The sequence below is a fragment of the Gossypium arboreum genome, chromosome 3 (assembly GCF_025698485.1).
Source record: "Gossypium arboreum isolate Shixiya-1 chromosome 3, ASM2569848v2, whole genome shotgun sequence".
NCBI lineage: Eukaryota > Viridiplantae > Streptophyta > Magnoliopsida > Malvales > Malvaceae > Gossypium > Gossypium arboreum.
The window spans coordinates 79,308,261-79,380,349 of NC_069072.1; the positions used below are offsets into that span (position 1 = coordinate 79,308,261).

Below are 72,089 nucleotides of genomic sequence, written 5' to 3' on the forward strand. Positions count from 1 at the left end.
CATTGGTTATACCATATTGCTTATTTGGATTGCGTTTTATTTTATGCCTCTAATAATTTGATTATACCATGTACGCCGTCGTTGCATTTTATTTATTCATTATTGCCATGTTAATTGTTCCCCATGCGTGATTGTAATTGGATTATGTTCCTTAGGTTAGTTATATTTTTAGGGTTCGCTAATCGATTGTATTTCATGCATATATACCCCCATATTATCGTTTCACTTGATTTTTGAAACATGGTTCTATGAAACCTGAATCTTATGATTAATTTCGTCTTATTTCAAATAAAATTAATACGTCTTAATCTAGCTTTATAGCCATTCATTCAAAAATTCCTCAAAATGAAGACGAGATTCGATGTTTGGCAATTTGCGGAATCTTGCCCTAACGTGTTGGGTTGCAATTTTGCGTTTGCTCAAAATAATCGAATACCACTTCAAAATTTCACTCATGTCTTTTAAAAATTTTCAAAACAGAGACAAGATTCGATATTTAGCAATTCACGGAATCGTGCCCTAACTTGTTGGGTTGCAATTTCGCGTTTGCTCAAAATAATCAAGTATCCCTTCAAAATTTCATTCGTATCTTCTAAAAATTATTTAAAACGAAGGCAATATTCGGTGTTTGACAATTCGAGAATCATGCCCTATCGTACTGGGTTCTGATTTCTCGTTTGCTCAAAACGATCGAACATTCCTTTATATTCTCACTCATGCTTATAAAAATTATTTAAAAATAAAGACGATGTTCAATGTTTGGCGATTTGAGAATCGTGCCCTATCATGTTGGGTTGCGCTTTTTCATTGGTTCGAAACAATTGAAGATCCCTTCAGAATTTCCCTCACATTTTCTAAAAACCCTTTAAAACGAAGGCGATAATCAATGTTTGGCGATTCGGGGAATAGTACCCTATCGTGCTGGATTGCAATTTCCCGTTTGTTCAAAATAATCGAATATCTCTTTGGAATTTCACTCGTATTTTCTAAGGTGAGGCAATGTTCAATGTTTGGAAATTCGAGGAATCAAGCCCTACTGTGCTGGGTTTTGGTTTTTCGTTGGACCAAATAGTTGGGCATCCTTTTGTCAATTTCAAATTATAAACTTTTGGATGTCGAAACAAGAAGATTTTTAGCAACCAACTCGGGTTATTCAAATGTTATTAACAAGAACCACATTTCAAAAATATTTTTAATTTTAGACATAAGGACAATATTTAATCGATTTGGTACCAATTTTGGGCGTAATAAGGGTGCTAATCCTTCCTCATACGTAACCGACTCCCGAACCCGTTTTCTCATATTTTCGTAAACCAGAATCGTTATTTTAGTAAACCAAAAATGTTTTATTAAAATAACCAAATTCTTAGGTGACCTGATCACACCAAAACAAAAGGATCAGTGGTGACTCCATGTATTTCTTTTCTCAAAAGGTCGATTCCCCCGTATTTTCATTAAAAATATTAAAATTTTGAAAAAAGAGGATGGTTTCAACATTTATTGTTCGTAAAGAAGAAAGACGGGTCAATGAGAATGTGTATTGATTATCATTAGCTCAACAATGTTACAATAAAGAACAAGTATCTATTGCCGAGAATAGACAATTTGTTTGATCAGTTGAAAGGTGCAACAGTGTTTTCAAAGATTGAATTGAGATCAGGTTATTATCAGTTGCGAGTTAAAGACTCATACATACCGGAAAATGCATTCAAAATGAGGTACAGATACTATGAATGCATTGTTATGCCTTTTTGACTAACTAATGCTCTTGTCATTTTTATGGATTTGATGAATCAGATTTTTACACCGTATTTAGACAGATTTGTTTTTGTGTACATTGACGACATTCTGATCTATTCACGAGATGATTCTGAGCATTCTGAGCATTTGAGGATTGTGTTGCAAACATTGATAGATAAGCAATTGTATGCTAAATCCAGCAAATGTGAGTTTTGGCTCCGGGAAGTTGGATTTTTGGGACATATTGTCTCGGCCGATGGCATTCGAGTTGATCCAAGCAAGATTTCTGCAGTAATTGATTGGAAACCACCTAGAAATGTATCCAAGGTCAGAAGTTCTCTGGGATTGGTTGGTTCTATCGACGCTTCGTTAAAGGGTTCTCGATGATTGCTACACCAATGACCAGACTGCTACAGAAAGATGTAAAGTTTGAATGGTCCGAGAAATGTCAACAAAGCTTCAATCAATTGTAAACATTGCTAGCTAAGGCACCAGTGTTGGTTCAATCTGATTCAGGTAAAGAATTTGTGATTTACTGCGACGCGTCATTGAATGAATTGGGTTGCGTATTGATGCAAGAAGGAAAAGTGATAGCCTATGCTTCTAGATAGTTGAAACCGCACGAAAAGAATTATCCGAAGCATGATTTACAATTTCCTGCTCTAGTTTTTGCATTGAAAATTTGGTGTGATCATTTGTACGGTGAAAAATGTCACTTCTTTACTGATTATAAAAGCTTAAAATATATTATGACTCAGAAAGATTTGAATTTGCAACAACGAAGATGGCTCAAATTACTAAAAGACTATGAGTTAGTAATTGATTATCACCCGAGGAAAGTGAATGTGGTCGCGGATGCTTTGAGTAGAAAATCTTTGTCTGCCTTGAAAGCAATGAATACACAGTTGACATTATCTAATGATGGTTCAATTTTAGTTGTAATATCCTAAATTAGGGGCTAGTTAGAATAGTGGTTTTGAGACCCCAAATTTGAGATTCAAATAATTATTTTATGATTATTATGAGGTCCATGATATGTATGCATGCTTGTGTGAAAATTTCATGAAGAAATTCTATGCATAAAATGTCCAATTGAACTTTAGGGACCAAATTGAATAAGATGCAAAACTTGTGTTCTAGAAGCTTTAAGCATGAAATTGCTTTAGGTTATAAATTAGAAGGTCCTAATTAGCAATTTGACCAATTTTTATAATTTTGGACAAAAATGGACATGCATATGAAAAATTTGAAACAAAGGCCTTAAGGGCCTTAAGGGAATATCAAAGCAAAAATGTGTTCATCTCCTTCATGTGGTTGCCGAAATTCTAAGCACTCCATAGCTAGGGTTTTTGACATTTTCAAGCTCAATAGTAAGTGTTCTCTAGCCTGTTTTTTATGTTCTTTACATTTTTGAAGTCCTCGTAGCTTGATTTACCTATTTCTACCCTTATTTTGAAGTAGGGTTTATGTTAAAAAATTTACCCATGTATGACATACATGTATTTTGATGTTTAATGGAGGAAGATGAAAGTTTGGTGTAAGATAAACATCTTTCGCAAAGTGATTTTTCATGAAAACCACTAAAAAGGACTATTTTGTAAACGGTGTAAAATAAGTGATAAAAATCTGATTTTGATGAAAAGTATGGGCTATTATGAGTACAAGGAAAGTTCGGCTAGGCTTGGGTAACAAAGAAAATACATGCATTTTATTTTACGAGCCTAGGGACAAAATTGTAAATAAGTGTGTAATAGTCCAGTTTTGACCCTAGTCGGAACAGTGGTTTTGGGACCACATATCTGAGTCAGAAAAATAGTTAAATATTATTTTTCGTGCTTTTGATGTGTGAATTAGCATATGTGAAAGTTTCGTCTGAAAATTCGATTGTTTGTGTGCTTAATTTTGAAAAAGGACTTAATCGCATAAAATATAAAAGTTGCCTGATGTTTTTAAAAGTGCTTATTTGATTTTCCTTTGTTAATGAGAGGTCCTTATGTGGATATTAAGCCATTCACATGGATGATGTACATTTATGGCCTTAATATATATGAAATTATAATGGTTTATAAAAGGGAAAAATAGGAAAGTTGTTATTAAAGTTATTATTAATAAAAGAAAAACATGAATTAGGTGATATATTCATCACCATTGTCGAAATTCACAAAATAAAAAGAAAGAAATAAGCTTGCTAAGGCTTGGCTACCTATTTTGGTGATTGGGGTATGTGTTTTGATCGGTTTTTGATGATTTTTACGTTTTTGTAATCTTCGCTTCATATACTATCAAAACCATGCCTCAATTTTTTATTTTGATGATTATTTTAAAATTTTCCATGGATAAATTCATGATCTTTATGTTGTTAATTGATAAAATATGAAAATTTTATGTTGGGTTTATATGTTTTGTCTTTGGATTTTTTATGAAATTGAGTAATTTGGGCTAAATTGTAAAAATGTTATTTTGAGGGACTAAAATGTGAAATAAATGAAATGTGTGGACTTGTATGAGTGCTATGAATATTCGGCTACGCATGAGTATATGCAAATTATATGTATTTTGTGATTTTGTGAATTGGAGACTAAAGTGTCAAAATGTGAAAATGTGAGGGCTAGTTTGCAAATTTCCCTAAATATGTATCTATGGATTGTTTTGAATGAATGTCTGATTGAATAAGTTAAATTTGAATTGATTTAGATCGAGAACTAAAGAATACGGAATTAGATCGAGGAAAGTCAAAAGTCATCGAGTAACCAATTCCATCTACCCGAATCCGTACGAGGTAAGTCGATATACAAATAAATGGGTTTGAATTGAATTATTATTATTCATATGATATTGAATTGTGATGAATGAATATTCGAACTATATATATATGCCATCCGAGAAAGTATCGACAAAGTTCTGACGTTCGGAAAGCCCCCTACGAACCTTGGGAATAGTTAGGATACATATGTCATGACATAGGATTCTGATATGTGTTATCGTGTAAGACCACGTCTGGACATTGGCATCGACTTCTATTTTACATGTAAGACCATGTCTGAGACATCTGCATCGTATCTGATTTCGTGTAAGACCATGTTTGGGACAGTGGCATCCATGTTGGGACAGTGGCATCGATGTTTGATTGCATGTAAGACTACATCTGGGACTTTGGCTTTGTATTTGTTCTCTGAGCTATCTGAGTATCATTATGTTTCTGAACGGTTCAGCGAGCATTCCAAAGAAATGAATGAATAAGTGAATATATATCCGATTCAGGTACGTTCGAATTGTGTACTATATTTGAAAATGAAGGGTAAGTATATGTGCAAATGATGATCTATGATCCAAGTATATGAATATGAGGTCTGTGTTGGTCATTGGATCCAAAGTATAAGTAATTTCATGATGTTTATATGCTTTAAATGATAAGTTATTGTGAGCTTACTTTGTGTGTGTTTGCATTGTCTTTAGATATTGAAGCTATTGTGAGCTCGAAGATCGTCGAAGATCGTCACCACACTATCAAGCCTTATTTTGGTACTTCGAAAATGTATATATTAAAGTATGTCATGTATGGCTAGAATTTATGGAATTATGTTTTGTGATGTACATATTTACCCATGTGATATGGCTAGTTTGTGTTTGAACTTATAGCTTGATAATGGTATATGATATGTGATGCTAATGTGAAACTGTGGTATGTTTTGGTTGGCCAAAAGAAATGGTCAATGTTGAGAAGTTTTGGTAAGTTTTGAGCATTTGATTGAATGATGTATTGATCATATCTTTAGGTATGATTTTAGTTTAAGTTTTGGTATGAATTGAGATTTGAAATGATTGATAATGTTATATCATGAATTATGTATGATTTGGTATAGATATTGACTGAAATGGTTGTGCATATATGTTTAGTTTGGTGCTTGTATGTTGACCCAAATTGGGGTGGCAAATTGGCCATTCAAATGGCCTATTTTTGTCCACACGGGTAGAGACACGGGCGTGTGTCTCAGCCGTGTATGACACATGGCTATGTGGCACAGTCGTGTGTCCCTTGGGGTACCCTGCAATTGTAAGTCAGACTCGAGCACAGCCAAGGCACACGGGTGTGTGGCTAGCCGTGTGGCCCAAGTCAGTCTCGACCATGGCAAGGCACACTGGCGTGTCTTGTGGCCTTGTAAGCAAGTCAGTATGTATGCCCTATTTTGACACGGCCTAGACACACGGGTGTGTCTAATGCCATGTAAGGCACATGATCTGTTTACACGGGTTTTGTGACCTGTATTTGTTTGAAAAATGTTTAAGTTCTGGAAAAATTTTATATGTGTTCGGTTTAATCTTGACTCCTTTCTATTGTATGTTTAAGGTCTCGATGACCTATATAAGGGACTCTATATTAATATTTGATCTCTGATGCTTTGATGATTATGAAATGTCTGTTAATTGTTCTGATTCGTTTGGTAATGCCTTTAACCTTAGTTCGGCGATGAATATGGGTTAGGGGTGTTACAAAGTGATAAGTTAGGGGGTAAAAAGGTAATTTTACTAAATTATTAATTATGGATTTATTTGAACAATTTGATTATTAAACAAGTTAAATTTGACATTATAGATCAAGAAAAACGTGAATTGGTTTTGATCAAGGAAATAATAAAGTTTACGACGAATAGGCTCGTTTCTTATTGTTTTGTACCAAGGTAAGTACATGTGTAAATAATGTGACAATATAGCATATTTTTATGTATTGATATTATGTGGCAAATATTTTATTTTCATTATCGATTTTATGCCTAATGGTGGTTATGAAAGTATGAATGATGTTATGATCGTTATCCTCGACATCACAAGCAAGTGCGGTTGATGATGTTATGTGCATGTGAGGAAGAATCTTGTTTGAACCTAAGGAATAGTTTAGAATACAAGTGACATGTCACAAGAAAATTATATGACCTGAACTCATTGAGTTGGTTTGAGTTCATGATATATGTGACATCTGAGCTCACTGAGTTGGTCTGAGTTCATGATGTTTATGACACATGTAATTTGGTTCCGGGTGCTGGTCTTGGGTGTCCTACCTATGGCTGGGTAGTCTTGAGTGTGTCAGATATCTCACAGCTTGTGTGAGCAGCCTGTGTAGTTATGCCCTAACTAATAGCTTGTCCAAGCAGGCCCGTGAGTGGTTCTATTATGAGCGTTACATGTTTTGAAGTAGCTTTGGCTACGTAAGTGGTTGTGGCACTCAGGTGTAAGGTTTTTTGCGTATCTAATATTATTCCAAGTGTTAAAAGGGTAATGCAAAGGATGATTGATACGTGATATTCGTGACAAGTTTTAAATATTTATAATGAATCGTTCTTGAAACTAACTATTATCACGATGAAGGCAAGTGTACCTATCGAACAGTAGTACAGCTTTAGCAATACCAGATTATTGAACCCAAAGGAACTAAAAGTACTAGTATTAAATTTTTTTTTATTATTTAGCCTAAGAATAATGGGGTTTGTTTCAACTAACTAATTAACTAAACTAAGAAATCACAGAAAATAGAATTGGGGAATTACTTTTGGAAAAAACGATTGAATTAAGACAATACCTAAGGAAAAATCCACTTAGACTTCACTTGTTATTTGACTCTGAATCGGACGATTTATTCATTTGACTTGATCCGTAGAAATCCCTAAGTTATATTATTATCCCTCTCGAGACTAACAACGTCTAACCTTAGGTTGAATAATTGAAATCTCTTTTTAATGAACTCTCTATGGTTGCATTAACTCAATCTATGGATCCCCTTATTAGGTTTCACCCTAATCCGGCAAAATCTTGTCACCCTATCTCTAGGCGCGCAACCAACTCTGCTTAATTATGACAAATGTACTCTTAGACAGGGTCTATTCGTCCTCTAAATAAGAGCTTAACTTCAATCAATATCCTGGAATATCAAAATAGGAATTAAGAACACAAAATTAAGAACAAGTCAAATATTTATCATACAATTCAGACAATAATAACAAGATCTGTCTTAGGTTTCATTGCCCTTGGGTATTTAAGGGTTTTAGTTCACAACTAAAAAGGTAAACATCTCAGAAGAATAATGAATACAAAACATAAAGAAAAACCCAAAACTCGTGAAGGGAAATTAAGGGGAAACCTTCAGTCTTGATGATGAATCTGGCTTCTTAGATGGATCAATCGGCTTTCCTTGAACAGTTCCCTACTTCCCTCTCAGTGTGTCCTCTTTCCTCCTCCTCTAGGGTGTATTTATAGGCTTCGGAATGCCTAAGAACCCTCAAAATTGGGCTTTTCCGAATTGGACTAAACTTGGCTCGGTAGGGACACGCTCGTGTGCGATTACTTCAGGCTGTGGTCAAGCCCGTTAAAGAGGCATGGGCGTGTGGTCCACCAGTGTGAGTCGTGCTTCGATTCTGCCAATTTGACATGGCCATGTGGTCTACTTGTGTGAGGAGGTCCAGGCCATGTTGATTTCGTATGTCAGCCCATTTTCTTTGTTTTTGGCCCGTTTCTCGTTCCTTTCACTCTCCTATGCTCACCTAGGTATAAAACATGAACTGAATGCATTAGGAGCATTGAATTCACCAATTTTAAGGAAAAATCATCCATAAAATGTGCTAAGCATGGGATAGAAATATGTATAAATTACGATTTATCAAATACCCCCACACTTAAGCATTTGCTTGTCCTCAAGCAAAATCCCCAACTCATAATCAAAATAAATTCTTCTCAACTTTTAATTTCTATCGATAATATCTCAAAATAATCCATAGGTAATCATACACTGAAAATTCAACTGAAAGAACATCAAAGTTTCAAGCATTCCAAGTTGAGTATTTTATCATGAAAACATAGGTGTCTCCCCTCGTCTAAGTACTTACCTTTGATTTAAAATGTCACAGAGCTTCACATCCTTACTAAAGATTCACTTAAATCACTCGAGGTGTTTAAGGACAATAAATGAAGCACTCAATAGTCAATAATGAAAAGTCATTACCATAGGCTTGCATGAAAATCAAATTTCCACCACTATAAATTGAGATGAAACATTAATCAAAAGGTCTTTAGAGGGTTGTAACGTGGCTTTGGTAGAGGGTGTGGTCATAAGTTGAAAGAAAGGGTTAGAATCGAGATTGAATTGAAAAATTGCCTAGCTAGAAAAATGGCTAGTCATCAATTGCGTACAACAGAGCTTTTTCTTAGAATATGAAATTTAACTCTTTAGCTCAGAAGATCACTACTATTAAAATGTATACATGTATATATATATTTAGGTACAAGTCAAATTACAAAATAGAATAAAACATAGCTAAGCAACTATTCCAACTCAAATCTCGACAAAAATAGGGATCAAATTAATTTAGGGGATTTCAACAATAATGAGTTATGGGTTAATATTGATGGTACATCAATGAATAGGTTGTTAGGCTTAAGGTGGTTTACTAAGGGTTAATTGTGAAGGTAGGCTTTTATGGAGTGAGTGGGTTAAACCTAAGTGCCTTTATCATTTTGACAGTGAAAGTGAGCATGAAAGAAATAATAGATGCTCTAAAGGCTCAAGATCTCACAAAAATTATGGCTTTTTAATGTTTAAACTTGTGAATTCCAACTCAAGATAATACCTAAACTTGGGGAAACAGCCTAAAAGTTTTTTAATTCTTCAAAAATCAACTTATCATGCTTGATTCCCTAATGTCTTAAAGTTTAAACAATCAATGCATAAATGCCTATGTTTTAATTCAAGATATATCAATAAAAGTCATAAATCAATCAAAATTTATCCTAAACATGATACGAGATCTTTTCAAGAGAACATGGCAATCATTCAGGGATTTTTCTGATTGTTAAATGAATACCCCCCCACACTTAAGATGTACATTGCCCTCAATGTACGAAGATAGATATATAGAAAAGAATATAAAAATAAGATAGGGAGAGAAGTGAAACTTCCTAAGTGATGAATGAATTTCCTTGAACTGGAGTTTTGGAGAATAATCAGCGTGAGGGTGGAGGAGGATACTCCGGCGGTGGTAGAGGTTCATTAGTCCATAAGTCCTGTGCCAAAAGAATATTATATTTGAAGTTGGTTATGGTCATAGTCATGCAGGACATGGCAGTCGCGGAGAACCTTCCCTAGTGGAGTTTCGAGTCCTTGAGTAATAATGAGCTTTGGAGCTCTTTATAACTGTGATAGCATCAGGAACTCTTTTAGGAAATGTATAAGGAAGAGTAACTACTCAATATGAATTAGCCGAAATTAAAATTTGTAAAATAATAATTATAAGTCTTAATAAAAATAAGGTGAAAGAAAAATAAAAAATTAGTCGTAAAATATAATAAAAGTAAAAACATAAAATAATAAATAAAAGTTTTTAAACATCTTCATCACTAGATGGTTCGCGAGGTGGGGGTGGCGATGAGATGTGGAAGTGCTGACAAATCTGGTGTAGTATAGGATCAATGTGATCGAAGCGCTGAAAACATTGCTGCTCGAATTGAGTTAGGCGCTCAGAGACGTCAGCGTATGAAGCTGTTGCATGAACTGGACGAGAGGGTGGTGGTGGCTGAGACAGTGGGTCCTCGTGATGTGGAGGGACATCATCAGTAATGTCCTCAGAGGTTTCCTCATCGGTGGATTGGGCGAGACGGTATTGAGAAGGGAATGTGCCACGTCATTTCTCGATCATCCTCATACTTAGCATGCTCAAGATGCCTTATGGGGACATCTAGCCCATGAGAGTGAGGGAGGATGATTGGGCTGCTGTGTTGAGAAGCCCGAAGTGCTGAGCCAAACACGTCACATAGGGCCCGGTGGAGATGACCCCTTCCTATGCCGCTCCGTCTGATGTTGAATGGCGAGGGTAATGAAATAAGCAAGGTCTATAACGTGCCCGTGCGACATACACCATAGAAAGTAGGCATCGTGAGTGTTGACGATTCCAGTGCTCTCTCTCTTTCCTGTTAACGTGTGAGCCAAAATGGCGTGTAAGTACCTTAGAGATGGAGGGAGAGCTGATGCCTTGGAGCGGCTAGGATTGTAGGAGGTAGCACCGGGGGCGAGGGTGTTCCAACATCGTGAAGGAGAGTGATGGATGTGGCGATTGAGAGCGTGGAGTTCATTCTCCTCCATGAACTCCTCAGTGTAAAGGCCCAGTGCGATTCTAAACTCCGAGACGTTCAATTGGCAGACTAGACTGCCAAGGCGAAATTGGATTGTTCTCGGGTCATCAAAACGGGCCATCATGGTCTGAGGATGGAATGTTGAGCAGAGTTTCATCGTGAGTTCGAGATATGCCAGCTCGACAATCTCAAAGAAAAGCCCCCAAGGATAGGTGGTGAGGAGGGCCCTAATTGCATCCGTGAGTTGGACTTGCTCTAGCGCGGCCTAGTCTATACAGCGGCCCACTTCCAAGGGTCGGGCCCATAGAATCTGGAAAAGTTCTTCTTGGGGCCCAATGGGGAACTGCAAGAAAGGGTGACAAATTTCCGCAGTAGGACCCGAGGAAGATGATGCTCCCTTCCTTTTCTTCGAAGCAGGGACGGTGGCTTTCTTTCCTCGTAAAGATAACATGGTGTACCTGTAATGGAAATTGAAGTGGAATGTGAATACTTTCCATGGGGCTTACATATTAACCTATACTATAATAGCCAAAGTAAATGTGCCAAATAACCCTATGAGAATAAGTAATGGAGATATCTAAAGAATGAATTTGTGTGGGGTTAATAGCATGAGACCCATAGAAACAATAACCATGAATGAATGTAGCCTAATATACTGACTAAGAAAATAAAAAGAAATTACCAAAACAAAACTTAAAAATATACATTTATCTACTTAACTATGAATGTGGATGTAAAATAGTCAAATGGAGCATAGAAATCATGAAATGAGTAAGAAATTCAACATGAAAAGGATGATAACTACTCTAGAGACGAAGTTGGAGTGGTAGAAAGATTGAAAATAACATGAAAAATGCAATTTACTATGATAAATAGCATTAGAAATCAGTAAAATAAAAGAGAAAAGAGTAAACAAGTGCTAGAAAGAGGAGAATGAACGTTAAAAATGGGGTCAGAAGCGGTGTACGGGCATGTTAGGGAGGCCGTGTGGACTTGCAGCTACTAGGGTTAGGGATTTTGGGTGAGGGAGATGATGAATAGTGAAGGGTATTTATAGATTCTGGGACACACGACCAGGGAACACCCCGTGTTCCCTAATTTTTTCCCGTGTGCTTCGCAAATTTTGAATTTGGACGTGTCTAATAATTTCCTCACACTCGTGTACCTTGGGCGTGTTGATGCACACGGCTGTGTCGCACGGCCGTGTCTGTCTCTGTTCGCTTCTCCCACGCCCGTGTATAAAGGTCCACGCCGTGTTGTTTTGGCAGGTTCGCCCACGGTTGCTTGTCACAGGCGTGTCATACACCCTTGTTAATTTGACAGGTTCAGCCACGGTTTCCAGGCACGGGCGTGTCGTAAGTCCGTTTTGTTTTGGCAGGTTTACCCACGGCCATGTCGCATGGCCATGGCAATTTATCGTAGCCCGTGTTGGGGAAATCTTTGCCCTATTTTCACATAGCCTTAAGCACGCCCGTGTGCTTAGACGTGTCTGTATGGTAAACCTGTATTCAAGAGCTTCATTAGTAAGTTAGGTGTTAAACACTAAAATTTAAAGAAGCTAATACAGTTAGTGCTCGGGTTTCCTCTCGAGAAGCGCTTATTTATAGTCTAAGCTCGACTTACCTTTCCATTGAATGGTCATGGTGGTTCGAAGAGTTTATACTCCTCATTCCTGCTGTGAATCTCATCAAAATAAGGTTTTAGGTGGGTATTGTTTACCTTAAAAGTGCCGAACTTGGGATGATTTACCTCGACTGTACCGAATGGGAAAATGCTAAGTATCGTAAGAGGGATTTCTTCATTCGGTTTGGCAGTGATAATGTGAGTATCTGCAGCATCTAATAAAACTCTATTCCAACCTTAAGTTGATTTGGAAAGGTATTGAGCTTGTTCTGGCATAGTTTTGGTTTATCGTGTGTTCTCGGTTTATGTGTTCGCCATTCATCTAGCTCCTCGATTTGTAGCCTTCGTTCTTCACTAATAGGTCCTCTACTATTGCTTGAAAATGGCTCATGTACTTTCTTCAAGCTCATTTCCTGCAAAGTAGGTTGCACCATATTGTCAGTTTTAGTAGAATGGTTTAGACAATCACCTTCAATTGTCGATGTGTTGCCAAAATTGAGAGCTTGAAGGGTGATTGTTTCATCTCCCACACGAAGTGTGAGCTCACCTGTGCCAACATCAATAATCGTTCTAGTAGTTGCTAAAAAGGGCCTTCCTAAAATCAAAGGAGTGTTGCTATCTTCCTCTATGTCTAGAACAACGAAGTCAATGGGAAATATAAATTTATCGATTCTAACTAGCACATCTTCAATAATACCCCTAAGAAACCTTATAGTTTTATCTGCTAATTGAATGCTCATCCTAGTCTACTTGGGTTTCCCAAGACCTAGTTGTTTAAACATCTTGTAAGGCATGACGTTAATACTAGCCCCTAAATTAGCTAATGCATTATTAACATCTAAACTACCAATTAAGCAAGGAATTGTAAAACTCCCTGGATCTTTCAATTTGTTGGGTAGTTTATTCTGTAGAATAGCTGAGCAAACTGCGTTTACCTTCACATGCGAAGCCTCGTCCAACTTTCGCTTATTTGCTAAAAGCTCCTTTAAAAATTTCATTGCATTTGGCATCTACGATAGAGCTTCAATAAACGGTAAGTTAATATGTAATTTTTTTAAGAGTTTAAGGAATTTACCAAATTGTTCATCTGAGCAGTCTTTCCTTGTCGCATTAGGGTATGGCACACGAGGATTGTATTCTGTACTTACCGGTTTCTCCTCATTGTGGTCTACCTCACCTTAACCTTTGCTTATGTCAGTTTCTTGCGTTGGTTCTGGCTCAGGTGTGACTAACCCTTCCTCATCTTGACTAGTAATCGCGTTGAGTTGCTCCCTTGGGTTAGATTCTATCTTGCTTGGCAAGCTACCTTGTGGTCGTTCAGAAATCAACTTGGCAAGCTATCCAATTTGAGTTTCGAGCCCTTGGATCAATGCTTGTTGATTCTTAAGTGCTGTTCGGTATTCTGAAAACGAGTTTTTGACACCGATATAAACTTTGAGAGCATCTCTTCAAGGTTTGGCTTCTTTTCCTGTTGGTAGGGTGGTTGTTGAAAACCCGGAGGATGTTGTGGCCTTTGATTGATTTCCTTGACCGCCCCGCAAGAAATTGGAATGGTTCCTCCAACCTGCATTATAAGTGTTACTATATGGGTTATTTTGGGGTCTAGAGTTATTGTTACCCATATATTGGACTTGTTCCTCCTCGATGCTAGGGTTGAAGGGTTGATATTCGCATGCTCCTCCTCCATTCGAATCGCACCTCATCACTAGATGTACCTGAGTAGAACCACACAAACCATCAATCTTTTTATTTAAGAGTTCTACTTAGTTAGATAGCATAGTAACTGTGTCGAGGTTGAAGACACCAGCTGCTTTCGTCGGCTTTGTTCTCATAACTTGCCACTGATAGTTATTCAGTGACATCTTTTCAATAAATTCGTAAGCTACCTCAGGTGTCTTATTATTGATAGTTCCTCCAGCGGCTGCATCAATCATCTACCGAGTCGAAGGATTTAGGCCACTATGGAACATTTGAACCTGTAGCCAAAGCGGTAACCCATGGTGAGGGCACCTTCTCAAAAGGTCCTTGTATCTCTCCCATGCATCGTAGAGTGTTTCTAACTCCATTTTCACAAAAGAAGAGATATCATTACGTAATTTGGTTGTTTTAGCTGGTGGAAAATATTTTAATAAAAATTTTTCGGTCATTTGTTCCCAAGTAGTGATTAACCCTCGTGGTAAAGAGTTCAACCACTATTTAGCCTTATTCCTTAACGAAAAGGGAAACAACCGAAGATGTATGGCATCATCAGAAATGCCATTGATTTTAAATGTATCAAAAAATTCTAGGAAATTTGCCAAGTGAGCTTTGGGATCCTCGTCCTGCAAACCATCAAACTAAACAAACTGTTGTATCATTTGACTTATGTTAGGTTTCAATTCAAAATTATTTGTAGCAATTGCAGGTCTAACTATACTTGACTCAGTTCCTATTGAATTAGGTTTAGCATAATCATACATAGTGCGCAGCGCAAGATTCTAATTAATAGCAATTGAAAGAGGTAGCAGAGTTTCTTGATTTTCAGCCATCTCCTTGGTTGTGGTTTGAATATCATCCTCTTGCTCGTTCTCTATGTATCTTAAGCTTCGCCTTATTTCTCTTTGGTTTCTGCGAACTGTGCGATCGATCTCACTGTCAAAAAGTAATGGTCCTGACGAGTTTCTTCTAGTCATAAACTATAAGAACCTGCCAGAAAAAGGGAAAAGAAAGAATTAGTAATAAAAATTAGAATAAAATTTAAATTGCAGTAAAATTAAATGGCTAAAGTAATAAAAATTGAGTGTTCCTAATGTCTTAGTTCCCCGGCAACGGCGCCAAAAACTTGATACGTGATATTCGTGGCAGGTTTTAAATATTTATAATGAATCGTTCTTAAAACTAACTATTATCACGATGAAGGCAAGTGTACCTATCGAACAGTAGTATAGCTTTTGCAAGACCGGATTATTGAACCCAAAGGATCTAAAAGTACTAGTATTAACTTTCTTTTTATTATCTAGCCTAAGAATAATGGGGTTTGTTTCAACTAACTAATTAACTAAACTAAGAAATCACAGAAAATAGAATTGGGGAATTACTTTTGGAAAAACACGATTGAATTAAGACAATACCTAAGGAAATCCACCTAGACTTCACTTGTTATTTTGACTCTAAATCGGACGATTTATTCATTTGACTTGATCCGTAGACATCCCTAAGCTATATTATTATCCCTCTCAAGACTAACAACGTCTAACCCTAGGTTGAATAATTGAAATCTCTTTCTAATTAACTCCCTAGGGTTGCATTAACTCGATCTATAGATCCCCTTATTAGGTTTCACCCTAATCCGACAAAATCTTGTCACTCTATCTCTAGGCGCGCTATAATAGCCCTAATTTGACCCTGGTCGGAAAGTGGTTTCGGGACCACAAAATCGAGTCACAAAATTATATACATTTTCTTTTCTATGTTTATTATATGTAAAGTTTCATGTGTGAAAGTATCGTGTCTTAATTTTGTCATTTGAATGTGGAATTATTAAAAAAGACTTATGTGAGAAACTTGAAAATGTGATAGGTTAATTTGTAGTGGCCAAATATTGTATGGTTTAAAATATGGGGACTTGCATGTTAAATATTCCTTCCTTAAGTTAGTGGACGACAAGGTTAGTGGATGATGGACATTTTATGCCTTTTATATTAATAAATTAAATGTTAAATGAATAAATAATATGAAATATGAACTTATATGAAAAGAAATGGGTGATAAAAACAAAGTTGGTTCATCTTTTCCTTCCTCCATTGTCGTACCTAAAGAAAGAAAAGAAGAAATTGAAGTTAAGGCATTTGGTCACCTTTAAGTGGATTAAGGTATGTTAATGCTCTTTCATTGAAAATCTTTGTATATTTGGAGTGGTCATCAAGTATAGAAGCTAGCTCATGGCAAATGTTTTTGTAAAGTTATGAAGATGACATTCGGTCATGGATGTTTGTATTTCTTTGATGTTGTTTTTGATGCTTTAGTGTATTGAGGGTTGATTATAGATGAGTTGAGCTTGGTAAAATTAAATGTTTGTGGCTTAATTGCTTAATGACAATCGGCTATGTTGAAATGCTAAATTAGTGCTAAATTGTAAGTATTTAATTGAGTGTTAGCCGAAATTGAGCTTATGATAGTAATTAGAATTTGTGAAATTTATGCATTTTGTGGTCCAAGTGTGATAAGAACCATACGGTTATGGCATGTAAGCATGAAGATTTGTGGATGTTTTAGAATTGGCCTAATTGTTTTAGTCATTGATATATATATATATATATTGCCGAATGTATGCTTAAGGAATTGGTTAAGTACATTGTTGTTAAATGCTTGTTGTTTTTGTATAATTGTTGCCTAGCTACTAAATGAACTTAGGGTATTATGGATAAGTTTAAGAGTGGCATAATTGAAATGAAGTTTGCTTGTGCCGAATGTGATTTTAGTGCATGGATTAAGAGTTTAATTTCATTCGGTAACTCATACCAAATTGGGAGATAGTATTAAACACTAGTTTTATTTGTTAAATAATTGAAGTGAGCTTTGAATGGTTGTTTTGCTTATAATGGCCGAATGTGAGCTTAAGTTTTGAATTACAATTGAAGCTTGTTAGTTAGTTGATGATGTCCTTTGATAGCCCTTTTGATATTCGGCCGTTGTTAAGGAATTTTGAATTGGTTATAAATTTCTATGTTTTAATTAGCAAATTGAATTATTGAAGGTTGAGCTAATTATATATGTATCGTTTATATGTACATTAATTTCTTAGTCTATGTTATTCGCTATAATCGTCATGGTAGAATTTTTTTTTAATTTGCAAATTTGTTAATCATTAGCTCAAGAGCATCAAGGACAAAAGTCGGAAAAAGGGAAGACAAAACTAAGCGAATAGCCGTAGAATTATAGTCGTCGACAGCTCTTAAGGTAAGTTTCTAGCATATAAGTTTAGTTATAATGAAGAATGATATGGAATACTGGTAAAGATGGGACTATGAATTGGTGTAATTACCTATAGTAAAATGATAAGGAATAAGTTACTTCTATGAGCCTTAGCCGATTGGTTATTAGAAAAGTGATATTTAAATTATGATTTGTATGTGATAATAAGAAGTACTTATATATGATGATATGTTTTAAACTCAATGGTAAGTTCTTAAGTAATTGAGTTTGATTCCTTTGTAAGTTTTAAGTTTTAAAACGGGATGAATATGAGTTATGTATATACGTTAAGGTCAATGACTTTTCTAAATGACGGCATATATGATATTATGTTTTAAATATGTGAATGAGAACTTTACAGAGTAAATTGTATAAATCTGCTAGGGACAGCAGCAGTAGCGTGTTTTGGAAAAATTACCATAAATTATGGGAGTTGAGTTAAAGGCTGAATAAATTATGTAATTAAAGCTTGATACGTCTAGTTTCGTATAAAAGAAATCGTGTAAGCAAAGGGGTTTACGGTAATGAGATTTTTAAGGTTGTGTGAGATAGAGTCAGAATGGCTCCGAAATCCCCTGTTCAGTATTTGGAAAATCATCATAAATCGTACAAAAATGATTATAAGATAAAATTATATGCTTAGACTCCTTAATGAGTCTAGTTTCAAACAAAATAAACGCAAACATATTTTGAATTCGGTACAATGAGAAATTAAATTCTTAGTGAAGAGTAGTCGGAGTAGTCAAGCAGTAAAATAGGGGAAACTTTAAGAAAAATCTGGTATTGATTGGCCAAACTAAAAATTCTGAAAATTTTGTGGATAGAGGATATACGAGTCTATTTTCATGGAAAATTAATGGCACATAATTTGGAATTTCGTAGCCCCAGTTAAAAATAAATTAATGACTGTTGCTCAGGAAAAACAGCTTGTAGAGAATTTGTGGTTATGTTGTAAACATGGATAAAACTTGTTTTAGTTGCTCATAAGCTATTGATTAAACCCATACGTGAATTCTAAATTGTGATATTGTAAAATGATATATGAGTGTTAGATGGATCTTTGATATTAAAATTAGTGAAATTGTAAGTTATAAGTATTCGAATATGAAATAATAGTATGGCATGAAATTGAATTATTCATTGGAAAATGATAGATAAAGATTCAGCCAAGACAAAGTGTATACGTGAAAGTATATGTGGTATATGAAGTATATTTGGATAATTGTGATGTGAATACATGAAAATTTATATTTTGATATAGGATTTTATGAGATGAATGTGAACATGCATATATGTGATAAGGCCGAATGGCCAATGTGATGAATGTGAACATGCATATATGTGATAAGGCTGAATGGCCAATGTGATGAATGTGAACATGCATATACGTGATAAGGCCGAATGGCCAATGTGATGAATGTGAACATGCATATACGTGATAAGGCCGAATGGCCAATGTGATGAATGTGAACTTGCATGTGTGATAAGGCCGAATGGCCAATGTGATGAATGTGAACATGCATATATGTAATAAGGCCGAATGGCCAATGTGATGAATGTGAACATGCATATATGTGATAAGGTAGAATGGCCAATGTGATGAACGTGGAAGTGTATATATGTGGCGAAGCCGAATGGCTAATGCGAAATGTGTATGAGATGGATATGAGGTAAAGTCGAATGGCTAATGCGAAACGTGTATGAGATGGATATGAGGTAAAGCCGAATGGCTAATGCGAAACGTGTATGAGATGGATATGAGGTAAAGTCGAATGGCTAATGTGAGATATGTATGAGATGTATATATATATATATATTGTGGCCAAATGACAGACGGCGGAAGGTGTGTTTTATTAGATCTTTGATGAGGTAAATGAATTACAAATATGATAGTCGATGTGAATGTTGTAACATGTGAATAAATATGCATGAAACTCTATGATGTAAACCTGGGATTAAAGACCAGATGACCATATGTGGTGACAATGTCTGGGTTAAGACCCGCTGACTTCGTGTGGAGATTTCATCTGAGCTAAAGGTCTCGCCGATAATCCGAGTAGAGGTTAAAGCTATAAGACTTCGCAATAAGAATTGCTTATAAATATATTCAATGCGAAAGGTTAAATAGGTATGTACTCCAAGTTTATATGTGAGCTTGATTTGAACTAAATCATAAGGTAGTTATGTGATGCATACGTGAGCAATCTATGAGACTATTCCTATGAGTATGTGACATCGGATCAGTGTGAGAGGTTATGTGAAATTATACAATATATCTATGTCACATGAGCTCACTTTTATGTGAAAGTTTATCTGCCTATTGTATATGATGAGATGTGCATATCGGTAAAAGGATGGTATGCCCGAAGGAAGAGTGAAATAAAAATACGAACAACTATGTTATAATTTAATTGTTATCTGTTGACACTGCTTAAATCTTACTAAGCATTGTAATGCTTACTCCGTTTACTTTGTTTCCTCTGTTTTATAGATCTCATTTGAAGCTACAGTGCTCGGGGATCGTCAACAACTAGTCACACTATCACTATCCACCGCTTATTCTTGTTATGTTTTGAATTATTTTATGGCATGTATAGAATAGACCAAAGGGTAGAAGAATATTTTGGTTAATGTATATAAGCCATGCGAAAATGGCATCTTTTGAATATGTACTTATAGAAGTTTAAATTGTATCCCTGACTGTCTTTAGTACTTATCTAAAGGAATGTTCAAAAAAAAATTTTACTGTTCTGATATGAGTTTCAAGTCCGATAATGCCCCTTTACCTATTCCGGCGACAGATACGGGATTGGGGTGTTACACGCGCAACCAACTCCGCTTAATTATGAAAACTGTACTCTTAGACAGGGTTTATTCCTCCTTTGAATAAGAGCTTAACTTGAATCAATATCCTGGAAATCAAAACAAGAATTAAGAACAAAAAATTAAGAACAAGTCAAATATTTATCATACAATTTAGATAATAATAACAAGATCTGTCTTAGATTTCATTCTCCTTAGGTATTTAGGGGTTTTAGTTCATAACTAAAAAGGTAAACATCTCATAAGAATAATGAATACAAAACATAAAGAAAAACCCAAAACTCGTGAAGGGAAATTAAGGAGAGATCTTCAGTCTTGATGATGAATCTAGCTTCTTAGATGGATCAATCGGCTTTCCTTGAGCAGTTCCCTACTTAAGTACAAATAAAATTTTTTTAATGTATTTTTCAGCCTTTAATTCAAATTTTCCCTACCTTATCCGTTCACCCTCTTCTTCTCCTCTTTTCTCTTCAATTTTCTTTCTTTCTCTCATTGTTGTCGTCACCTAAACCTCTTTTTTTACCATATCTTTCTTCTTCTTTTTGAATCAAGATTGTGCACCATCTTCTTTACTCTATTTCTTCCATTTATCCTCATCTAAATCATCCCTAAATCTGAAATCTTGAACCCCAAGTTCGATCCTGGACATTGCCAAGAAAGTGTCATTGTCGTTTCTCTCAACTAGCTTGTGTAAGATCTCTTTTATCTTTAATTTCTTGATTAATCTTGTCAATTTAAAGACAAATTTTCCATATCTATAATTTTTTGGATTTTAAATTATTTCAAAGGTATTTTTCTAGATTTTAATAAGATCTCACACCATTTTAAAATTAAGCCCCAATTTTTGTCACTATGGGTGGTGGTGCGTGCTCCTATGTTCAAGAAAAGGGGTTATTTTATTTCTTAGTTCTTGCCCATATATCTCTAGAATTAAATTGTGTTCTTTAACCCTCCTAATCAACCTTTAATCACTTGTTAATTACGGAGAGACATTTTTTATCAATTAGCCAATCAGAACCCACAAATCGTGAAGTGTAAGTACAATTAAGGACAGCTAGTTTATTATTTTGATATAGTTGTTAGGTAAAGGTTATGAATTGATTAAATGAATGAACTTAATAATTAATTAGCTACTAATTTTCCAATATATTATTGAATTAGGTGCTGATTCAATTGCCCCAAATCATCTGTAAAGGCGAAGAATGTTTGTACGTACGGTTCGCATCGATACAATTTAAGGAATCTAACTAGTTTGGATTCATAAAATAGTTATAATTTCAATGAATAGTTTGAACTCTTAAGTTAGTATTTAGGTGTTGGTTTAATGGTAAATTGATTGAATTTGTACTGAATTTTGGCTTAGGTTTGTTTAAGGAATTATTAAGGAAGATTGAAAGATTCGCTAGTGTGGTACGAGGAAGCAAAAAATAAGGTATGGGTCCTAAACTCATAAAATTGTTTGAAAATGTTAAATATCATGTTATATTTGATAAATTATCTTGCTGATTGGATTGTATTAATATCCAAATTATTGATTTCGTGAGTGGCAGAACTAGGTATGTTTTGAGCCTTAAAAGATTGACATGTTGGCAAAATTTCTAGTTTGATAGTATGGATGTTTGATTGAGTTTGTAATTGCATATTTGAGTTATGAGATATGAGAACATTTGACTAAATGAAATAATCTGTTGAGATGTTAAGCTTATGTATGATTTAAACGCTTGAGATGTTTGTTATATTGTGTACTGAAAAGGGTGCTATTTATGCCCAATGAAAATTCATAAAGTAGGTGAAATTGAACGATATTGATTGATACCAACACAATGGTAATTTGAAAGATTGGAACATTGTTTCAATTTACTAAAAGTATGTGATTATTGAAGACATACTGAGCATGTCAAATGAATGTGAAAAGTATTGAGATATGATTATGTATGAGATTATGTGACATATTGCATATGCTTTGGGTTGAGATTTTGTGGATGATGGTGGAGTTTCGAGGACTACCAACGGCATATTAAGTCTGTATTATTCATAGTCAATGCACTTCACCTGGAGTACTGAAGGGAATGGCGATTTATCGCGTTTTTATTGGCAGCTTGTCTTCATTTTTACTCGCAAAATTTTCTGCATATTATTATCAGTGGTTTTAACCACAACGGGCTTAAGCCCATAATATTTTGGAGTTCAGATGACGAGTTTTGGGGAACTCGTGGTGTGTAGAAGATGGTATGGGTATGAACCTTTTTGCATTGCATCATGCTCACAACATATTCGAATGTTATTGATTTATGATATGTGTTGTATTATGTTGTATTGAATTGTGTCAAAATTCATGATTGTTTGTAACAACCCGTTTTTAGTCAAATCAGAATAGTGTGTCAAAACCATTTTTTTATTCGATTTTTTGAAAATGGGAATCGACTTTAAGAAAAACGAAAACGGGAGTCGCCACCAATCTTTTTTAGGTGTGATTGGATCACCTTATAAAATGTTTTGTTTTAAAACATTAATTTTGTTCTACGAAAGTTGAGAAAACGGATTCGGGAGTTGGTTACGTACGAGGAAGGGTTAGCACCCTCGTAACGCCCAAAAATTGGTACCTAATTGATTATCAAATGTCTTTAATGTCGGAAGTTTAAAATTTTTAAGATGCAGTCCTCTTTAAAATATTTTAATTTTGAAAATTAGGGTTCACTTGTATCAAATGAATCAAAATATTACGCCTAATAAGTTAGGAAGCAATATTTTTAAGACATTCAAAACTAAGCTAACCCTTTTTGAAAATTCTTATCTCAAAACAAAAAAACGCCATATCCAATAAGTTAGGACACAACGTTTTGAAATTCCAAGACAGTTGCTCGTATTTTGAAAACCTTAAAACTTAGAAGGGTGCTTGACTGTTTGAACTCAACGAGAAAAGTTGCAACCCAGTAAGTTAGGGCACTACCTTTTTCGAAGTTTCCAAATACCAAGCATTGCCTTTTTATTTTTGAAAACTTTTGAATCTCGTTTTTAATTAATGCATAAGGAATCATATATATACATTATAACATATAGCATATTACAATAATAGGTAGCTAAAACATGCATTTAAATAATATGATAGCAATAATCTAAAGGTCCTATACTAGATACATACATAAATATAACAAATCTTAGTTACATAACAACATACATATTAAGGTATACATAACAGATATTAAAGATGAACAAGCAAAATATATGAACATACAAAGTAATAGTTAATTTAAAAAGCGATGCATGCTATACAATTAGACATAAAAATACATATACAAAACAAATGTGATAATATATAATAATAATAATAATAATAATAATGTGGTAACATATATATATCAAACAAACAATACTTAATAACATTATGAAACTAGCATTTAATAAAATATAACAATATACAAAAGATTTAATACGTTTTAAAATATAAAATAAAGTGAGTAATTATTAAAAAAATACAAAGTAAGTTGAAAAGTAAAATGTTTAAACAACAAATAAATACGATATTTTTTAAAAAATGGATATTAAAATAATATAGATATAAAGAAATGATTTAAAAATAATTAATGCTTTGTAGATAGATAAAGAAAAAGTAATTTATGAAACATAATAAAATAATATATATGTAAAAGTAATGAACAAAACTTTATATAAAAATATTTTTGAAATATCATACAATATGTATATATAAATGTAAAATAATACATAATAATATATGATAATAGTATACAAGTTTTAAAATAATACTTATAATATATAAAATAATATATGAAAAGTAATAATATAGAAAAATAAAACAATTTTATATTTATAAAAGATTTAGAATAAAATAAATAATATATCTGAAAAATAATGAATGAAACAATATTATTAAAATAATTTAATATATAAAAAGGTTTAAGATAAATATATATATACAAAATATTGAAACATATAATAATAATCTAAAAGAAAAAAAATTAGAAAGGATTAAATTAGAATAGAAATAAAATGCGATGAAAATTCAAAATTTAAAAATTAAAAAAAAGGGTCAAATTAAAATGTGGGCACAAGAAGGGGGATTAAAACGAAAAATATCCCCTTTTTAAAACGACATCGTTTATGTGCTTTCCTTTTTTAAAGAGCTCAAGGACCAAATTAAAATGCGAAATTAAAAGATAAAATAAACCTAATTTTAAAGGATAAAAAATGCGGAAGGACCAATTGGGTAATTAACCCAATCCTCAAAAACACGCGGATCCTCCCCGGGTAATCGGGTCATCGCGCAGATCCTCTGCTGAAACGACGCCGTTTTAATGCTTATTGAACTAAGCCAAAATGACATCGTACTTAAGGGGCTATATAAGCCAATTTCTGAACTTCAAAATCATTTTTGCATCCGGTTTAAAAAAAAAACAAGGGAAATCCTCTGAAAGAGGACTTGGGGGCTGGTCTTGGAGTGCCGTTGTGCCTATGTCCAGGGGTTCGCACACGCTCACGCGCCCCTATCTACGCCATCACATACGGTGGTCAGAAACCAAAAAATCTCTTTTTCCGGTGCGAACCTAAACGGTACATTTTCGTTTTCCTTTTTTATTGTTCGCAATATGTATATATTTAAAAAAAAATATTCACCTTTGTGTATCTCGATCGACTGTGGTACTCTCTTCTGTATATATGTAAAAATAAGCTTTTTTATTGAATCTGTGTATGTATTCCAAAAATGTAAGAATTGGACCCTTTTACACTGTATTTTGCATCCATTTATACTGTTCACAAATAAATTATAAAAAATTAGCCCCTGATTCTAATTCTGATTTATTGGCTGATTGCTTGCTTCTTTCCTTTTCTTGCAGGTTAACGGTGCAATCCTCGACGGTGTGCATGATCTATGCGCCAATTGCGGTGTGACATGGGGACTGGAACCACGACGCTGATGGAGGGTAGCTGAAATGACGTAAGTTAAAGAGGCGTGACCCTTAGGCTAATTGCGGCGTGAACCCTAGCTAGGGTTTCTCAACTGCTGAAAATAGGATGGGGCAATTGGGCCAATTAAGTCTTGGGCTAATTTAGTGTATCGGGGGTAGGGCGTAAATGGGTTACACGGGTAGTTTGGGTTCAAAAGGTATTTGGGCATGTGTTTGGGCTCTTGTAAACTAGACTTTTAAAATAAATAACATTTATTTATTTATTTCATATTTCTGTTTTGGTTTTAAGGCCCGGTCAAATTTGGGCTACTACACAGTGGTTTCAAGACCAAAAATATGAGGCCAAAATAATTATTTTATTATTATTTTAATGTCTATAGCATGATAATATGTTTGTGTGAAATTTTCGTTAAGAAATTTTACCGTTTGATTAGTTGATTTGAGAAAAAGGACTAAATCACGTAAAGTGCAAAAGTGATGTTTTTTTTGCTAAAGGTGTCTAATAGCTATAGATCTTTAAAATAAAGGTCCTTAAGTAGTAATTTGACCATTATATTTGTGAGTGGAGAATTTTGGGTGTATATTAAGTGATTTGATGATTATATAATAAGGTTATTTAAGTAAATTAGTAATTAAGGTAAATAAAATGAAAGAAACAAAGATATCATCTTTTATTTCTTCATGTTTCAATTGAAATTAAGGCAAAGAACACCATTTTTATCTTCTTCATTTGTCCAAGCTTTAATAGCTAATTAAGGTACGGCCTTTGTTTCGTTTTTAATGATTTCTGTGTTTTTGAGATCGTTGCAACTAGGTTTAGCTAGCTTAGGGACTAATTTGCAAAAATATTAAACATTTTGAATGTTTCTATTGTTGAATAAGCATGTGTTTTGATGTTTGATGATAGATTATGAATGTTTGATGATAGTTATACAAGTTTTGTTAAGTGATTTTTAGTGAAACTGCTAATTTCGGATTAAATTGCAAAATACGGAAAATTTGTGGTTAAAATGTGAAATAAATGAAAAATATAGGCTACTAGGGACGTAATTGAGATTCGGCTAGCATGGGTTGTTGTTAAATTGCATGAATTTGTGTTTTAATGTAATAAGGACTAAATTGTAAAAGATGTGAAATACCAGGGGCAATTGTGTAAAAATGCCTTAAATTGAATTTTGGACTAAATTGAATAGAGACGTGATTAAATAAGTTAATTTTGATTATATTTAGATCAAGAAAGGCAAAATACAGACTTAGATCAGGGAAAGAATAAAGTTACAGAATAGTTGACTCGTTTCGCCGTTTTAGCATCCGAGGTAAGTTCGTATGTGACAAGTTTTATTAAAAATGTATTTTAAATATTTTGATATTGCATAAACTGTGATTATGATACTACGAATATGTTCGAAAATGATTCGACAACGATAAATCTTTTAAAATCCTAGTTGAACCTTAGAATAGATTTGGATACTTAACAACTTGTGTGAGCAGCACCGTGTAGCTACATCTTGACCCACAGCTTGTGTGAGCAGGCCTGTTGATAGCTCTAGTGTGAGTAGTATATGTGATATGATATTGAGATACCTTCAGCTATATATGTATGTGGCACTTCAGGTGCAAGTTTCCCATGTATCAAATAGTATTTCAATTGGTTCAACGGGTAAATGAAAGACATGATTGTGTATGAGATTGATACAAGATGGTATAGGTATGTACATGAGCCGTATAAACTTAAATCAAAGAAGTTGTGAAGTTATATATAACATTATGATTGAAAATGTGAAAGGTTTGTTAGTTACATGAATTACATGTTAATATGTTCAAATTGATGATTTGAAAATTCATGTTTAGATTAAGTTTATTTCATATGAGCTTACTAAGCTATAAAGCTTAAGCTATAAAGCTTACTTTATTTTTTTTTTCATGTTTTATAGTGACTTTAAAGCTAGCTCGGACTCGGGGATCGTCGGAGAAATTGTCACACTATCTAATTATCGATTTGGTACTTTTAAGCTTATGTTTTGAGTATGTGGCATGTATAGGGACTTTGGTCATTTTGGTTATGTGTTGGTAATGAATTTAGCCATTTGAATTGGCTTGTAAATGTATATGTTTTGGTTTGTATATATAGCCATGAGTGATGGCTCATTTTGGGTTATTTTGGTATGTCTGAATCATGTTTATATATATGTGTCTATGTCATGTGAAATGTGTTGAATGATGGTTGTGTGATGCTTAATGGTAATAGGCATTATGAGTAGCAAACGGTTGATTTGTGGATATTGATTTGCTTGTGGTAATAGGCATTATGAGTAGCAAATGGTTGATTTGTGGATATTGATTAGGCTAAATGATGTATATTTGGAAGTTTATATTTGATTGAATTGTATATGTGATTTTGGTCTAAATGGTATGGTATATTTTGTGTCTTGTGTGTATTGAGAAAGGTGGTATAGATTATGCATGAATTAAGCTTGAATTGGTTGGTTAAAATGTCATATTATGCTATGTTTTGGTGCCAATAGTGTTGATGTAGGTGTGCATAAGATAGGGTGGAAAAATAGCTTGGTAAATAGCCTATTTTTGTCCACATGGGAAGAGACACGACCGTTTGTCTCAACCGTGAGTAATATATGGTCATGTACACGACCGTGTGCCCCCTGGTGTTGAGATTGAAATCAAGCCAGTATGTTCCACACGGACTCACACACGGGCATGTGACCTAGCCTTGTGGCATAAGTCAGTATACCCTACAGGTTTGGCATGGCCTAGCACACAGACTGGCACACGGGGATGTATGGCCATTTTTAGGGCACACGGGGTTGGACACGGGCTGGGACACGGCCATGTGCTCCCATTTCGAATGTCCACACGGGCTGTGAAACGAGTGTGTCTTTGGCCATGTTAGGGACACTGTAACACCCCAAACCCAACCTAGATGTTATGGTCGAATCTGTGATGTCACATTGGAGTGTTTTTCCAAGACACAAATTCCGTGAAACATTCTTTCCTACATAAAAACTTCTTTAAGTTCTTAACAAAAGTTAGGAAATCCGATTCATTGAAAACTCTAGTTGTTTTAGCAACATATTAGTTATGTTAGTTTGTTATTAAAATTTAAAACTGTGTTTATTCTGGAATCTTTCAAAATGTGATGCGTAAACATGGTGTTTTTGGAAAACATTTATTTATATTTTCTTAGAAATCTGAAACCTACAACTACTAGATTAAAATTCAAGTAACTAAATCTCCAAATTAGAATAAAGATAAAAATAAAATTAAAGAGGCCTTATTACATAATGAAAACCCAAAATAATCTTAATTATAATATTAAAAGAAACTCCATTGAGTGGCCACCTCTGAGTCCTCCGTCGCCCCGATCCGTCTAAGCCTGGGGATTTCCTGCACAGTTAACAGATGGGTGAGTTTACGAAAACTCAGTGTGTGAAATCCCATAAAAACATATAGTCAGAGAAAACACAATCTGGGCTTAAGCCTTTTTAGTTTCAGTTAGGGGCCTTAGCCCCACTTTCAATAGCAATACCAGTCTGAGCCCATTTCAGTACATTACGCAAACAAATAATCCTGCCCAATCCATCCACTACACACCATCTATGTACCAGCCCTACACACCATGTGGGGATAAAAATCAACCCACCCAACCCTACACACCAAGTCGTACCGGATGTGGCACTAAACAGTATTTGCAGCAGAGCTGCCAGTAATAGGCTTATAGCCTTTCAGTACACTTCCTCCAAAATTATGAATCCCACCCCATGTGATGCAACATAATATCATATGTGTTTCCAAAAATGTCATGCACAAAAATAGTCATACATAATACAGGGGTATTTCAGTCAATTTATCTCTCAGGGGCATAATGGTCATTTCATCAGTATGGGGGTCTAAGTATACTTACCGACCCAATAGTAGGTCCACAGTCGTCTTGGGTGACCCGTATTGCGGGCTCATATGGTCCTACACTCTCGTATGGCCCACATAGCCCAGAAATAGCTTCAGCTATGTAGTTTACACAACTTGGCCCACAATTTACCACACTTTGTGCGATTTCTCGGTGTAGGGCCCACAGACCCATTGGGCCCACACGGCCTAGAATGGCCCATAAAAGTTCCCACGGCAATCTCGTTGACCACACGGCCGTGTTCTATGACACAATAGTAGGTCCCTAGTCATCTTGGGCGACCCAATAGTAGGTCCCCAGTCGTCTTGGGCGACCCGTGCAACCTTAACGGTCACTCAGTGATAATGGGCTTACTGCATATATTGTGGGCCCATGTGGGCCTACACTCTCTTATGGCCCACGTAGCCCAAAAATGGCCCCAGCTGTGTAGTTTACACAGCCTGGCCCATAATTTACCACACTTTGTACGATTTCTCGGTGTGGGGCCCACAGACCCATTGGGCCCACACGGCCCAATTTGGCCCAGAATGGCCCATGAAAGTGCCACGACTATCTCGTGGACCACACAGCCGTGTTCTATGACACAGCCTGCCACACGGGCGGCCACACGCCCGTGTGGTGTTGACAACCCTCTTTTCGGCTTTTTATCGATCTATGCTACTAGAAGTGCGGTTACACAGCTGTCCACGAAAATGTGTAAAAAGTCCCCAAGAACTCCCACCTACATTCATTCTTAAGATCCAGTTAATCGCGTTCCAATCATCCTATCCAAAACCCCTACCAAAATAAGTTACCCAAAATACTTACCCCTTACTAGCACAAATCAGCAATTAATGGCTTACTCAATGAATCCGTTGTAAAAGACCAATCAAATAGGCTTTATCTTCAATCCAAACCACACTTATCAACCACCAACAATAAAATAGTTTGTACTAGTTGAACCATTGCTTATCGAAATTTAATGCCCAAACTAGGAGGAGGAATATTCGGCCTATACCAACAAAAGCCGAAAGTGTACAAAGGGACAGGGATAAAGTAGTACAATCGTACTCCTAGTAGCAAATGGCAGAGAAGAGGAGATATTAACAAAATATCATAACAGTAATGAGAACAAAAAAGAACTTACGAGTACTTACCGCTTGTCAGTGATCCCTCACAAACCCGACAACAGAATAAAGGTAAAAGAGCAGAGGTTGGAGTATTCAGCCAAGCTACTAGATTGATAGGTGTAATAGGAAAATTAAACCAAAAGAGAAAAGAGAACCGCCCAACCACTGAGGAAACAAAAGAAAGATGAGGGGAAAGTAGGAGGTGTTCGGTTTTAGTAAAGCAAGAAGGGACGCTTGAAGAAAATCGAAGGAATAGAGATGAGGATGGAAGAAGTATTCGGCAAGGGTTTTAGAGAAGCAAAAGAAAATTATCAAAAATGCACAAAGAGGGAAATGCACGAATGGTCACTCTCAAAATTTAGCTACCAAAACAAAACCTCTACCCAACAAAAGAAAAGAAGCAGAAAGGTGAGCAAAAACTACACAATTTCAGCACTAAAAGTCTATGACTGATTTTTCCTAATGGAAACCAGCACAAGCCAAATCCCTAGAGTCCTCATACTGTACCACCACTCTCACACCAATCCATCTCCTTGATTTCCTCCTAAAACCTCTCCACAACATCCTCAAACCAATCACTATCCAAATCCCCCTTTTTCCTCCTAACTTTCGGCTACATGATCCCTCGACCACTAAAACACTCCAACCATCTAAGCAATAGAGTCCCACTTCCATACAACCATCCACTTAGCAGTTTGTAAAATAAAACACCCTTTCATGAAACAAGACTTGAACTCAAGACCATTAAGCATCCTAACACGCCACTTACCTCTAGACTAGCAGGCTTTTTATGCCATGTAACCCTCACATTAATTTAAAAGCCTACTAGCTGCAGACAAGGCTTTACTCTATTAAGAGAAAAATTTTGCTCAAGCCAAGGCTTGAACCCATGACTTCCCAGACACTCCACAGCACTAAACCACTATGGCAGACGTACATCCACGCCACAGACACGGGTAAATAATTGTAACAGGGATTTTGGGATTTGAGAAATTGGGGCATTACAATTCTACCTTCTTTAAAGAAAAATTTGGTCTCGAAAATTACCTGGTCAGAATAGGTGAGGGTATTGCTGATGCATCGCCTCCTCGGGTTCCCACGTAGCCTCCTCAGAACTGTGGTTCCACCAAAGAACTTTCACTAATGGGATTGACTTTCACCTATCGATCCAAGATTTGAACTGGTTTCTCCTCGAAAGTCAGATCTGATCTAACTTCAATCTCCTCAACCTGTACCACATGCGTAGGATCAGAGTGGTAGCGTCTCAGCATAGAGACGTAGAACACATCATGAATTCGCTCCAATTCTGGAGGTAGCTCTAACTGGTGGGCAATTGGTCATACTCGTCTTAATATGCGGTAAGGTCCAATAAACCTTAGGCTCAACTTGCCCTTACACCCAAATCTCAGCACCTTCTTCCATGGTGAGACCTTCAGAAAGACAAAATCTCCCACAGAATACTCAATAGCCTTATGCTTCAGATCTGCATACAACTTTGTCTGATGCAGCCTTTAGTCAATCCTGAATTAATCTGACCTTATCCTCAGTATCAGATACTAACTCAGGACCCAGAGCACACCGCTCGCCCAACTCAGTCCAACATGACGGCGTGCGACTCCTACGACCATATAATGCTTCGTAAGGTGCCATTTGTATGCTAGACCGGTAGCTATTGTTGTAAGCAAACTCTACTAACGGTAAGTAATCCTTTCAACTACCTCGAAAGTCAATTACACAACTTCTTAACATGTGCTCCAGTATCTAAACCACCCTCTTCGACTGACCATCTGTCTGAGGATGGAACGCAGTATTGAAGTCTAACCGTGTACCCAGAGCTTCATGTAACTTCTTCCAGAACCGTGACGTGAAACGAGGATCTCCGTTAGATTTATAGAAACTGGTACTCCATGCAGTCTCACTATTTCGGATACATACAACTTAGCCAGTTTTTATAACGAATAATCTGTGCGAACTGGTATGAAATGGGTAGTTTTGGTCAATTGATCCACAATGACCCACACTGAATCTTTCTTAGAAGGCGTGAGGGGTAGCCCACTCACAAAATCCATAGTTACTCTTTCCCACTTCCATAGCGGAATTTTAACTGGCTAAAGCAACCCAGAAGGTAATTGATGTCCCGTTTTAACCTGTTGGCAAGTCAAACATTTTCCCACAAAGTCGATAATCTCACGCTTAAGATCTGGCCACCAATAAATCTCACAGAGATCTCTATACATCTTATTTCCACCTGGGTGCAAAGCATAGGGGCTACTATGCCCCTCTCGCAGTAAAGTTTGTCTCAAATCAGTATCCTTAGGTACGCAAATTCTGCCTCAGAAATAAAGTACCCCTTCACTGTTCAACCCAAAATCCACTGTATTACCATTTTCGATCTGACAGAACCGGAGACCCAATGACTCATCCTCCAACTGTGTACTTTTAGTCTGCTCAATCCACACTGGTTTAAGTTGGAGCTCAACCAACAAGCTACCATTATCAAATAAGCTGAGACGAGCAAACATTGCTCTCAGATCAGTCATAGCCCTACAGCTCAGTGCGTCGGCCACCACATTGGCCTTACCAGGGTGGTATTCAATCGAACAGTCGTAGTCTTTAAGCAGCTCAATCCATCCACGCTGCCTAAGATTTAACTCCTTCTGAGTGAGGAGATACTTGAAGCTCTTGTGATCCATGTAATGATACACTTCTCACCATACAAGTAATGCCTCCAAATTTTTAATCCGAATACCACTGTGGCCAGCTCGAAGTCATGTATTGGGTAATTTGCCTCATGAGTCTTAAGCTGACGAGACGCATAAGCTACCACCTTACCCTCCTGCATTAACACATAACCCAAACCAATGTATGATGCATCGCTGTACACAATAAATTCTTTCCCAGATTCCGGCTTAATCAAGACAGGGGCCTCAGTTAAAACTCTCTTGAGCTTCTCAAAACCTTCTTACTGCTCATCAGTCCAGTTAAAAGGTACGCCCTTACGTAGCAACTTAGTTAAAGGCGCGGTAATTAGTGAGAACCCTTCTACAAATCTTCGGTAGTACCCTTCCAGTCCCAGAAAACTACGAATTTCTGACACAGTCTTAGGCTGCTTCCAAGCTAAAACTACCTCAATTTTCCAATAATCAACCCTAATCCCCTCAGCAGATACCACATGACCCAGAAACGTTACCTCACATAACCAGAATTCACACTTGCTGAACTTGGCGTACAATTATTTTTCCCTCAATATTTGCAGAACTAACCGAAGATGTTCATCATGTTCAACATCAGTCCTTGAATACATTAATATGTTGTCTATAAATACTATAAAAAATTGATCTAGATAGGGTTAGAACACTTTGTTCATCGATCCATAAAAGTTACCGGTGCATTTGTTAGTCCAAAAGGCATTACCAAGAACTCATAATAACCATAACGAGTCCTAAACGCTGTCTTGTGCACACCGGCCTCTTTAACTCTCAGTTGGTGATACCTCGACCGGAGATCTATTTTAGAGAAAACTGACGCTCCTTGCAGTTGGTCGAATAGATCATCAATCATTGGCAGAGGGTATTTGTTCTTAATGGTCAGCTTATTCAGTTGTCTTTAGTCGATGCACATACGCATGGATCCATCCTTCTTTTTCACAAACAAGACTGGTCCTCCCCACAGAGACACACAAGGTCAGATAAACCCACGGTCCAGTAGCTTTTGAATTTGGGCCTTAAGCCCTACAAGCTCTTTCGGTGCCATTCTATAAAGGGCGATGGACATTGGAGTTGTACCAGAAAAGAGCTCAATCCCAAACTCCACTTCACGTTCTGGAGGTAACCCCAATAACTCTTCAGGAAAGACATCCAAAAAATCCGTAATAGTCCTAATATCCTTTACCGATGAGTTCCCAACATCTGAAACACTGACGTAGGCCAAGAACACCTCACAACCCTTGCGAACCAATTTCTTGTCTCTTAGTCCAGAAATTACAGTACTCAAATAATTCCATCATTCCCTAATTACCACTACTTCCTCATCTACCTCAGTTCTTAGAACAACTCGTTTAGTGGCACAATCCAAGCTTACTCGATGTTTCACTAACCAATCCATGCCCAGTATTAAATCAAATTCTTCGAACGATAGCTCCATTAGATTAGCTAGAAAGATAACTCCTTGTATCTCTAAGGGAACATCTCTAAACACCTTATTTACCCGAACGGTCTACCCCAATGGACTTAGAATAGTAATCTCACTTATAGTGTTTTCAGCCTTAATACCCAATATCTTAGACGCAGAGCATGCTATATACGAATGACTAGAGCCAACATCAATCAATGCAGTATAAGGTACACTATAGATAAAGAATGTACCTGTTATGACATCTGGAGCATCTCGTCCTCTCGACGACTTACAGTGTAAACCAGTGCTGGTTGCCTCACCTCAGTATGGCCAGCACCTCTGCCTGGTGCTCCACGACCACGGCCTATACCATTTCTACCCCTGGTCTGACCTCGGCCTCTCGGTGGCTGCTGACCACCCTGTTGAACATTACAAAAACCAGTAGCTTGCACCTGCTCGGGCCTTCGTGGACAATCCGTGACACGGTGCTCTAATGATCTGTGTCTCAAACATCCACCCTCTTTTTCCAACATTTGCCCTAATGGTGTTTCCCACAATCAGCACAAAACTGCAGTCTAGTAGTAGCAGCAGCAGCAGCAGGGGTCCTAACTCTGATTGGTCCATCAGCTTTGTGCTTTTTCTTAAACCTCTGAAAAGAATTTGAGGGCTCAGCATCCCTCTTACCTCTACCTTTCTCTCTATTCTGGCGCTCAGCGCACATCACATCCTCGGTAATTTTTCCCCTGTCAACCAGTGCTACGGAATCCCACTCCCTCTGAGGAGCTATCAGGACCCTTAAACCATCCCTGAGGCCATCCTTAAATCGAACACACCGCTCGTATTCTATTGCCACCATCCCACGTGCATAGCGGCTCAGTCATAAAAATTTGGCCTCATACTCAGCCACTGTCCTATCTCCCAATGTTAAGTTTAGAAATTCCCTCCTACGGGTATCCACATAGCTGGCACCTACATATTTAGCTTGGAAAGTAGTCTTGAAAAATCCTAGGTTAAACAATCGACTTGAGTGCCCTCTTTGATAGTAAGCCACCATTGGTAAGCCTCGTCTCTCAATAGAGATACTACACCTTTTAGCTTTTGATCAGGGGTACAGTCAATGCGATCTATAATCCTTTCTGTGGCCTCAATCCAATATTCAGCCACATTAAGGGCAACTCTAGCAATACCCTTAAATATCTCGGCCCCATTAGACCTGAGTCATTTCGTAACTGACCCACGGCCTCTAATACCAACTCCAGGCCCAGCGACCCTTTCCAGAATCCTCAACATTGCTTGGGACAGTGCGTCGTCCCCAGCCGCCCAATTTTGAGACCCTATCTCAACCATAGGTAAAGCTGGTGCCTCTCTAACATCCTCATTAGGTTGGTGTCCAGAAGACGAAGACCCAGCCCGAGCACCTCCACGACTTCTGCCACGGCCTCTACCACACGTACCTCTAGTGCTCATCATCGAATGCGATTAGTTTGTATTAACAATTTAATGCCAGTCAATTTATTGTTCCAATGTTTATTATAGATATTTTATGAATACTATTATTTCAGAGTTTATTTTTACAGTTTGCAATCTTACTACAGTTTGCAGTTTATTCTAATTAGAAAATTTCTGTACAGCTTTACCACCTAATGTAGTTCCAGTAACAACATTTCAATTTTATTCTTTCAGAACAAACAAACAATTATAAGACTTACAAGATCAACATGGAGACTCGGTGTACCACTCCTTCAGTAAAACATTTCCAAATAATCATTTTTCAACCAAAAACAATGTTGTTGAAATTTCCACGTGTTTGAAAAACCCCAAATGCACAGTCAAGTTTTGCAATTGGCTCTGATACCATTAAATGTAACATCCTAAACTCGACCTAGATGTTATGGCTGAATCTTTGATGTCACATTGGAGTGTTTTTCCAAAACACAAATTTCGTGAAACATTCTTTCCTACATAATAACTTCTTTAGGTTCTTAACAAAAGTTAGGAAATTCAATTCATTGAAAACTCAAGTTGTTTTAGCAAAATATTAGTTATGTTTGTTTGTTATTAAACTTTAAAATAGTGTTTATTGCAGAAGCTTTCAAAATGTGTTGCGTAAACGTGGTGTTTTTAGAAAACATTTATTTATATTTTCTTGGAAATCCGAGATCTACTACTACCAGATTAAAATTCAAGTAACTAAATCCCTAAATTAAAATAAAGATAAAAATAAAATTAAAGAGGCCTTATTACATGATGAAAACCCAAAATAAATCTTAATTATAATATTAATAGAAACTTCGTCGAGTAGCCACCTCTGAGTCCTCCGTCGCCCCAATCGGTCTAAACCTGGGGATTTCCTGCACAGTTAATAGATGGGTGAGTTTACACAAACTCAGTGTGTGAAATCCCATAAAAACATACAGTCAGAGTAAACACAATTTGGGCCTAAGCCCTTTTAGTTTCAGTTAGGGGCTAAGGCCCCTCTTTCAATAGCAGTAGTAGTCTGAGCCCATTCAGTACATTATGCAAACAAACAATCCTACCCAATCCATCTGCTACACACCATCTCTGTTCCAGCCCTACACACCATGTAGGGATAAAAATCAACCCACCCAACCCTACACACCAAGTCGTACCGAATGCGGCACTAAATAGTATTTGCAGCAGAGCTACCAGTAATAGGCTTATAGCCTTTCAGTACACTTCCTCCAAAATCATGAATCCCATCCCATGTGATGCAACATAATATCATACGTGTATGCAAAAATTTCATGCACAAAAATAGTCGTAGGTAATACAGAGGTATTTTAGTCAATTTACCTCTCAGGGGCATAATGGTCATTTCATCAATATGAGGGTTTAATTATACTTACCGACCCAATAGTAGGTCCCTATTCGTTTTGGGCGACCCGTGCAACCTTAACGATCACTAAGTGATAATGGGCTTACTGCATATATTGCGGGCCCATGTGGGCCTACACTCTCCTATGGCCCACGTAGCCCAGAAATGGCCTCAGCTGTGTAGTTTACACAACTGTGCCATGACTATCTCGTCGACCACATGGCCGTGTTCTATGAGACAGCCTGCCACACGGGCGGCCACACGGCCATGTGGTGTCGACAACCCTCTTTTCAGCTTTTTGCCGATCTATGCTACTAGAAGTGCGGTTACACACCTATCCACGAAAACATGCGAAAAGTCCCCAAGAACTCCCACCTACATTCATTCTCAAGATCTAGTTAATCGTGTTCCAATCATCCTATCCAAAACCCCTACCAAAATAAGTTACCCAAAATACTTACCCCTTACTAGCACAAATCAGCCGTTAATGGCTTACTCAATGAATCCGTTGTAAAAGACCAATCAAATAGGCTTTATCTTCAATCCAATCCACACTTATCAACCACCAACAATAAAACATTTTGTACTAGTTGAACCATTGCTTATCAAAATTTAATGCCCAAACTAGGAGGAGGAATATTCGGCCTACACCCACAAAAGCCAAAAGTGTACAGAGGGACAGGGATAAAGTAGTACAATCGTACTCCTAGTATCAAACGACAGAAAAGAGGAGATATTAACAAAATATCATAACAGTAATGAGAACAAAAAATAACTTACGAGTACTTACCGCTTGTCAGTGATCCCTCACAAACCCGACAACAGAATGAAGGTAAAAGAGCTGAGGTTGGAGTATTCGGCCAAGCTACTAGATTGATAGGTGTAATAGGAAAATCAAACCAAAAGAGAAAAGAGAACCGCCCAACCACTGAGGAAACGAAAGAAAGATGAGGGACAGTAGGAGGTGTTCGGTTTTAGTAAAGCAAGAAGAGACACTTGAAGAAAACTGAAGTAATAGAGATGAGGATGGAAGAAGTATTCGGCAAGGGTTTTAGAGAAGCAAAAGAAAAATATCAAAAATGCACAAAAAGGGAAATGCCCGAATGGTCACTCTCAAAATTCAGCTACCAAAACAAATCCTCTACCCAACAAAAGAAAAGAAGCAGAAAGGTGAGCAAAAACTACACAATTTCGGCACTAAGAGTCTGTGACTGATTTTTCCTAATAGAAACCACCACAAAACGAATCCCTAGAGTCCTCATACTGCACCACCACTCTCACACCAACCCATCTCCTTGATTTCCTCCTAAAACCTCTCCACAACATCCTCAAATCGATCACTATCCAAATCCCCCTTTTTCCTCCTAACTTTCGGCTACATGATCCCTCGACCACTAAAACACTCCAACCGTCTAAGCAATAAAGTCCCACTGCCATACAACCATCCACTTAGCAGTTTGTAAAATAAAACACCCTTTTATGAAACAAGACTCAAACTCAAGACCCTTGAGCATCCTAACACGCCACTTACCACTAGATTAGCAAGCTTTTTATGCCATGTAACCCTCACATTAATTTAAAATCCTACTAGCTGCAGACAAGGGTTTACTTTATTAAGAGCAAAATTTTGCTCAAGCCAAGGCTTAAACCCATGACTTCCGAGACACTCCTGGAGCATTAAAGCACTATGGACATACATCTACGTCACAGGCACACATAAATAATTTTAACAGGGATTTTGGGATTTGCAAAATTGAGGCATTACAGACACGTCGAGCCACACGGGCTTGTGTTCCTTATTTTTGAGAAAATTTTTTGAGTGTTCAAAAAGTTTCCAAAGTTATAGATTTAGTCTCGAACCACATCAATGCATGTTTAGGGCCTCGTAAGCTCGTATTAGGGACAAAATGTTTGGTTGTGAATGAAATGTATATGATTTGATTCATAGTATATGACATGTATATTTAGAATATGGTATAAGTTTGGTAATGCTCCGTAACCCTATTTTGGCGTTGAATATAGGTGAGGGGTGTTACATATATTGGTATTAGAGCTACGATTTAGTCGATTCTCGGACTAACGTAGCGTGTGTGAGAGTCTAGCTATACATGCCATATATAAACTGGGATAGTGTGATGACTCCTGACAATTTAAAATATGTTTTTGTATAGTAAATGGATTCCAATCGTGTTGTAGCTGACGATGTCGAAAGTAATGGGCCAGCTCCTACCCAAGGGACAACGCCGTCTGAATCTAGAAATGTATCGAGTAGTCATGGAGGAGAGGCTAAAAAATCCTTTTTCCAAATGATGAACGAATGGTTCACACAATATCCGGATAAATCTAGCTGCTCAACAACCTCCACCCCCACTTAATCCCCAACCTGTTCCCGTAGCTCCTCAAGTTGTAGAACTTCAACAACTGAATAAGCCGCTAGTAGATAAAATTTGAAAATATAGGGATGAAGAGTCTAGAGCTACAATTGATGATGATCTTGAGCGAGCTAAATTTTTTCTTGAAAACACTATTCAGGTATTTGATAAACTATCATGTACTCCGGCTAAGTGTTTAAAATATGCCATATCGTTATTAAGGGACACTGCATACAACTGGCGGAATACTCTTGTATCATTGGTACCGAGAGAAAGAGTGACCTGGGAATTCTTTCAGACTGAGTTCCAGAAGAAATACATAAGTCAGAGATTTATCGATCAAAAGCATAAAGAGTTTCTAAAATTGAAACAGGATCTATTGACTGTGACCGAGTACGAAAGAGAATTTGTACAATTGAGCAAGTATGCTAGGAAGTATGTTTCTACTGAAGAAATCATGTGTAAACGGTCCGTTGATGGGTTAAACGAAGATATTAAACTTTTAGTTGGAATTCTAGAATTGAAAGAATTTGTTGTCTTGGTTAATAGAGCTTGCAAGGCCGATGAGCTTAGCAAAGAAAAGAGAAAAGCAACTTCAAAGGCTAAAGACTCGAGAAAAATATCGATGAGTAAGCCATATCAATCTTCGTGAAAGAAATTCAAATATTCGTGCACTCGTCCAAATGTTTCAATTTGGCATTCAAGTAGAGATCGTGGAAAACAATACTCAAGTTCTAAAGCTCAAGCTACGTCAGTATCGAGTGTTGGTAGTGTGCGAAATTATAGACCTGAATGTCAGTAATGTGAAAGATGACATCCTGGTGAATGTAGAATGAATAACCAGGCTTGTTTCAAATGTGGTTCACAAGATCATTTCATACGTGATTGCCCAGAGTTAGCTGAGAAAGATAAGATTCAAAATGCAAGACCGAGTAACACAGTTAATAGAAGAAGGCCACTGAGAAATACGGGAAATGTGACCAGTAGTAGAGGCGCGAAAAAAGATTCAGGTATGGGATCTGAGGTCAGAATAACTGCTAAAGCTTATGCTATTCACGCTCGCAAAGACGTGTCATCACCAGATGTTATTACCGGTACATTCTCTCTTTACGACACTAATGTGATTGCATTGATTGATCCTGGATCAACTCATTCGTATATCTATATGAATTTAGTGTTTAGCAAGAATTTACCTGTTGAATCTACTGAGTTTGTAATTAAAGTATCGAATCCCTTAGGCAAGTATGTGCTAGTTTATAAAATTTGCAAGAATTGTCCTTTAATGACTCGAGGTTACTATTTTTCAACTGATTTGATGCTACTACCTTTTGATGAATTCGATGTAATTCTGGGTATGGATTGGTTGACGCTACATGATGTTGTTATGAATTGTAGATGAAAGACTATTGAATTGAAATGTCAGAATAATGAAACCCTTCGAATTGAATCTGATGAGTCAAGTGGGTTGCTAGTTGTAATTTCATCGATGTCAGCTGAGAGATACATGAGAAAAGGTTGTGGAGCTTATCTTGCTTATACAAAAGTGTTTGAATCTAAGATTGAATTAGTGCCAGTTGTCTGTGAATATCCAGATGTATTTCCAAAAGAATTACCGGGATTACCACCGATAAGAGAGGTTGAATTTGCTATTGGGTTAGTATATGAAACTTCTCCGATATCAATAGCTCCGTACAGAATGGCTCTGACAGAATTGAAAGAGTTGAAATCTCAGTTGCAAGAGTTAACAGATAGAGGTTTTAGACGACCTAGTTTTTCACCCTAGGGCCAGTATTGTTCGTAAAGAAGAAAGACGGGTCAATGAGAATGTGTATTGACTATCGACAGCTCAACAAGGTTAAATAAAGAACAAGAATCTGTTGCCGAGAATAAATGATTTATTTGATCAGTTGAAAGGTGCAACAGTGTATTCAAAGATTGATTTACAGTCTGGTTATTATCAGTTGCGAGTGAAAGATGCAGATGTGCCAAAAACTGCATTCAGAATGAGGTACGAACATTATGAATTTCTTATTATGTCTTTCAAATTAACTAATGCCCCTACAGTATTTATGGATTTGATAAGCCAAATTTTTATACCGTATTTAGATAGATTCATTGTTGTGTTCATTGAAGACATTCTGAACTATTCATGAGATGAGTCTGAGCATGCTAAACATTTAAGAATTGTGTTACAAACATTAAGAGATAAGCAACTATTCGCTAAATTCAGCAAATGTGAATTCTGGCTTCAAGAAGTCAGATTTTTGGGGCTCATTGTTTCAGGGGAAGGTATACAAGTTGATCCGAGCAAGATTTCAGCAGTTGTTGATTGGAAACCACCGAGAAATGTATCTGAATTCAGAAGTTTTCTGGGACTAGCTGGCTACTATCGAGTTTTGTTAAAGGGTTTTTAATGATTGCTACTCCTATGACCAGATTGCTACAAAAAGATGTGGAATTTGAATGGTTCAAAAATGTCAATAGAATATTGAACAATTGAACGCATTGTTAACTGAGGCACCAGTGTTAGTTCAACCTGAGTCGGGTAAAGAATTTGTAATTTATAGCGACGCATCTTTGAATGGTTTAGGTTGTGTTTTGATGTAATAATGAAAAGTGATAGCTTATGCCTCTAGACAGTTGAAGCCGCATGAAAAGAATTATCCGACACATGATTTAGAGTTGGCTACTATTGTGTTAGCATTGAAAATCTAGCGACTTCATTTGTATGGTGAAAAATGTCACATCTTTACCGATCACAAAAGTTTAATGTATATAATAACTTAGAAAGATTTGAATTTGTGGCAATGAAGATGACTCGAGTTGCTGAAAGATTATGAGTTAGTGATTGATTACCATCCGGGAAAAGCGAATGTGGCTGCGGATGCACTGAGTAGAAAATCTTTGTTTTCTTTGAGAGTGATGAGTACACATATATCTTTTTCTGATGATGGTTTGATTCTAGTATAGTTAAAAGCTAAACCAATTTTTCTACAGCAAATTTGTGAAACTCAAAAGTGTAATACTGAATTACAAGCTAAAAGAATGTAATGTGAGTCGAGTGATTTTGATTATCAAATCAGATCTGATGATTCCTTAATGTTCCGAGATAGAATCTGCATACTAAAGAATTCTGAGCTCATACAGAAAATTTTGAATGAAGCACATAATGGTTGTTTATTTGTTCACCCGAGGAATACCAAAATGTACAATAACTTGAAACAATTGTATTGGTGGTCAGGTATGAAAAGAGACATTTCTGAGTTTGTATCAAAGTATTTAATTTGTCAACAAGTCAAAGCTGAACATCAAGTGCCTTCGGGATTACTACAGCCTGTGATGATACCAGAGTGGAAGTGGGATAGAGTTATGATGGATTACGTATCGGGATTACCTTTGTCTCCAAGGAAGAAAGATGTTATCTAGGTTGTCATAGATCGATTGACGAAATCAGCATATTTCATTCCAGTACGTACTGATTATTTGCTTGATAGATTGGCTAAATTGTACATATCTGAGATCGTTAGATTGCATGGGATGCCAGTTTCGATTATTTCGAATAGAGATCTGAGGTTTACATCACGATTTTGGAAGAAATTGCAAGAAGCTCTTGGTACGAGGTTGAATTTTAATACAGCATTTCATCCGCAAATTGATGGTCAGTCTGAAAGAGTAATTTAGATTCTTGAAGATATGTTTCATTGTTGTATGTTGGAATTTGAAGGCAATTGGGAGAAATATTTATCGTTGGTTGAATTTGCATATAACAACAGCTTTTAATCAAGTATAAAGATGGCACCGTACGAAGCTTTGTATGGTAGCAAATGCCGAACTCCATTGTATTGGACTGAGCTGAGTGAGAAAAAGATTCACAGAGTTGATTTGATTCGAGAGACTGAAGAAAAAGTGAAAGTAATTTACGACAGTCTGAAAGTAGCTTCAGATCGACAGAAATCATATGTAGATTTGAAACGTAAAGACATTGAATTTTAGATCGGTGATAAAATATTTCTAAAAGTTTTTCTATGGAAGAAAATCCTTCGATTTGGTCGTAAAAGTAAATTGAGTCCACGTTTCATTGGGTCGTACGAGATCATTGAAAGAATAGGACCAGTGGCATATTAGCTAGCATTACTATTAGAATTAGAAAAGATCCACAATATGCTTCATGTGTCGATGTTGCACCGATATATATTAGATCCATCGGATATCATTTCTCCTGCAGAGATTGAAATTCAACCCGGTATGACGTACAAAGAAGAACCGATCAGAATTTTAGCTCGAGAAGTTGAATAGTTGAGAAATAAAAGCATAGCTTTAGTAAAATTCTTGTGGCAACGTCATGGGGTTGAAGAGGCTACGTGGGAGCCTGAGGAAGCTATGAGAAAATAGTACCATAACATATTCACTTGTAAGATTTTCAAGGACGAAAAACCCTAAAGGGAGAGAGTTGTAACAGCCCGTTTTTCGTCAAATCAGAATAGTGGTTTCAGGACCACAAATCCAAGGTCAAAATAATTATTTTATTATTATTTTAATGTCTACAACATGATAATATGTTTGTGTGAAATTTTCGTTAAGAAATTTTATCATTTGATTAGTTAATTTGAGAAAAATGACTAAATCGCATAAAGTGCAAAAGTGATGTTCTATTAGCTAAAGGTGTCTAATAGCTATAGAACTTTAAAATAAAGGTACTTAAGTAGTAATTGGACCATTATATTTCTGAGTGGACAATTTTGGGCATATATTAAGTGGCTTTGATGATTATATAATAAGGTTATTTAAGTAAATTAGTAATTAAGGTAAATAAAATAAAAGAAACAAAGATATCATCTTTTATTTCTAAATGCTTCAACCGAAATTAGGGCAAAGAACACCATTTTTATCTTCTTCATTCATCCAAGCTTTAATAGCTAATTAAGGTACGATTTTTGTTCCATTTTTAATGATTTCTGTGTTTTTAATATCGTTGCAGCTAGGTTTAGCTGGCCCAGGGACTAATTTGCAAAACTGTTAAAGATTTTGAATGTTGTGATTGTTGAATAAGTATGTGTATTGATGTTTGATGATAGATTATGAATTTTTGATGATAGTTATACAAGTTTTGCTAAGTGATTTTTAGTGAAAATGTTGATTTGGGATTAAATTCTGAAATGTTGAAAATTTGTAGTTAAAATGCTAAATAAATTAAAAATATGGACTTATAGGGACCTAATTAAAATTCATCTAGCATGGGTTGTGGTTAAATTTCATGAATTTGTGTTTTAATGTGAGCAATATATGTGATATGAGATTGAGATAGCTTCAGCTATATATGTTTGTAGCTCTTTAGGTACGAGTTTCCCATGTATCCGATAGTATTGCAAATGGTTCAATAGGTAAATGAAAGACGCAATTGTGTATGAGATTGATACGAGATGGTACAGGTATGTACATGAACAGTATAAGCTTAAATCAAAGAAGTTGTGAAGTTATATATAACATTATGATTGAAAATGTGAAAGGTTTGTTAGTTACATGAATTACACGTTGATATGTTCAAATTGATGATTTGAATATTCATGTTTAGATTGAGTTTATTTTATACGAGCTTACTAAGCTATAAAGCTTACTTTGTTTATTTTTCCAAGTTTTATAGTGACTTTAAAGCTAGATCAGACTCGGGGATCGTTGGAGAAATCGCCACACTATCCAATTATTGATTTGGTACTTTTAAGCTTATGTTTTGAGTATATGGCATGTATAGGGACTTTGGTCATTTTGGTTATGTATTGTTAATGAATTTAGCCATTTGAATTGGCTTGTAAATGTATATGTTTTGGTTTGTATATATAGCCATGAGTGATGGCTCATTTTGGGTTATTTTGGTATGTTTGAATCATGTTTATATATATGTGTCTATGTCATGTGAAATGTGTTGAATAATGGTTGTGTGATGCTTAATGGTAATAGGCATTATGAGTAGCAAATGGTTGATTTATGGATATTGATTTGCTATTGAAATTAGGCTAAATGATGCATATTTTGAAGTGTATATTTGATTGAATTGTATATGTGATTTTGGTCTAAATGGTATGGTATATTTTGTGTCTTGTGTGTATTGAGAAAGGTGGTATAGATTATGCATGAATTAAGCTTGAATTGGTTGGTTAAAATGTCATATTATGCTATGTTTTGGTGCCAATTGGGTTGATGTAGGTGTGCATAAGATATGGTGGAAAAATGGCTTGGTAAATAGCCTATTTTCTCCACACAGGCAGAGACACGGGCGTGCGTCTCAGCCATGTGTGATACACGGTCATGTACACGATTGTGTGACCCCTGGTGTTGAGATTGAAATCAAGTCAGTATGCTTCACACGGCCTCACACATAGGTGTATGACTTGGCCATGTGGCATAATTCAATATACCCTACCGGTTTAGCACGGCCTAGCACACGGCCTGGCACACGGGCGTCTATGGCCTTTTTTAGGGCACACAAGCTTGTGTGTTGGCTATGTGACCCAAGTTAGATAGTTACACGGGGTCGGACATGGGTTGGGACATGGCCATGTGCTCCCATTTTGAATGTCCATATGGCCTGTGACACAGGTGTGTCTTTGGCCGTGTAAGGGACACAGTCGGGCCACACAGGCGTGTGTTCCCTGTTTTTTGAGAAAATTCTAAGTGTTCAAAAAGTTTCCAAATTTATCAGTTTAGTCCTGAACAACTTCCAATGCTTGTTTTGGTCCTCGTAAGCTTGTATTAGAGACAAAATATTTGATTGTGAATGAAATGTATATGATTTGATTCATATTATATGAAATGTATATTTAAAATGTGGTATAAGTTCGGTAATGCTCTGCAACCCTATTCTGATGTTGAATATAGGTGAGGGGTATTACATTGTTACTCGAATGAATGATGCCCTATGCTCATACGCCATTTGACATCAATTTGATAGTGGCTATGTAATGATATGAAATTCCTATGATGGTTCTATTTTCTTATGTTAAAGCTAATATGTTTCACTATATTCGATATTTATGTTTGTTTAAATAATTGTTCGACGCACACTGAGCTTTTCATAAGCTCTACCCCTAATAGTGTTTAACTTTTCAAGTAAACCTTGATATTAGGATCAGACTCGGCATTCAGAGAATCACCTTAGACCTTGAACTATTTTTAATAAGTATTAATTAGTCTATGTTGGCTTTGGTTTGTAATTTTTAATGACTTCTGGTTTGTGGCTTGGTAACTTTTCTTTTGGGATTTTTCCATGCATGGATTACTCAAGCATAATAATTGAATAATGCATGATATTGAGCTTAAGTAAGATTTGATATTGTTCCCCACTTTCCGTTGCATTGCAAAGGAATCGTTTTAGAAAAACAAATCGATAAGGCAACTAAGTTTCCAAAATGACTTGAAAAATGGTTTTTCCACTGCATTAGTTTAACATCGAGTTTTTTTTTAAAGAAGAGCGACAAGCAAATGGTTTTTCTAAAACAACACTATCTACAATAAATAAATCCTAAGTATACACGACCTAATGAATGAATGTTTTTAAGCTAACTCAAAGTCCAACTACGATTTTCTCTAAAATGAGTTTATTTAAGGTTTTCAAAAGTAGCATAAGTTAGCTTGCCATTTCGGTGGTGATGTAGCCTTCTCAATCGATCCATAATGTCTAGGCTGAGTTTGAGAGGTTACACCGTGTGTCTACCTATGTAAGTAGTCAAAATTAGGCCACAGTTGTGTCACAGGCCGTGTCTCAGACTGTGTGAAACTTGTACCGAAAATAATAATGACACATGGTCGTGTATGACACATGGCAATGTGACAGCTTGTGTCTGGGACAATGTGCAATTTAATTTTCCCCTAAAATAAGCCAAAACATTTACCTTTTTCTTGCACAACAAACCATACCATTTTCCATCATTTTCACATGATCAAAACACTTTAAAACATACCAAAAACATACCAAATCAACCATCCTATAAACCTAACTAATATGTCACCAAAAGGCACCATAATTCATACACCAAAAATCAATCCAACCAACATCTCAATTTCATTAACTATGCACATATCAAACATAACAAAACAATTTCAAATATACATGTCATTCAACCATGGTTTACCTATCATCACAAGGCATGCATAAGTATTTAACAACCTATCAATTTAGACCATTAATTACAATCCATTTGTAACACCCCAAACCCGAGACCATCGCCGGTGTCGGACCCGAGGGTTAACAAACCAAGTTCACATGTTTTTGCCCACCAATTTGACATTTCCAGTCAGGCTGGAAAACTGCGTCACTGTCGCCTTAAAAATCATATCTCGAGTTTCAAAACTCGGAAACTGGTTTCGTAAATTTTCCCTGAATTTAGACTCATATATCCATCTATGGATTTATTTCTAGGATTTTTGGTCGGGCCAATTGGTACAGTTTATTAGTTAAAGTTACCCCTGTTACAGGGATCGACGGCTCTGACCTTCGCGCGGTATAACTTGAATATCTCTCTGTACAGGGCTTTAATGCTGGTTTCGTTTGTTTCTAATGAAACTAGACTCAAAATGGAATCTGTACATATAAGGTATATCTCCTAATTCTTTTTGGATAATTTATAGTGAATTTTTAAAGTTGCGACAGGGAACCCAGAAACCATTCTGGCCCTGTCTCACAATGGCTTTAATATCTCTTAACCTGTAACTCCTATGACCGTTTCGTTTCTTCCATATGAAAATAGACTCATCAAGGTTCATTTACATAGCTTATTCACTATCTAATTCCATTCCTATGAATTTTGGTGATTTTTCACATTCATGCCACTGCAGCTGGCAGCATCTGTTTTAAGATAGGACTTACCTATTTGGTGGTCTCCATGATTCAACTAGCCTTACCATACATAGGTTCATATATGATCATTTTAACCATGCCAATGGCTGATCATATGACCAACATTCCCATTTCAAGCCATAGCCACATCATGACACAAAATATATACATACAACCCGCAATTAGTCTAAGTTCATGCTTCCTTTTGAGCCATTTTCGCACGCCGTACATACTTACATTACAACATATTTAACAAACAAGGGTAGTCCTATACATGCCATCTCAAGTTCAACCAAAATTTATACCAAAATGGAGGCTTGATAGTGTGGATGACTTGACTTCAACGATCCCAAATCCGATTGCCTCGGCGAAATCTAGAAAACTAAGAGCCAAAGCAACGGGTAAGCATTTTATGCTTAGTAAGTCTCAAGGAATATAATGAACTATAAATTTACAGCAATACATTCACATAGCCAAATGCATCATTTCATTAATACACATTCTTACTTCATACTTCATCATTATATAAGTTCGTAAAGCATCAATCAATTCAATAACTGAAATTCATTAGTCGATTGAGCGAATGTTGCTCAAACACATCGACTTTCCAATGCACATATAACGTACCTTATCCTTTGGGCTTTCCGAGTGTACTAATTAAATTCATTTCGCAACCAACACTCACCTCCGCCCAAGATTCTTGAATATAACCGGATATAATCACGTGCACAAATGCCTTGGTCTTAGCCGGATAGAATAACTTCATACGAATGCCTTGAACCTTAGCCGGATATAGCCACTAGCACAATTGCCTTGGTCTTAACCGGATATAATTTCAACATAGTTGTCTTGGGCTTAGCCGGATATCATTCAATTTCTCATGCACACATACATCAATAATCATTGGACATACATATTTCATTTTAGTTACTAAGGCTCAAACACAATTATAATCATTAGCATATTAGCCTTGGGACTTAGCCCGGTGGAATTCAAATACTCATACACACATAATCAATAATCATACACATCCATATTTCATCTCACATAATTCAAGTAAGGTCACTTCTTGAGGACTTACCTCGGATGTTGTCGAGCGGCTTTTTCGGCTATTCGATCACCTTTTCCTTCCCTTGTCCAATTGTGGCCCTCTTAGCTCTTGAGCTAATTCAAACAAATTCAATTTATTAAAACCTCATTGTGCTTGCTTATGGCGAATATGACAAGGATTTTAAATGGTCATATGGCCACTCTTTAGCTTGAATACACAATGGTCATGCACATTTTATACTACATCAAGCAATTCAATACAATTTATTTGAGCATCAAGGAAATGCTAAGGCCTTCAATAGGCTACCCAAGGCGAATATTCATGTACATGTTGAGGTCAATTTTGCACTTAATACCTCACAAAAACAGCATGCAATCTACTAATTAATGCTTTGCACATTGTGGCCCAAAACTCATAATATAGCGTCAAGCACTTATATGTGCTAGGCGAATTGTGCTTGCAATTTCTAAAGCATTCTTCCACATTTTCTTCTTTAAATCAATATATTCATCACTTAGTTCATAACCAAACATAATGTGCAATCATATATATGCATATATGAGCATGGCGAATTTTCAAGGTGTCCATAGCCATCCAAAACACAAATTTTAACTAACATGCAAGAAGCATGAATCATGCTCAAGAATGCATCATGGCGAATATGACAATCATGCTCCTTTTCAACTTTAATCATGATAAAACAAAGAGAAACTCAAGATCTTACTCATGAATAGAAAATCCATCATTGCATGCATCATCATCAAGCTTCACACTTAGCATGCAATGGCTTTATCACCATAACAACTTTGCCCAAATACCATTTCCATGGCATAACAAAGATTTGAGCCATGGCTAACATGCACATCAAGTTAGTAACCAAGTCATGCATGAAACTCCAAACACAACCTCATACATACCTTAATCTTGGTACAAGTATGGCCAAATCTCCTTCTAGTTCTCTTCTAAACCAAAAATGGAGCAAAATCCCTTTCTTCCTCCTTATGATTTTCGGCAAAAAGATGAGAAAGGATGAACAAATTTTTTGTTTTCTCTTCTTGGTTGCATGGCAATGGGGAATGCTACTCTCTCACACACATTTTTTTTCATTCTTTTCTTACCCATGCTTATTTGTTTATGATTTCTCCCTAATGCCCAACAAAACATGTTTCATGACATGTTTAGCCCATATCACTTTGTCATGGCGGCCATCATTTGTAAAAAGGAAATTTGACATGCAAGTCCATTATTTTGCATGCATGCTTTAATTAGTCATCACATATTTCCCTATCGTACTTTCAAAGTTCACTACTAAGTCCTTTCTTATAAATTAGCACCTAATTAATAAAAATCGAGACACGAAATATTTACGCATACCAATTCCACATACAATAAGCACGGAATATAACACTTAATTATTCTTGTGACTCGGTTTCGTGGTCCCGAAACCACTCTCCGACTAGGGTCACATTAGGGTGTCACAACTCTCCCCACTCAAGAGATTTTCGTCCCAAAAGCTTACCGTAAATAGGTTCGGATATCGCTCCCTCATAGAGTTCTCGGTCTCCCAAGTAGCTTCTTCTATCCGTGCTTGAGCCATAACACTTTCACTAGCGGAGCCGCTTGTTTCGCAACTCTTTCACTTCTCGTGATAGGATACGAATTGGTTCTTCCTCATAACTCATATTAGCTTGAATTTCAATTTCGATGGACTAATCACGTCGTTGGATCTGATCTATAACGTCGAAGCATCGACACGTGGAAGACATCGTGAACCTTTTGAGTTCGGGGCAAAATCAAGCGATATGCCCTTTGGACCGACTCGCTCGATATCTCATATGGCCCAATGAACCTCGGGCTCAACTTGCCCTTACGGTAGAACACGAGTATCTTTTTCCAAGGCGATACCTTGAGAAACACTTTATCACCCACGATACTCGATATCCTTCGCTTCATATCCGCGTCGACTTCGACGATCGAAGGCTGTCTTCAAACTTTCACGGATTACTTTCACTTTACATTGGCATCCCTAATCAAATCCACCCGAAAATCTTGCTTTCACCAAGCTCGGTCCAAAACAATGGTGTACGGCATTTACGCCCGTACAAAGCCTCATAAGGTGCCATCTTAATGCTCGATTGAAATGTAACACCCCGAACCCGAGACCATTGCCGGTGTCGGACACGAGGGGTTAACAAGCCAAGTTCACATGGTTTGCCCACCAATTTGACATTTCCAGTCAGGCTGGAAGACTGCATCACCGTCGCCTTAAAAATCATATCTCGAGTTTCAAAACTCGGAAACTGGTTTCGTAAATTTTCCCTGAATTTAGACTCATATATCCATCCATGGATTTATTTCTAGAATTTTTGGATGGGCCAATTGGTACAGTTTATTAGTTAAAGTCACCCATGTTACAGGGATCGACTGCTCTGACCTTCGCGCGGTATAACTTGAATATCTCTCTGTACAGGGCTTTAATGCTGGTGTCGTTTGTTTCTAATGAAACTAGACTCAAAATGGAATATGTACATATAAGGTATGTCGCCTAATTCTTTCTGGATAATTTATAGTAAATTTTTAAAGTTGCGACAGGGAACCCAGAAACCGTTCTGGCCCTGTCTCACAATAGCATTAATATCTCTTAACATGTAACTCCTATGACCATTTCGTTTCTTCCATATGAAAATAGACTCATCAAGGTTCATTTACATAGCTTATTCACTATTTAATTCCATTTCTACGAATTTTGGTGATTTTTCACATTCACGTCACTGCAGCTGGCAGCATCTGTTTTTAAGGTAGGTCTTACCTATTTGGTAGTCTCCATGAACCAACTAGTCTTTGCCATACATAGGTTCATATATGATCATTTTAACCATGCCAATGGCTGATCATATGACCAACATTCCCATTTCAAGCCATAGCCACATCATGACACCAAATATATACATACAAACCACAATTATTCTAAGTTCATGTTCCTTTTCGAGCCATTTTCGCATGGCCGTACATACTTACATCACCACATATTTAACAAACAAGGGTAGTCCTATACATGCCATTTCAAGTTCAACCAAGAATTTATACCAAAATGGGGGCTTGATAGTGTGGATGACTTCGACTTCAACGATCCCGAATCCGATTGCTATCGGCGAAATCTAAGCGAGAGCCAAAGCGGCGGAGTAAGCATTTTTATGCTTAGTAAGTCTCAAGGAATATAATCAACTCTTATTACAGCAATACATTCACATAGTTAAATGCATCATTTCATTAATGCGCATTCACATAATCATACTTACTTTACCATCCCAACTCTTATGTTCATACACAAATAACGGCTTCATTAAGGCCGATAACTCGCTCCATCATAGGGCGGATATTCATCTGCTCTTACTCCTAGCGCATAAAAGCACACACCGCACTTACCTTATCATTGGGAAATTTCACAAGTGCATTAGCTGAAATTTTCCAGCAAGCTCATAATTTTCAAATCACATACCTTGGAGTTTATCCGGATGTCGGTACTCGTTCAATCGCCTTGGGACATAGCCGGTTATGGTAACCCGCACCAAGGCCAGCGGGACTTTACCGGATATCACGATTTGCACAAATGCCTTGGTCTTAGCCGGATTTAACAACTTGCGAATGCCTTGGTCTTAGCCGGATATAGCTACTAGCACAATTGCCTTGGTCTTAACCGGATATAAATTTCAGCATAATTGTCTTGAGGCTTAGCCGGATATCATTCAATTTCTCATGCACACATACATCAATAATCATTGGACATACATATTTCATTTTCGTTACTAAGGCTCAAACACAATTATAATCATTAGCATATTAGCCTTGGGACTTAGCCGGGTGGAATTCAAATACTCATACACACATGATCAATAATCATACACATCCATGTTTCATCTTACATAATTCAAGTAAGGTCACTTCTTGAGGACTTACCTCGGATGTTGTCGAGCGGCTTTTTCGGCTATTCGATCACCTTTTCCTTCCCTTGTCCAATTGTGGCCCTCTTAGCTCTTGAGCTAATTCAAACAAATTCAATTTATTAAAACCTCATTGTGCTTGCTTATGGCGAATATGACAAGGATTTTAAATGGTCATATGGCCACTCTTTAGCTTGAATACACAATGGTCATGCACATTTTATACTACATCAAGCAATTCAATACAATTTATTTGAGCATCAAGGAAATGCTAAGGCCTTCAATAGGCTACCCAAGGCGAATATTCATGTACATGTTGAGGCCAATTATGCATAATACCTCACAAAAACAGCATGCATTTTACTAGTTAATGCTTTGCATATTGTGGCTCAAAACTTATAATATAGCATCAAGCACTTATATGTGTGCTAGGCGAATTGTGCTTGAAATTTCACAATTATTCCTCAACATCTTCTTCTTTAAACCAACTTATTCATCACTTACTTCATAGCCAAAACATCATGTGCAAACATATATATACAATATGAGCATGGCGAATTTTCAAGGTGTCCATAGCCATCCAAAAATACAAATTTTAACTAACATGCAAGAAGCATGAACCATGCTCATGAATGGCGAATATGACAATCATGCTCCTTTTCAACTTCAATCATGATAAATCAAAAGAAGGCTCAAATCTTGCTCAAGAGTAGACAATCCATCATTGCATGCATCATCATCAAGCTTCACACTTAGCATGCAATGGCTTTATCACCATAACAACTTTGGCCAAATACCATTTCCATGGCTTAACAAAGATTTGAGCCATGGCTAACATGCACATCAAGTTAGCAACCAAAACATGCATGAAACTCCTAACACAACCTCATACATACCTTAATCTTGATGCAAACTTGGCCAAATCTCCTTCTAGATCTCTTCCAAACCAAGCATGAAGCAAAATCCTCCTTCTTCCTTAGTTTTGGCTCAAAGAAAGGATGAACAAAATTTTTTCTTTCCTTCTCTACAACTCACGGCAATGGGGGATTACCACACTCACACACATTTTTTTCATTTTTTATCACCCATACACCTTTGTTTATTATTTCACCCTAATGCACCAACAAAACATGTTTCATGACATGTTTAGCCCATCCTCCTTGTCATGGCGGCCACCACCTATAAAGGGGAATTTGACATGCAAGTCCATTATTTTGCATGCATGCTTTAATTAGTCATCACACATTTCCCTATCATACTTTCAAAGTTCATTACTAAGTCCTTTCTTGTGGAATTCACCCTTATAACACTAAATCAATCATCATAAAATGTCATACATCAGCACACACATTTATAGGCATCAAAATAAATTTTAATTATTTTTATGCCTCGGTTTTAATGGTCCCGAGACCACCTTCCGACTAGGGTCAATTTTGGGCTGTCACAACTCTCCCCACTTAAGAAATTTTCGTCCCGAAAATCTTACCGATAAATAGGTTTGGATATCTCTCTTTCATAGAGTTCTCGGTCTCCCAAGTAGCTTATTCTATCCGTGCTTGAGCCATAACACTTTTACTAGCGGAACCCGCTTGTTTCACAACTCTTTCACTTCTCGTGATAGGATACTGAATCGGTTCTTCCTCATAACTCATATTAGCTTGAATTTCAATTTCGATGGACTAATCACGTGCGATGGATCGGATCTATAGCGTCGAAGCATCGAAGCGTGAAAGACATCGTGAACCTTTTCGAGTTCGGGGGCAAAGTCAAGCGATATGCCCTTTGGATCGACTCGCTCGGATATCTCATATGGCCCAACAAACCTCGGGCTCAACTTGCCCTTACGGTAGAATCTGAGTATCTTTTTCAAAGCGATACCTTGAGGAACACTTTATCACCCACGATACTCGATATTCTTACGCTTGAGATCCGCGTCACGACTTGACGATCGGAGGTTATCTTGAGACTTTCACGGATTACTTTCACTTCTGTTCAGCATCCCTAATCAAATCCACCGAAAATCTTGCTTTCACCGAGCTCGGTCCAAAACAATGGTGTACGGCATTTACGACCGTACAAGGCCTCGTAGGGTGCCATTTTAATACTTGATTGAAAATTTGTTGTTGTAAGCGAATTCAATCAGCGGCAAATACCGTTCCCATGAACCACTAAACTCGAGGACGCAACATCTTAACATATCCTCAAGTATCTGAATTATCCGCTCGGATTGACCATCGGTTTGAGGGTGAAAAGCGGTCTTGAAATGCAACTTGGTACCCAAAGCTTCTTGCAACTTTTTCCAAAATCGCGAGGTAAATCTCGGATCTCTATCGACACGATGGAAATAGGCACCCCATGTAATCTCACAATCGAAAGCGTACAATTCCGCTAATTTGTCCATTGAAAAATCCGTGCGTCACGGGGACAAAGTGGGCCGACTTAGTCAATCGATCTACCACGACCCAAACGCATCCTTCTTACTTGCGACAATGGCGGTCCGGATACAAAGTCCATTGTGACTCGATCCCATTTTCACTCGGGTATTGTGATTGGTGAAGTAATCTCAAGGCACGATGTTCCGCTTTCACTTGTTGACATATTAAACATCTTGAAACAAAGTCGGAGATGTCTCGCTTCATACCATGCCACCAAAACCGACGTTTCAAATCATTGTACATCTTCGTACTCCCGGGTGGATTGCCATTCGGCTACAATGGGCTTCATTGAAATTATCGAAATGAGTTCAATTCTTTGGGACACAAGCGACTTTTGAACCTCAAACAATCGTCATCGTCGATTTGAAACTCCGAGTCCTTGTTGAACACACGCGACTTGTTTTGCAACCAACTCGTCGTCGACTTTACGAGCTTCTCGAATTTGGTGTGTCAATAATGGTTTGGCTTTCAATTCAGCCACTAACACACCGTCGGATCGGACGGACAAGTGCACATTCATCGCTCGTAAAGTGAATAACGATTTACGACTCAAGGCATCCGCAACCATATTCGCCTTTCGGGTGATAGTCAATGATCACTCATAATCCTTTAACAGCTCGAGCCAACGTCTTTGTCGCATGATTTAAGTCTCTTTGGGTCATCAAATATTTGAGACTTTTGTGATCCGAGTATACATGGCACCTTTCACCAAATAAGTAATGTCGCCAAATCTTTAAAGGCGAATCGATGGCGGCCAACTCGAGATCATGAGTCGGATAATTTTTCTCATGTGGCTTTAATTGCCTCGGCGCATAGGCCACAACTCGACCTTCTTGCATTAATCGCAACCTAACCCAAGTAGAGAGCGTCGCTATAGATGACAAACTCCTTGGGACTCGGGTTGCACTAGAATTGGGGCTTCAGTCAAATAAGTTTTCGATTGATCGAAACCTTTTGGCATTTCTCTGTCCATTCGAACTTAACGTCCTTTTGGAGTAACCGTCATCGGCGTGGCTATCGTTGAAAGCCTTTACAAATCGTCGGTAATAACCGCAAGCCCAAAAAGCTCAGAACCTCGATAATATTTCTGGAGGCTTCCAATTAAGTATGGCTGAAATTTTATTGAATTCGACTCGAATACCGTCTGAATACCACATGACCCAAGAAGCTAACCTCTCTTAACGAACTCACACTTGCTGAACTTAGCATATAATTGCTTGTCCGTAAAATTTGCGGCACTAACCGTAGGTGTTCAGCATGTTCGGTCTCATTTCTTGAATAGACCAAGATGTCATCAATGAACACGACTACTGAATCGATCCAAATATGGTCTAAAGATCCGATTCATTAAATCCATAAATACCGCGAGGGCATTAGTGAGCCCAAAGCGGCATCACTAGGAACTCATAGTGACCATATCTCGCTTACGAAGGCGGTCTTGAGCGCGTCCGAATCTCGGATTCGCAATTGATAGTAGCCCGATCTCAAATCTATTTTCGAGAACACCGAGGCTCCCTTGAGTTGATCGAACAAGTCGTCAATACGTGGCAGCGGATATTTGTTCTTTATCGTCGCTTTATTAAGGCGGCGATAGTCGATCTGCAACCGCATGGTTCCATCCTTCTTTTCACGAACAACACCGGCGCACCTAAGGCGAAAAACTCGGGCGAGCAAAACCTCTATCCACCAATTCTTGCAAGCGAGCTTCCAACTCCTTTAATTCCGTTGGTGCCATACGATACGGAGCTATCGAAATTGGAGTGGTACCGGTACCAATTCGATGCCAAATTCTATTTCCGAGCAGGTGGTAAACCCGCAATTCTTGGGAAAACATCCGGGTATTCACAAACCACGGACGCAGATTCGGGTTTCTTTTACGATTCCTTGTCATCGAGCACGTCGCCGTGCGCCGCACTCTTTTCTTACATATTTTCGGGCCAACATTGCGATATTACGGTGGCAACCCTTTAAGTCCGTAGACTTAACCCGAATTATCTCGTTATTCGCGCACCTCAAATCGATAGTCTTGCTTTTGCAATTTACGACCGCATCGTGCATGGTCAACCCATCCAAACCAAGAATAACGTCGAAATCATCGAGCGGCAAAAGCATCAAGTCCGCCGGAAACAAGAACCTCGGAACACTAGGAGACTTTTCTTGCACACCTTGTTGACAAGCACGTAATGACCCAAGGGTTTGACACCGAATTACAAACTCGATGAGACTCAATAGGCAAAGTCTTCTTTGGATGCTAAGGTTTCACATATATAAGATTGAGTAGAACCGGGGTCAATCAACGCAATCACTTTAGTATTGAAAAGGGTGAAAGCACCGGTAATGACATCTGGAGGCGGCATCCTCGGCGTCGGCGTATGGCATAAGTCCTCGCGAGAGCACGAGCCTCGGATCGATGGTAGCATCTCTAGATCCTCTCGACCGCCATGACATTGCCCATATTTCTAGGTGGCCTACCTCGGCGATGGTAGCACCCGAGTTTCCACTCGACTCACATTCTGCAAGCTTCCTCGGGCAATCCTTCCTAAAGTGGTCGGCCGATCCACACTTATAGCGAGGAGTGATCACGAAACCAACAGCTCCCGAATGCCATTTGCCACAATGTTGACACTCCGCCCTCTCTCGGCGATCATTTCCACCATGGCGATCGAAGTGACTCGTGTGGTCACGGGGTCGATCGCGTCCTCGTCTAAAAAGCCCAAAGCGCCTCTAGACCGGTTCACATCATCTCGAAATCTCTTGATTGCTGTTGAAGAGACTTTCCGAGGACCTCTTCGAATTCTCCGGTTCCCACATCGACTTTTTGTTTCTCCTTTCTAAGCTCTTCGACTTTACAAGCTTGCTCAACAAGTACTACGATCTCTCGTATTTCGAGAATGCCAACGAACATCCTTATATCATCATTCAGCCCATCCTCGAAGCATTTACACATAATAGCTTGGACGAAATGCATTCTCGCGTGTATCATAAGCCTCACAAATTTTCGTTCATAGTCGGTAACCGACATAGAACCTTGCTTAAGATCAAGAAATTCCCAAGTCACTTGCTCTCTAGGTACCACAAGTCGAGTACTCCACCAATAGTAGGTGGAATCACGTAGCAAGGAGATGGTACACTTTAAGCATTCATCGGTGTACAAGATAGCTCATCGAGCACCGGATAGTGTTGTCCAACCGAAATTCAGCTCGTTCAGCATCATCATCATCCGTAGCTTTAAATTCAGTGGCCCCATGTTTTCGAATCCTATCATTGAGGGCTTACTTGACCTTATTTGGTCGATTCTGGGAGGTATTGTAGGTCTTGAGGTTGCATTTGTCGGGAATGGAGGTCGTGGGACAGCCGTGTTAGTTCGAATGTATTGATTAAACCATTCGTTCATCACACTATAAAAGGCTTGCCTAGCCTCATCATTCGGATTGCTGGCCATAGGTTGAGAGTCCGCCGCGCTGTCCCTTGTCGGGAGCAGGCGCCACACTCTCCACATCATCAGCTATTGCTCGGTTGGGATCGGGACCCATTGCTATAAACAAACTCAAAGTCAAATTGTCGAAATCACCACACTATCGATTCATCATTTAATGGCATGTATAGCTAGACACCAAACACCTCACGGTAGTCCTAGAATCGACTAAACCGTGGCTCGATACCATAAAATTGTAACACCCGAACCCGAGACCATTGCGGTGTCGGACACGAGGGGTTAACAAGCCAAGTTCACATGGTTTGCCCACCAATTTGACATTTCCAGTCAGGCTGGAAGACTGCATCACCGTCGCCTTAAAATCATATCTCGAGTTTCAAAACTCGGAAACTGGTTTCGTAAATTTTCCTGAATTTAGACTCATATATCCATCCATGGATTTATTTCTAGAATTTTGGATGGGCCAATTGGTACAGTTTATTAGTTAAAGTCACCCATGTTACAGGGATCGACTGCTCTGACCTTCGCGCGGTATAACTTGAATATCTCTCTGTACAGGGCTTTAATGCTGGTGTCGTTTGTTTCTAATGAAACTAGACTCAAAATGGAATATGTACATATAAGGTATGTCGCCTAATTCTTTCTGGATAATTTATAGTAAATTTTTAAAGTTGCGACAGGAACCCAGAAACCGTTCTGGCCCTGTCTCACAATAGCATTAATATCTCTTAACATGTAACTCCTATGACCATTTCGTTTCTTCCATATGAAAATAGACTCATCAAGGTTCATTTACATAGCTTATTCACTATTTAATTCCATTTCTACGAATTTTGGTGATTTTTCACATTCACGTCACTGCAGCTGGCAGCATCTGTTTTTAAGGTAGGTCTTACCTATTTGGTAGTCTCCATGAACCAACTAGTCTTTGCCATACATAGGTTCATATATGATCATTTTAACCATGCCAATGGCTGATCATATGACCAACATTCCCATTTCAAGCCATAGCCACATCATGACACCAAATATATACATACAAACCACAATTATTCTAAGTTCATGTTCCTTTTCGAGCCATTTTAGCATGGCCGTACATACTTACATCACCACATATTTAACAAACAAGGGGTAGTCCTATACATGCCATTTCAAGTTCAACCAAGAATTTATACCAAAATGGGGGCTTGATAGTGTGGATGACTTCGACTTCAACGATCCCGAATCCGATTGCTATCGGCGAAATCTAGAAAACGAGAGCCAAAGCGGCGGAGTAAGCATTTTATGCTTAGTAAGTCTCAAGGAATATAATCAACTCTTATTACAGCAATACATTCACATAGTTAAATGCATCATTTCATTAATGCGCATTCACATAATCATACTTACTTTACCATCCCAACTCTTATGTTCATACACAAATAACGGCTTCATTAAGGCCGATAACTCGCTCCATCATAGGAGCGGATATTCATCTCGCTCTTACTCCTAGCGCAAAGCACACACCGCACTTACCTTATCATTGGGAAATTTCACAAGTGCATTAGCTGAAATTTTCCAGCAAGCTCATAATTTTCAAATCACATACCTTGAGTTTATCCGGATGTCGGTACTCGTTCAATCGCCTTGGGACATAGCCGGTTATGGTAACCCGCACCAAGGCCAGCGGGACTTTACCGGATATCACGATTTGCACAAATGCCTTGGTCTTAGCCCGGATTTAACAACTTGCACGAATGCCTTGGTCTTAGCCCGGATATAGCTACTAGCACAATTGCCTTGGTCTTAACCGGATATAAATTTCAGCATAATTGTCTTGAGGCTTAGCCCGATATCATTCAATTTCTCATGCACACATACATCAATAATCATTGGACATACATATTTCATTTTCGTTACTAAGGCTCAAACACAATTATAATCATTAGCATATTAGCCTTGGGACTTAGCCCGGTGGAATTCAAATACTCATACACACATGATCAATAATCATACACATCCATGTTTCATCTTACATAATTCAAGTAAGGTCACTTCTTGAGGACTTACCTCGGATGTTGTCGAGCGGCTTTTTCGGCTATTCGATCACCTTTTCCTTCCCTTGTCCAATTGTGGCCCTCTTAGCTCTTGAGCTAATTCAAACAAATTCAATTTATTAAAACCTCATTGTGCTTGCTTATGGCGAATATGACAAGGATTTTAAATGGTCATATGGCCACTCTTTAGCTTGAATACACAATGGTCATGCACATTTTATACTACATCAAGCAATTCAATACAATTTATTTGAGCATCAAGGAAATGCTAAGGCCTTCAATAGGCTACCCAAGGCGAATATTCATGTACATGTTGAGGCCAATTATGCACTTAATACCTCACAAAAACAGCATGCATTTTACTAGTTAATGCTTTGCATATTGTGGCTCAAAACTTATAATATAGCATCAAGCACTTATATGTGTGCTAGGCGAATTGTGCTTGAAATTTCACAATTATTCCTCAACATCTTCTTCTTTAAACCAACTTATTCATCACTTACTTCATAGCCAAAACATCATGTGCAAACATATATATACAATATGAGCATGGCGAATTTTCAAGGTGTCCATAGCCATCCAAAAATACAAATTTTAACTAACATGCAAGAAGCATGAACCATGCTCATGAATGGCGAATATGACAATCATGCTCCTTTTCAACTTCAATCATGATAAATCAAAAGAAGGCTCAAATCTTGCTCAAGAGTAGACAATCCATCATTGCATGCATCATCATCAAGCTTCACACTTAGCATGCAATGGCTTTATCACCATAACAACTTTGGCCAAATACCATTTCCATGGCTTAACAAAGATTTGAGCCATGGCTAACATGCACATCAAGTTAGCAACCAAAACATGCATGAAACTCCTAACACAACCTCATACATACCTTAATCTTGATGCAAACTTGGCCAAATCTCCTTCTAGATCTCTTCCAAACCAAGCATGAAGCAAAAATCCTCCTTCTTCCTTAGTTTTGGCTCAAAGAAAGGATGAACAAAATTTTTTCTTTCCTTCTCTACAACTCACGGCAATGGGGGATTACCACACTCACACACATTTTTTTTTCATTTTTTATCACCCATACACCTTTGTTTATTATTTCACCCTAATGCACCAACAAAACATGTTTCATGACATGTTTAGCCCATCCTCCTTGTCATGGCGGCCACCACCTATAAAGGGGAATTTGACATGCAAGTCCATTATTTTGCATGCATGCTTTAATTAGTCATCACACATTTCCTATCATACTTTCAAAGTTCATTACTAAGTCCTTTCTTGTGGAATTCACCCTTATAACACTAAATCAATCATCATAAAATGTCATACATCAGCACACACATTATAGGCATCAAAATAAATTTTAATTATTTTTATGCCTCGGTTTTAATGGTCCCGAGACCACCTTCCGACTAGGGTCAATTTTGGGTCATCACATGAAAGTTTGTTGTTGTGGCGAATTCAATCAACGGCAAATACCGTTCCCATGAACCACTAAACTCGAGGACGCAACATCTTAACATATCCTCAAGTATCTGAATTACCCGCTCGGATTGACCATCGGTTTGGGGGTGAAAGGCGGTGCTGAAATGCAACTTGGTACCCAAAGCTTCTTGCAACTTTTTCCAAAACCGCGAGGTAAATCTCGGATCTCTATCCGACACGATAGAAATAGGCACCCCGTGTAATTTCACAATCTGAGAAACGTACAATTCCGCTAATTTGTCCATTGAAAAATCCGTGCGTCGAGGGGACAAAGTGGGCCGACTTAGTCAATCGATCTACCACGACCCAAATCGCATCCTTCTTACTTGCTGACAATGGCAGTCCGGATACAAAGTCCATTGTGACTCGATCCCATTTCCACTCGGGTATCGTGATTGGCTGAAGTAATCCTGAAGGCACCTGATGTTCCGCTTTCACTTGTTGACATATTAAACATCTTGAAACAAAGTCGGAGATGTCTCGCTTCATACCATGCCACCAAAATCGACGTTTCAAATCATTGTACATCTTCGTACTCCGGGTGGATTGCCATTTGGCTACAATGGGCTTCATTCAGAATTATCGAAATGAGTTCCGAATTCCTTGGGACACACAGACGACTTTTGAACCTCAAACAATCGTCATCGTCGATTTGAAACTCCGAGTCCTCGTTCGGAACACACGCAGCCCGTTTTGCAACCAACTCGTCGTCGACTTTCTGAGCTTCTCGAATTTGGTGTGTCAATAGTGGTTTGGCTTTCAATTCAGCCACTAACACACTTGTCGGATCGGACGAACAAGTGCACATTCATCGCTCGTAAAGTGAATAACGATTTACGACTCAAGGCATCCGCAACCACATTCGCCTTTCCCGGTGATAATCAATGATCGATTCATAATCCTTTAACAGCTCAAGCCAACGTCTTTGTCGCAGATTTAAGTCTCTTTGGGTCATCAAATATTTGAGACTTTGTGATCCGAGTATACATGGCACCTTTCACCAAATAGGTAATGTCGCCAAATCTTTAAGGCGAATACGATGGCGGCCAATTCGAGATCATGAGTCGGATAATTTTTCTCATGTGGCTTTAATTGCCTCGACGCATAGGCCACAACTCGACCTTCTTGCATTAATACGCAACCTAACCCAAGTAGAGAGGCGTCGCTATAGATAACAAACTCCTTGCGGGACTCGGGTTGCACTAGAATTGGGGCTTCATCAAATAAGTTTTCATTGATCGAAGCTTTTTGGCATTTCTCCGTCCATTCGAACTTAACATCCTTTTGGAGTAACCGTCATCGGTGGCTATCGTTGAGAACCCTTTACAAAACGTCGGTAATAACCGGCAAGCCCTAAAAGCTTGAACCTCAGTAATATTTCTCGAGAGGCTTCCAATTTAGTATGGCTGAAATTTTATTGAATTCGACTCGAATACCCGATGCAGATACCACATGACCCAAGAAGCTAACCTCTCTTAACGAACTCACACTTGCTGAACTTAGCATATAATTGCTTGTCCGTAAAATTTGCAAAGACTAACCGCAGTGTTCAAGATGTTCGGTCTCATTTCTTGAATAGACCAAGATGTCATCAATGAACACGACTACGAATCGATCCAAATATGGTCTAAAGATTCGATTCATTAAATCCATAAATACCGCGAGGGCGATAGTGAGCCCAAACGGCATCACCAGAACTCATAGTGACCATATCTCGTTCTAAAGGCGGTCTTGGGCGCGTCCGAATCTCGGATTCGCAATTGATAGTAGCCCGATCTCAAATCTATTTTCGAGAACACCGAGGCTCCTTCATTGATCGAACAAGTCATCAATACGTGGCAGCGGATATTTGTTCTTTATCGTCGCTTTGTTGTCGACGATAGTCGATCTACAATCGCATGGTTCCATCCTTCTTCTTCACGAACAGCACCGGCGCACCCAAGGCGAAAAACTTCGGGCGAGCAAAACCTCTATCCACCAATTCTTGCAACTGAACTTTCAACTCCTTTAATTCCGTTGGGGCCATACGATACGGAGCTATCGAAATTGGAGTGGTACCAGGTACCAATTCGATGCCAAATTCTATTTCCCGAACAGGTGGTAAACCCGGCAATTCTTCGGGGAAAACATCCGGGTATTCACAAACCACGGGCACAGATTCGGGTTTCTTCTCTGATTCCTTGTCATCGAGTACGTACGCAAGGTACGCTTCGCACCCTTTTCTTACATATTTCTGGGCCAACATCGCTGATATTACAGCTGGCAACCCCTTTAAGTCCGTGGACTCAACCCGAATTATTTCATTATTCGCGCACTTCAAATCGATAGTCTTGCTCTTGCAATTTACAACCGCATCGTGCATGGTCAACCAATCCAAACCAAGAATAACATCGAACTCATCGAATGGCAAAAGCATTAAGTCCGCCGGAAAACAAGAACCTCGGAACACTAGGGGACTTTTCTTGCACACTTTGTTAACAAGCACGTAATGACCCAAGGGTTTGACACCGAATTACAAACTCGATGAGACTCAATGGGCAAAGTCTTCTTTGGATGCTAAGGTTTCACATATATATGAATGAGTAGAACCGTGGTCAATCAAAGCAATTACATTTGTATTGAAAAGAGTGAAAGTACCGGTAATAACATCCGGAGAGGCAGCATCCTCGCGTGCGCGCGTATGGCATAAGTCCTAGCAGAGCACGAGCCTCGATCGATGGTAGCATCTCTAGATCCTCTCGACCGCCAATGACATTGCCCATATTTCTAGGTGGTCTACCTCGGCGATGGTAGCACCGGGTTTGCACTCGACTTGCATTCTGCTCATGCATCCTCGGGCAATCCTTCATAAAGTGGTCGGCCGATCCACACTTATAGCGAGGAGCGATCACGAAACCAACAGCTCCCGAATGCCATTTGCCACAATGTGGACACTCCGCCCTCTCTCGGCGATCATTTCCGCCACCGTGATCGAGGTGACTTCGTGTGGTCACAGGGGTCGATCGCGTCCTCGTCTAGAAAAGCCCAAACGCCTCTAGACCGGCTCGCATCATCTCGAAATCTCTTGATGCTTGTTGAAGAGACTTTCCGAGGACCTCTTTGAATTCTCCAATCCCCACATCAGCTTTTTGTTTCTCCTTTCTAAGCTCTTGACTTTACAAGCTCGCTCAACAAGTACTACGAACTCTCGTATCTCGAGAATGCCAACAAACATCCTTATATCATCATTCAGCCCATCCTCGGCGTTTACACATAATAGCTTCGACGAAATGCATTCTCGCAGCGTCTGGCTAAGCCTCACAAACTTTCGTTCGTAGTCGATGCGGACATAGAACCTTGCTTAAGATCAAGGAATTCCCTCCGCTTTTGGTCGATGAATCTCGACTAATATACTTTTTTGAACTCGGTTAGAAAGAATTCCCAAGTCACTTGTTCTCTAGGCACCACGTGGTCGAGTACTCCACCAATAGTAGGCGGACTCGCGTAGCAAGGAGATGGTACACTTTAAGCACTCATCGGTGTACAAGATAGCTCATCAAGCACCGGATAGTGTTATCTAACCATAATTCAGCTCGCTTCGGCATCATCATCATCCGTAGCCTTAAATTCAAGTGGCCCCATGTTTTCGAATCCTATCGATTGGGGCTTACGACCTTATTTGGTCGATTCTGGAGGTATTGTAGGTGCGGGGTTGCATTAAATCGGGAATGGAGGTGGTGGAACAGCCGTGTTGGTTCGAATGTATTGATTAAACCATTCGCTCATCACACTATAAAAGGCTTGCCTAGCCTCGTCATTAGGATTACTGGCCATAGGTTGAGAGTCCGCGGCGCTGTCCCTTGCGCGGAGCAGCGCCACACTCTCCACATCATCACTATCGCTTCGGTTGGGATCGGGATCCATTGCTATAAACAAACATGAAGTCAAATTGTCAGAATTCATCACACTATCGATTCATCATTTAATGGCATGTATAGCTAGACCCCAAACACATCACGGTAGTCCTAGAATCGACTAAACCGTGGCTCTGATACCAATAAAATTGTAACACCCCAAACCCGAGACCATCGCCGTGTCGGACCGAGGGTTAACAAACCAAGTTCACATGTTTTTGCCCACCAATTTGACATTTCCAGTCAGGCTGGAAAACTGCGTCACTGTCGCCTTAAAAATCATATCTCGAGTTTCAAAACTCGGAAACTGGTTTCGTAAATTTTCCCTGAATTTAGACTCATATATCCATCTATGGATTTATTTCTAGGATTTTGGTCGGGCCAATTGGTACAGTTTATTAGTTAAAGTTACCCCTGTTACAGGGATCGACGGCTCTGACCTTCGCGCGGTATAACTTGAATATCTCTCTGTACAGGGCTTTAATGCTGGTTTCGTTTGTTTCTAATGAAACTAGACTCAAAATGGAATCTGTACATATAAGGTATATCTCCTAATTCTTTTGGATAATTTATAGTGAATTTTTAAAGTTGCGACAGGGAACCCAGAAACCATTCTGGCCCTGTCTCACAATGGCTTTAATATCTCTTAACCTGTAACTCCTATGACCGTTTCGTTTCTTCCATATGAAAATAGACTCATCAAGGTTCATTTACATAGCTTATTCACTATCTAATTCCATTCCTATGAATTTTGGTGATTTTTCACATTCATGCCACTGCAGCTGGCAGCATCTGTTTTAAGATAGGACTTACCTATTTGGTGGTCTCCATGATTCAACTAGCCTTACCATACATAGGTTCATATATGATCATTTTAACCATGCCAATGGCTGATCATATGACCAACATTCCCATTTCAAGCCATAGCCACATCATGACACAAAATATATACATACAACCCGCAATTAGTCTAAGTTCATGCTTCCTTTTCGAGCCATTTTCGCACGGCCGTACATACTTACATTACAACATATTTAACAAACAAGGGTAGTCCTATACATGCCATCTCAAGTTCAACCAAAATTTATACCAAAATGGAGGCTTGATAGTGTGGATGACTTGACTTCAACGATCCCAAATCCGATTGCCTCGAGCGAAATCTAGAAAACTAAGAGCCAAAACAACGGGTAAGCATTTTTATGCTTAGTAAGTCTCAAGGAATATAATGAACTATAAATTTACAGCAATACATTCACATAGCCAAATGCATCATTTCATTAATACACATTCTTACTTCATACTTCATCATTATATAAGTTCGTAAAGCATCAATCAATTCAATAACTGAAATTCATTAGTCGATTGAGCGAATGTTGCTCAAACACATCGACTTTCCAATGCACATATAACGTACCTTATCCTTTGGGCTTTCCGAGTGTACTAATTAAATTCATTTCGCAACCAACACTCACCTCCCGCCCAAGATTCTTGAATATAACCGGATATAATCACGTGCACAAATGCCTTGGTCTTAGCCCGGATAGAATAACTTCATACGAATGCCTTGGCCTTAGCCCGGATATAGCCACTAGCACAATTGCCTTGGTCTTAACCGGATATAATTTCAGCATAGTTGTCTTGGGCTTAGCCCGATATCATTCAATTTCTCATGCACACATACATCAATAATCATTGGACATACATATTTCATTTTCGTTACTAAGGCTCAAACACAATTATAATCATTAGCATATTCGCCGGGACTTAGCCCGGTGGAATTCAAATACTCATACACACATAATCAATAATCATACACATCCATATTTCATCTCACATAATTCAAGTAAGGTCACTTCTTGAGGACTTACCTCGGATGTTGTCGAACGGCTTTTTCGGCTATTCGATCACCTTTTCCTTCCCCTTGTCCAATTGTGGCCCTCTTAGCTCTTGAGCTAATTCAAACAAATTCAATTTATTAAAACCTCATTGTGCTTGCTTATGGCGAATATGACAAGGATTTTAAATGGTCATATGGCCACTCTTTAGCTTGAATACACAATGGTCATGCACATTTTATACTACATCAAGCAATTCAATACAATTTATTTGAGCATCAAGGAAATGCTAAGGCCTTCAATAGGCTACCCAAGGCCGAATATTCATGTACATGTTGAGGTCAATTTTGCACTTAATACCTCACAAAAACAGCATGCAATCTACTAATTAATGCTTTGCACATTGTGGCCCAAAACTCATAATATAGCGTCAAGCACTTATATGTGTGCTAGGCAATTGTGCTTGCAATTTCACAAGCATTCTTCCACATTTTCTTCTTTAAATCAATATATTCATCACTTAGTTCATAACCAAACATAATGTGCAATCATATATATGCATATATGAGCATGGCGAATTTTCAAGGTGTCCATAGCCATCCAAAACACAAATTTTAACTAACATGCAAGAAGCATGAATCATGCTCAAGAATGCATCATGGCGAATATGACAATCATGCTCCTTTTCAACTTTAATCATGATAAAACAAAGAGAAAACTCAAGATCTTACTCATGAATAGAAAATCCATCATTGCATGCATCATCATCAAGCTTCACACTTAGCATGCAATGGCTTTATCACCATAACAACTTTGCCCAAATACCATTTCCATGGCATAACAAAGATTTGAGCCATGGCTAACATGCACATCAAGTTAGTAACCAAGTCATGCATGAAACTCCAAACACAACCTCATACATACCTTAATCTTGGTACAAGTATGGCCAAATCTCCTTCTAGTTCTCTTCTAAACCAAAAAATGGAGCAAAAATCCCTTTCTTCCTCCTTATGATTTTCGGCCAAAAAGATGAGAAAGGATGAACAAATTTTTTTGTTTTCTCTTCTTGGTTGCATGGCAATGGGGAATGCTACTCTCTCACACATTTTTTTTCATTCTTTTCTTACCCATGCTTATTTGTTTATGATTTCTCCCTAATGCCCAACAAAACATGTTTCATGACATGTTTAGCCCATATCACTTTGTCATGGCCGGCCATCATTTGTAAAAAAGGGAAATTTGACATGCAAGTCCATTATTTTGCATGCATGCTTTAATTAGTCATCACATATTTCCCTATCGTACTTTCAAAGTTCACTACTAAGTCCTTTCTTATAAATTAGCACCTAATTAATAAAAATCGAGACACGAAATATTTACGCATACCAATTCCACATACAATAAGCACGGAATATAACACTTAATTATTCTTGTGACTCGGTTTCGTGGTCCCGAAACCACTCTCCGACTAGGGTCACATTCGGGGTGTCACACCATTAGCCATAAACATTAAGGTATACATAAGCTTGGCACCACTCAAACATACCAAATTGTCAAACTACAATCAAACCCTATTACATGCCAAAACACACATATATCATTTAATTTAAATATCTATCAAATGTACCCTTATTGGTAGCATAAGTTAACATCCAAATCAAGTCAAAATCAATGCCATAAATTCATACTTTAAAACTTACATCATACATCTACCATTTAACCACTTCATTCGCACTTCAATGAACCAAAAGCCATCTAAATCACAAGGCATTCACAAGTAACCAAAACCCATACTTACATAAGTTCATTTATAAGCCAACATCAACGCATATAGGCAAATAAACTTAAATCACATTACATCGACAAACAATCTAAAATAAACTCTTATTACATGCCATTTATAACAGTTAACCAAAATAGATAAAACTACCAAAATAATGAATGGATAGTGTGATGGTGCTCCGACGAGATTCTAACTGATCGAGCTTTCCGATGATTTACAAAATAGAGAAAAACAACTACGTAAGCAACTAATGCTTTTAATAAGCTCATATAAAAGGAACTTAAACTTACCGAACATAAAATGATTAAACCATTCAATCATTGATCACAAATCATATGGGTACTTTCCTTTCCTATTCACAACATTCCACATGGTTAGTAGATATACTTAAAAATATATCAACCTGTGAAACATGGCACATATCATGAAATGAATTTCAATATACAACAATTCATCACATGTTAAATTAGTTCCCTTTTTAATGCATAATTTTCCTTTTCATATGTTCATTAACATGAACCAATGCATACATACACCCTTCCATCTTATGCCTAATTTCCCTTCAATTACATATATTACATGTCTATTCAATATTCTCAATAACATAGCTCATTTCATATGCACAGTTTTTTTAAAAAAAATTTTAATTGTCCGTTGAACCATATAGAATAACATCGGATACTCGGAAAATGCTCACACAAAGTGTGCCTTTACATGTAACTGTAATCGTCTCTATAATGCTCTGTAGAATCCAGAACAAATGTAGTACCTCAACCATCGGTAGGACATCCAGGACTAGCACCCGAAATCGTATATTCCTTAATGACATGTCATTTGTATCCTAAGAATTCTTAAGGTTCAAACAGGACACTTTTATATATTAATCCTTTAACTTCTTCCATTTATATCGTTTCAATTATATACATCCATACAACTGACATTTTTCACAAATATCCATCAATTGCATAAACATTACAAATTAATCCAAATCTCTAATTAACATGTGTAAATTCAATATAATTAAACAAAGTATAACATAAACTAATCATTTTTTCAAATTAAAAATTAACTATTTTACCATTATATGAACTTACCTCGATTGAAACAGTTACTAAAACGTAGTCGACAACTAGTCTGAAACTTTAGCTTTTCCCTGATTTAAATCTGATTATGGCGTTTATTGATCTAAATAATAAGTCAACCCAATTAATACATTTCCAGCATTCTAACAAGTAGTTTTATGCAATTAAACCCTTCCATTATCAATTTATAAATTTACCCCTAACATTTTAACTTTTATACAACTTAGTCCCTAAACCTGAAAATTGCAAATTTATCATTTTTAGCTAAAATTCATGTTAGCTAATTTTTACCTAGTCTTATAACATCCCATATTTATCATCAATTCACAATATTTTCCTTGAATTTTACCTGTTTCATAAATAAGTCCCTAAACCTTAAAATCATCAAAAATTACTTAACAAAATATGTCTATTTAAAAACCAAGCTTAATAATCTACCGTAAAACTTCAAAAACATATCAAACTCATCCATGGCATAATCTATAACATTTCACATTTTTACAATTTGATCCTCGGGTTAACTAGATTAAACTAATACGAACTCAAAAACATAACATTTACGAAAAACGGATGGAAATTAAGCTTACATGCAAGGAACCATGCTTGGCCGAAGCTTATGAAGCCAACAGTGGCGTTTTCCACTCCCATATTCGGTGATGATGATAACAATGAATAAGACCACATGCATTTTATTTTCTTTTTTTTTAGATTTATTAAATTACTATATTAACATTAAAAAAACA

At 37.6% G+C, this 72,089-nt stretch overlaps 1 non-coding gene across 1 annotated transcript; it reads left to right on the plus strand.

The window, feature by feature from the left end:
- Positions 1 to 14,469: 14,469 nt before the first annotated feature.
- Positions 14,470 to 14,576, plus strand: LOC128290787 (small nucleolar RNA R71). Its single transcript, XR_008280573.1, has one exon. It is a non-coding gene; the product is annotated as a small nucleolar RNA R71 (small nucleolar RNA).
- The last annotated feature ends 57,513 nt before the right edge of the window (positions 14,577 to 72,089 follow it).